The sequence below is a fragment of the Staurois parvus genome, unplaced genomic scaffold (genome assembly GCF_062004578.1).
Source record: "Staurois parvus isolate SC_StPar_1 unplaced genomic scaffold, SC_StPar_1.0 ptg002422l, whole genome shotgun sequence".
Lineage (NCBI taxonomy): Eukaryota > Metazoa > Chordata > Amphibia > Anura > Ranidae > Staurois > Staurois parvus.
Window position 1 is genome coordinate 76,767 of NW_028320218.1, and position 72,089 is coordinate 148,855.

A 72,089-nucleotide genomic window follows, 5' to 3' on the forward strand; every position below is an offset into this window, starting at 1 on the left:
CGGAGCGGTAACACCACTCAAACTGCATTATAGGCATTTGTGGGGCGTTATTAACGCTCGGCAAATGCCTAGCAACCGCCCGCTAAACCGCGCGGCGCTTGTCGAGCGTTAAAAAATGCTCCGCAAACGCCGGACCAACGCTTGCCAAACGCTATAGGGGCGTTTGGCAAGCGTTGGTAAAACAGCCAAGTGTGAACGAGCCCTAAGAGATGTCATCCTTTTATTGAGAACTTATGTTCATATATATTTTGCATGTTTTATTTCCTCTTTGTGTTTTTTAGGTCCAGCGCAGCTTCATCTATATTATAGACTTGGTATTTATTATTGGTGCAATCTAATTGATTTATTGATAATAGTGGTTTCCACTGCTTCCAAGAGGGCAGTGGGCTGCTATAACAGCTTGTTTATTTTTGTGCCCTTGCTATGTTCCCATGTTCCTCCTCCTTATTTGGTGCTAATTAGTATAGTTCCTAGCTAGACCCCCCCACCCCCCATCTCTCATTTTAATGCTAAATTGTTTTTTTTTTTTTTGTTCTTTAGTTTAAATATTCCTTAACTAAACCTAAATATAATTGTTTCCAATGGCTTGTTCCTTTTGCATATATTACATATTTATTTATATAACACCTATTCCGATTTTGTGAATGTTTTGTATACTGCTAAAATTATTTTCTGAATAGCCAGTGTCCCTGATCACTGCCACACAGCCTGCTTTAACTCTTTGGACCCCCACACAAGCAACCCCATTCACTTGAATGGGTCGCAGTCGGTGGGAGTACAAGGGGTAAAATTCCTGCCACAGCTGCATAGCAAAACATTGCAGCCACAGCCTGTGTACACCCCTAGCAAAAAAATTAAGTCTTCAAAAGTCTTACAATGCCTCTTAGACAATACCTTGGTGTGTTTTCTTTACAAAACTGGGTCATTTTATGAGTGTATCCACTGTCTTGGTGCTCCAGGTAGTCCGGAAATTAGATGTGTAATTTATGCCCCTAGAATGCCTGAAGGTGGTCCTTGGATTTTAGGCCTCTGTATGTGGCTAGGCAGTGAATAAATCCCACACAAGTGGTATCGCCATACTCGGGAGGAGTAGCACAATGTGTTTTAGAGTGTAATTCTAAGTATACCTATGATGTGTGTTAGAAATATCTTAATAATTGACAACTTTGTATAGTCACTTTGTGGGTGTTTCTCCTGTCATGGCACTTCACGAACTCAAGAACTATGATAGGCAAGAAGTGTACATTATGCTCCTTGAAAGCCTAAAGGTGTTCCTTGGATTTTGGGCTCCTCTATATATCTAGGCTGTGAAAAAAAAGTCTCCTATACAGTCATGGCCGAAATTGTTGGCACCCTTGATATTTCTCCAGGAAATCATGTATTTCTCACGAAACGTATTGCATTAACACATGTTTTGCTATACACATGTTTATTCCCTTTGTGTGTATTGGGACAAAACAAAAAAAGGGAGGAAAGAAAGCAAATTCGACATAATGTCACACAAACCTCCAAAAATGGGCTGGACAAAAGTATTGGCACCCTTTCACAACTGCGGATAAATAAGAATGTTACAAGCATGTGATGCTCCTGTAAACTCACCTGGGGCAAGTAACAGGTGTGGGCAATATAGAAATCACACCTGAAAGCAGATAAAAAGGAGAGACGTTCACTTAACCTTTGCATTGTGTGTCTGTCTGTGCCACACTAAGCATGGACAACAGAAAGAGGAGACGAGAACTGTCTGAGGACCTGAGAACCAAAATTGTGGCAAAATATCAACAATCTCAAGGTTACAAGTCCATCTCCAGAGAACTAGATTTGCCTTTGTCCACAGTGCGCAACATTATCAAGAAGTTTGCAACCCATGGCACTGTAGCTAATCTCCCTGGTCGTGGACGGATGAGGAAAATTGATGAAAGATTGCAACGCAGAATAGTCCGGATGGTGGATAAGCAGCCCCAAACATGTTCCAAAGACATTCAAGCTGTCCTGCAGGCTCAGGGAGCATCAGTGTCAGCGCGAACTATCCGTCGACATTTAAATGAAATGAAACGCTATGGCAGGAGACCCAGGAGGACCCCACTGCTGACACAGAGACATAAAAAAGCAAGACTACAGTTTGCCAAAATGTACTTGAGTAAGCCAAAAGCCTTCTGGGAAAACGTCTTGTGGACAGATGAGACCAAGATAGAGCTTTTCGGTAAAGCACATCATTCTACTGTTTACCGAAAACGGAATGAGGCCTACAAAGAACAAAACACAGTACCTACGGTAAAATATGGTGGAGGTTCAATGATGTTTTGGGGTTGTTTTGCTGCCTCTGGCACTGGGTGCCTTGACTGTGTGCAAGGCATCATGAAATCTGAGGATTACCAAAGGATTTTGGGTCGCACTGTAGGGCCCAGTGTCAGAAAGCTGGGTTTGCGTCCAAGATCCTGGGTCTTCCAGCAGGACAATGACCCCAAACATACGTCAAAAAGCACTCAGAAATGGATGGCAAAGAAGCGCTGGAGAGTTCTGAAGTGGCCAGCAATGAGCCCAGATCTAAATCCCATTGAACACCTGTGGAGAGATCTTAAAATTGCTGTTGGGAAAAGGTGTCCTTCCAATAAGAGAGACCTGGAGCTGTTTGCAAAGGAAGAGTGGTCCAAAATTCCGGGTGAGAGGTGTCAGAAGCTTATTGATGGTTATAGGAAGCGACTGATTTCAGTTATGTTTTCCAAAGGGTGTGCAACCAAATATTAAGTTAAGGGTGCCAATACTTTTGTCCAGCCCATTTTTGGGGTTTTGTGTGACATTATGTCATATTTGCTTTTCTGCCTCTGTTTTATATTTGTTCCAATACATACAAAGGGAATAAACATGTGTATAGCAAAACATGTGTTAATGCAATACCTTTTTTGTGTGAAATACTTGATTTTCAGGAAAAATATCAAGGGTGCCAACAATTTCGGCCATGACTGTATGTGGTATCTCCATACTCGGGAGGCATTACAGAATGTGTTTTGGGGTGTAATTGTAAGTATACTTATGCCATGTGTGAGTAATAACTTGTTAAGTTGACAACTTTGTAAGAAAGCATTTAATTTCTTAATTTTACCCAAGAAATTGACAGCAAATTACAACTCACCATGCCTCTTGCTAAAAGCTTTAGACTACCTATTTTCCAAAAAGTGGTCATTTGAGGGGGATTTGTCCTGTCAAACAATATATACCAAATTTTATAGACTAACTTTCACACAAGCTAAATAATATACATTAATTCAGGTTATGTTAGGCAAAGAAATGTAGCAGAATTCTTTTTTGCTGAAATTGAGCAACAACGATTATTTTATAAGAAAAACTAAGAAAAAAGTGGTGTTTTTTTCAAAATGTTTGGGGTTATTTTTCTATATATATAGCAAGAAATAAAAAACCCAGGGGTGATTAAATAGCACTAAACCAGAGCTCTATCTTTCTAAAAAAAAAAAAAAAAAGATATAAAATTAGTGTGGGTGCAGCGTTGCATGGCTGAGTAAATGTCATTCAAACTGTGACAGCTCTGAAATCTGAAAACTGGCCTGGGCCTCCTTCCAGGAGGTGAAAAAGTCTGGACCTGAAGTGGTTAACTAAACTGAATGAATAAATAAATATGCTACAAAGCAGTTGAGAAACACTCTTCTGCAAGCACACCCACACTGCCAACACTATCATAGGTAAGACTGTAAATATAGTTTATTAGCAGGGTGTGCCAGTGTTGCCAGTTAAATGATCATAATTGCTTAGCTGCATTCTCATGTTTAATCTGGGTATATTTTTTAGCCATTTTTTTAACCTTTATTACCTTTAACATGGTTATATGGTACACAGCTCTTGAATTCAACATGAAGCTTATAACTGCAACCAAAACCACAAATAAACACTTACAATGAATTATGATTGAAAAATTGTCAAAATATGCACTCCTGTGACGAGCAATTTTCAGGTGAATATCTTTTTGCAACATCCATACTTTACTGTAAAATGTTGTACTATATAGCTTTGCTACTCTGTAGCCAGCCACAAAAAAAAAAAAAGATGTCCTTTTGTGGACAATTCAACCCTTAAAAATACTTTTTGATCTGATGTAATTAGATTTTGCTTAAAGTTTTGCATTCTTTTATGCATACTGTGATCAAGAAAATAAAAAAAAAAAGCATTTCTAAACTACAGGAAGATAAAGAATTTAGATGGTACCTGCCACAATGAGTGTTAATAATTGTGAAAGATAAAGTGGTTGTAAACCCTCACTTATAGCCAGTGAAGTGACTGGCCTCAGATGGTATACAGAGATTAAACAAATCATCCTACATAAGTTGTACTTGTTTATCTCTCAGCTCTGAAAAGCAGGGGGAGCTGAAGTTATATCAGCAAGGAGAGTTGATTGAAGGGAAGGGACACCCTACCCCCCCCCCCCCCCCACACACACACACACGCACACACTCACAACACAAAGGAACAGAGCTGAGGCTGTCAATCTGCTGGAGGTCCCTGTTACAATTTTTCTCTTGGTGTCAAGAACACTTTTCAGAAGTAATTCATGCTTATAGCAGAGGAACGAGGCAGCAGACAGCAATGACACTTTGTGCTCTGGATTGAGACATGCACACACTATAAAAAGCTCCACAGCGCTGTGGTAGTTAATTGAGAACTACAAGCCGACAGCCACAAAGGCTGTCGAGATTTGTAGTTCATTCATTCACGGAACTCTGAATGAATGACATGACCCTGTGGGCAGAGCCCTGCACAGCCATGCTGTTTTTAAAAAGTGACAGCTTGTATGGGGACTTCTCTCCATACTGCGGACACAGAGGAAGGGAAATCGGGCGGCAGCTGCAGCATTGGAACCATGTTACATATTCCACCCTAAATGTGGGTGGAACATGTAACATGTTCCCAAAGGTGAACTTATTCTTTAACATGGCCAAGGAGTGCATACAGAACTAGAATCATTCCAGATCTGTCTGTAATTAGCTGGATTAGTATAAATTAATCCTTTATAGACACTTTAAAATAGTTCTCTAAATAAAATTACAGGTGCCTTTTATTTGAAGTCGGAATTCCTTTTTTATTCAACAATATGTGTGCAATAATTTATATGAACGTCAGAACGCATTGGAACTTTACTAAGGCTTTAACTTAATACGTTTTTTCAGGAAACGGCATTCATCCATTTACAATGTTTATTAATATAAATGCTCTCACTAGTACCGGTTTCTGTGCACTTGCATACCCAAACTTGGCAAGAGCTTCAGGGCACTGGAAACACTCAGTTGCTTGGAGCAGAAAAGATTAATTGTACCATTCTGATCATTGCCAGCTGTGTCATATCATATGCTATTACTGCTATTTTGCGTGTCTTGTGTCTACATTACTATTGCTTCCACATCCATATAATACTTCCAAAATTAGCTGATTTTATTTGTTTTCTACAACATCCCCGCCAGGAATCTAGATTCACTTGTTCACATCAGCTGGTCATTTGCATTGTGAAAGTTTCTGTACTTTGTAAAATATTGTCCATAAAGTAAACGCAGTACACAAAAGGGTATAAAATTAGATCTGCACATTAAAGCAGGCCTGCACATACCACCATTTTTGTCTAGTTTTTTTTTGCTTCTTGAATAACAGTCTGCTAAGTCACCCAGCTTTGCACTGTGAGATGCAGCTTGGGGGGTATGCCTATGTCCAGGGGTGGACTAACAACTCATGGGGCCCCTGTGTTCTTGCCCAAACTCAAAATAGCCTATGAAAAAGCAATAAAAGAAAACTGTATGTAAACAATTTCAACTAAGTTTCTATGGGCTTTTTCACATCAGGTGTCTTGTCCCAAAGCAAGACAAAGCAAAAAGCCTTGATCCCTATAAGGCCAGTTCACACTACTGGGCTGCAGTGGTGTGCACTGGAAATCTGGACAGTATGTGGTACTTTTTCATTGTAGTGTGGTGTGAAACATCCACTGCATTACACAGTAGCCAGTAGAGCGTAATGAAAGATCACTTGTGACATTTCAATAAAGTTCTAGCACAAAAAAAGAAAAGGTCAGAATGAACAGGTAGTGATAAGTCAACTAAAATATAAATCACAGGTGAATTAGTACATTTTTGGTTTTCATTTGAGTGAAGAATCATACATTTCATGAATCATGATTTCCTGTTTTACTGAACTGTATGATTCCCCCCCCCCCCATTGGTTTAATGGCAAAGGAAAGATTGCCATGTTCAGATTTAATGTTTTATAATTATTTTATCTGTGTCTATTAGAAAGCTTTGGGTAACTAGCATATTGGGGTATGAAGAGTTAGTGCTGAAAGAGACATCGCAGTGCAGTACTACATGGCAGGGGCAGACTGACAACTCATGGGGCCCCTATGTCCTTGCCCAAACTCAAAAAAGCCTATGAAAAAGGTACCAGGGGCATCTCATAGGGCCCCCTACTGACCCCGGGCCCTCGGGCAGTGCCCGAGCTTCCAAATGGTCAGTCCACCCCTGCTACATGGTTACCATGAGCAGCAGAAGGTCTACAGTCAGTTAATGCAGCCTGTTGGTAGCATGTACCTGTTATGGGTGGACCAGCCTCTAGAAGCAGGGGGAGAGGTTGTTGGCACTCCTTCCACTGTGGTCTGCCTCCCATAGCACCAGGAGTGGACTCCCATCACAAAGGAATGCATCATTTACAGAAGTACAGAAGCTCAAAAGTCAAGTCAAATGCACATGTGGAGCCCTCACTGCTGCTGAGAACAGTAGTGGAAAACACTGGACAGGTGGTTGTGGACAAGGCTTAGTGTGTTCATCCTAATTGCAAATTTCAGTGGGAAGATGCACATTTACACAGGGATCTGAAAGTCACTGTAAGTGGAGAATAGTTATGGTGAAAATGTGCATGTTGTACGTTCATCTCTAAAAGTAGAGGCCCGTCTTAAGATTAAGTATTCCCCCATGACGGCCTTAGCCTTGTCTCAGGGCATTGGTGAAAATGGCACAAGAATAAAAGATATATATGAGTAAAGAACCAGCACCACGAAAATTGTATAAGACAACAGTAAGCTGCAGAAACTAGCCTATAAACTTATAGGATATACAAAACTTCAAAAAAATAGGTTGCGCTTAAATACATACAAAAGTGTAACAAAAAATGTAACAAAACAATAAGAAACAATATTTTAAATCAAAATAAAATCCAGCAAAAACAAAAAAGTCTGTGAGGACGTCAATGACGAAAAGCTTAGGGCGGTGCCTTTTGATGTGATGTTCAGCACGCTCCTGGTCTGCTTGCACGTTGCATGTGCATGTTTAGCTGGGTCTGAGTCGCTTGTATTCATTACACACACTGTCTATACTGGTGTCAGTCTGGACACCTTGCTTGTAAGTGCATTTCTTCATTAAAGTTTGATGCTTTTTAAAACATGCTGCACCATGATTGTTCGCTTTTTTCTTTCTAGTGACGGTCTGATCATCTCTCAGTTTGGATACTAAATCACCTTTGACGTGAATTTTCAGCTTTGCAGCACATCATCTGTTGGAGTTCATCCCTCATTTCTTCAGTGTTGCTGTCACCATATTATTCATTGCTCCCAGAGTAGCAAGTACTGGTTTTTCAGCAATCAGCATATTACTCTGGTGAGTTCTATTTAACCATTTCTGGTGGTGGATTCACTTGGTGATTAATTATTTTGGACATTGATTATTTGAACTTTTGGACTTTTTCATTTTTGCTGGATTTATTTTGATTTAAAATATTGTTTCTTATTGTTTTGTTACATTTTTTGTTACACCTTTGTATGTATTTAACCGCTTGCCGCCCTGCCACTGTATATATACGTGTGCAGGGCGGCAGTGGAGCGCAAAAGCACGTTTTAAAACGTGCTCCGCGCTCCCGACACATTCGCGGGTAGGGGGCGCGCGCGAGCGCTCCCGCCGACCCGCGGGTGACACGATTCGATCCAGGAGGGATCAATCATTAGATTTCAGCCAGTGATTTCTGGCTGACATCACATGATCGGTCCCTGTCCTATCCTGTCCTGTGTTGACATTTACACAGGACAGGATATGATGTCATTCTTCTCTGCCTGGACACATTCCGTTACAGACAGAGAAGAAGACACAGTAAACGTGAGTAAAACACTACACACTGACAGTTAGAACACTCTAGGCCACATTTAACCCCCTGATCGCCCCCCCCCCAGTTAACCCCTTCACTGCCCTGTCACCAGTGTCACTGATCAGTGAAGCGATTTTTACTGATCACTGTATCAGTGTTGCTGGCGACTTCCGATAGTGTTAGCGCCCCTCCCAGATAGCGCCAGTTTTCCCGCTAATACACCAGTAGTCCCGTCTAACCCCTTGATCGCCCCCCCCCAGTTAACCCCTTCACTGCCCTGTCACCAGTGTCACTGATCAGTGATCCAATTTTTACTGATCACTGTATCAGTGTCGCTGGCGACTTCCGATAGTGTTAGCGCCCCTCCCAGATAGCGCCAGATTGCCCGCCAGTACACCAGTAATCCCGTTTAACCCCTTGATCACCCCCCCCAGTTAACCCCTTCACTGCCCTGTCACCAGTGTCACTGATCAGTGAACCAATTTTTACTGATCACTGTATCAGTGTCACTGGCGACGTCTGATAGTGTTAGCGCCCCTCCCAGATAGCGCCAGATTGCCCGCCAGTACACCAGTAATCCCGTTTAACCCCTTGATCTCCCCCCCAATTATCCCCTTCACTGCCCTGTCACCAGTGTCACTGATCAGTGAACCAATTTTTACTGATCACTGTATCAGTGTTGCTGGCGACTTCCGATAGTGTTAGCGCCCCTCCCAGATAGCGCCAGTTTGCCCGCCAGTACACCAGTAATCCCGTTTAACCCCTTGATCGCCCCCTCCCCCCCCCCAGTTAACCCCTTCACTGCCCTGTCACCAGTGTCATTGATTACAGTGAACAGATTTTTACTGATCACTGTATTAGTGTCACTGGTGACTTCCGATAGTGTTAGCACCCCTCCTAGATAGCGCCAGTTTGTCCGCTAATGCACGGGATTTTTTTTACCAAAAACATGTAGCAGAATACATTTTGGCTTAAATTTATGACTAACTTTGAGTTTACGATATATTTTTTTATAGCTGAAAGTAGAAAATATTGTTTTTTTTCAAAATTTCCTGTTTTTTTTGATTATAGCGCAAAAAATAAAAAGCGCACAGGTGATCAAATACCACCAAAAGAAAGCTCTATTTGTGTGAAAAAAAGGACGTAAATTTCGTTTGGGTACAGCATTGCATGACCACGCAATTATCATTTGAATTAGTGCAGCGCTGTATAGCAAAAAAAGGCCTGGTCATTAAGGGGGGTAAATCCTCTGGAGCTCAAGTGGTTAAGCACAACCTATTTTTTTTGAAGACAAGAATAAAGGTACCCCATATGTGTGGAGTGGAGTGATCTTGTCACAGGTGCCTAGCATAGCCCAGAGGAACCCACCCCAGGGGTAGTCCTCTAATGTAACTCACATTTGGCCGCCAATGATTTCAAAGGGAACATGGAGGAAGGTCCATCAGCTATCCCCTGCCCTGCTGACAAGCAATGTAATCCTTGTTAATCAAGACGTGCCATAGGTAGCACTAATTCACTAAATGACAGGTTCCCAGCTGCAGGAGTTTAAATTTACCACCAAGAATCCTGAGTGACATCAATGATGTCACCCGGGATTACTAATGATAAATTTAAACTACACAGCATTGGGAATCTGTTTCTTAGCAGTAAGTGTGTGGTGTGTACAACCCACCCCAATTAATTCATTGTAGACTTCTTAGATGTTCGGATTCAGGTTCAGAGTTTTTGACAAATTTCAAAGGCATACTCAAGCAACACCAGTGCTGGTCAGTTCTTCACATATTGTAAGGATGGCCGCTAGCTTCTGCAGTACATATCACCTAGAACAATAGATTTCATTCAATAGGGCAGTGCAAAGAACAGTGATTTTATACAAAGTGCAGAAACACATAACTTCAAATCAAATGTGCCTATAGATTGCTTTGGCAAGGCTCCAGTCCTAAAACAAGTTATTATTCTTCTCCACAGATTTCTTTATGGACTCCATGCTACCTTAAAGTGGAACTTTAGTCAGAAAATTAAGTCCTGATAGATCACTTCAGCCTGACCCCTTTTGCAGGTATACAGTCAGGTCCATAAATATTGGGACATCGACACAATTCTAAAATTTTTGGCTCTATACACCACCACAATGGATTTGAAATGAAACGAACAAGATGTGCTTTAACTGCAGACTGTCAGCTTTAATTGGAGGGTATTTACATCCAAATCAGGTGAAGGGTGTAGGAATTACAACAGTTTGCATATGTGCCTCCCACTTGTTAAGGGACCAAAAGTAATGGGACAGAATAATAATCATAAATCAAACTTTCACTTTTTAATACTTGGTTGCAAATCCTTTGCAGCCTGAAGTCTGGAACGCATAGACATCACCAGACGCTGGGTTTCATCCCTGGTGATGCTCTACCAGGCCTCTACTGCAACTGTCTTCAGTTCCTGCTTGTTCTTGGGGCATTTTCCCTTCAGTTTTGTCTTGAGCAAGTGAAATGCATGCTCAATCAGATTCAGGTCAGGTGATTGACTTGGCCATTGCATAACATTCCACTTCTTTCTCTTAAAAAACTCTTTGGTTGCTGTTGCAGTATGCTTTGGGTCATTGTCCATTTGCACTGTGAAGCGGCATCCAATGAGTTGTGAAGCATTTGGATGAATATGAGCAGATAATATTGCCCAAAACACTTCAGAATCCATCCTGCTGCTTTTGTCAGCAGTCACATCATCAATAAATACAAGAGAAGCAGTTCCATTGGCAGCCATACATGCCCACGCCATGACACTACCACCACCATGCTTCACTGATGAGGTGGTATGCTTAGGATCATGAGCAGTTCCTTTCCTTCTCCATACTCTTCTCTTTCCATCACTCTGGTACAAGTTGATCTTGGTCTCATCTGTCCATAGGATGTTGTTCCAGAACTGTGAAGGCTTTTTTACATGTCGTTTGGCAAACTCTAATCTGGCCTTCCTGTTTTTGAGGCTTACCAATGGTTTCCATCTTGTGGTGAACCCTCTGTATTCACTCTGGTGAAGTCTTCTCTTGATTGTTGACTTTGACACACATACACCTACCTCCTGGGGAGTGTTCTTGATCTGGCCAACTGTTGTGAAGGGTGTTTTCTTCACCAGGGAAAGAATTCTTCGGTCATCCACCACAGTTGTTTTCCGTGGTCTTCCGGGTCTTTTGGTGTTGCTGAGCTCACCGGTGCGTTCCTTCTTTTTAAGAATGTTCCAAACAATTGTTTTGGCCATGCCTAATGTTTTTGCTATCTCTCTGATGGGTTTGTTTTGTTTTTTCAGCCTAATGATGGCTTGCTTCACTGATAGTGACAGCTCTTTGGATCTCATCTTGAGAGTTGACAGCAACAGATTCCAAATGCAAATAGCACACTCGAAATGAACTCTGGACCTTTTATCTGCTCATTGTAATTGGGATAATGAGGGAATAACACACCTGGCCATGGAACAGCTGAGAAGCCAATTGTCCCATTACTTTTGGTTCCTTAACAAGTGTGAGGCACATATGCAAACTGTTGTAATTCCTACACCGTTCACCTAATTTGGATGTAAATACCCTCAAGTTAAAGCTGACAGTCTGCAGTTAAAGCACATCTTGTTCGTTTCATTTCAAATCCATTGTGGTGGTGTATAGAGCCAAAAATGTTAGAATTGTGTCGATGTCCCAATATTTATGGACCTGACTGTACATTACAAATAAGTGCCTATACTGTTTAAAATTCAGTAATACAAGGTTTTACTCTGCTCTGCACATGCTCAGCTGTTCTCTATTTTTGGCACTGTGCTGAAAATGTAGAGGCCGTTGTGTTACTAGCCTAAAGGTTGCAGCTGCTCAGGGCTTTGGGCTTCAGCAAAATGGCAGCCTCCAGCAAGAAGAAACATGAACGATGCTGGAAGTAATTTACAGCAAATACAAATTTTGGTGTGTAGTGTTAATCTTGTAGGAGCTGCAGGAATACTGTCCAGATCTTCCCTACAAGCTTTGCCCCACAGCCAAGCACACAGGCTCATTCACACACCAGTCTAGGGGTGTTGTTTTGGTTGTCGTTATTTTTGGAAAACCTGGATAGGGTTGAGAGGATTAGATGGGATACTCCAAAAACAAGAACTATGTACAACTTGAGGACTTAGGTATTCTTCAGTGCAAGCTATATTGAAGTCTGTGCTGGTAGCAAACAGTAAACTGCAGCTTTAAGGTAGTAGTGGTAGTAGTAGTTGTCACGATCGCGGCGTCAGACCCCAGACCTTCTCACCGAACTCGTGACAGAAGGACTGGCCAATCCAGACCACGATGTGACGTGCGTAACAATGCCACACCCAGCTACACCCTACACAGCGATTTTCCAGCTAATGGATTTCAATCTGTGCCTGCAGCCTGGATGCGCTTGTTACTGGGTCAGGTTAATTACACAACTGACCCTTACACACTGCCACCACCCCTTTTTTGTACAGAGAAAGAGGAAACTCTCTTTATCAAATATACACTATAATGGTTGAAAAGTTTGTTCTGGATGTGATCACTTAACCGACCACAGCTGTTGTGATCTACCAGTGAGCCTAATTAATGTGAGAATACGTGCACGTAGAAGTAAGACACTGGCACATAAATGCAGTTTGCCAACTTCCTAAAATTCTGTTTTATTTAGGAACTAACAATAACATTTATAGGTCTCATGATGCAGGCAAAGCATATACATTGATTGGGTGAAAAGTCCACTAGGTTTCTGTGTGTTCTTCCATCCGTGTTGATATCTTCCAATCATTGTCCCCAAAACGACTCATTCCCTTTTATGGGGGTTGTTTACGTTAAAAGATACTTTTCTTCTAATGAATCACCTAGGGTGAGACTCCGGATGAAGGCTCCATCTTAATTATCATTGTTCTGTCAACCTATATCTGATTGTTTACTTAAGAGAGTAAGGAATTTAAAGAGCAAGAAGCAGAAAGTAGCAAGACTATAAAATTGTCATTTTACTGATCATCTAATAGAACGTGGACTGACAGACAGGGGATTGTAGTGGATTGTGATAGACAGTCCACGTTCTATTAGATGATCAGTAAAATGACAATTTTATAGTCTTGCTACTTTCTGCTTCTTCGGAGGATTGGAGGAAACTGTGTAAAGAGAAGAAAGGGCTTCTAATGAAGCAGAACATGTTAAAGACAGCAGAAACTTGGTTTAATGTGGCCCGCGCCCTACACCAGAAGGGGTGAGTGGAGCAAGAGCTGAATCAGGACGGGGGAGTTGTATATGTATATTACAGGAAAGGAGACGTGCCCAGCAAGGCAAGGTGCCACCCCCCTATAATGATGGCCCGTCCTGGAGGCAAGAATTCGTAAATTGCAATTAAGCGCTTTAGAAACAGTAACAGGAAAATCTGGAAAATGAGGGGCTTCCTCACGGCAGCAGGGACTCCTGTAAAGCATGGAAAGGTGATCAACCGCCTTATGGACTCTTACTACCAGCCCAAGTGGCTATACTGAAGGTGAAGGCCCACGGTAAATTGACCACTATGGAAGCAAAAGGAAATCTGGCAGACATGGCTGCTAAGCAAGCTGCGGTCAGGGAGCAGGAAGAGGATGAAGAGATGTGCAGTGAGGTGGTGCCTGTGTTAATTCATCCGCCAAAGGACAGTCAACTCCAGGAAGCCCAGGATAACACTTCAGAAGAAGAAAGGAAGGAGTGGATACAGAAAGGAGTTGGCTGTCCTTGGGCTGATGAACATGTCTGTCCAATACGGTCACCGCAGGCCAATTGGGCAGAGGATTAAACAAACACAGTAGCGTCTCTTTAGAGGCAGGAATTCTAACACTTTCAGAAGGAAAGATTTATTACTAAAAGAGTCAAACAGGTGCAATAAAATATTTACAGGAAAAGATGTAACTAAGAGATATATATATATATATATATATATATATATATATATATATATATATATATACACACACACACACACAAAGAACCATAGCACAGCAAAGAGATAACAGGGAGAAGTTAAAGGGTTAAGTTACTTGCCATTTAAGCCTTTGATGTAAGCAGATCCAAGTTGCAGAGCGAAAGGGTCTCCATAGGTGGTATTGATGTTACAAATGGGAGATGTCTTCAACTTACTTAATAGGCCTGCTAGCCTGTGTTTTTAAAGTCCCCCAGCAAGGGGGTGGCTCTGAGTAACTGACCAATACTCTGTTTAGGGAGGGATCGTCGGGCGGAACTCTGAATTAGAACCAACATCTTTCCTAATCCATATTTTGGCCTACAACTTTCTAGCTGCACAAGCGGCAACCTCTCCGCGGGTATTTTATTATGCAAATAAGTCTAAGGATCATGTAGATATGAATTATGAGATTGTAGACCTCACGGTTCACGAGATCTATGTTTCTGCTTCCCTGAGCGTGCAAAATGAATGGAGAGATCTATCAGAACGTTCATCTGCGCGTTGGCCATCTGACGAGGTGCCCGGTTTTTATGTAAGTCTTCCATATTTCAAGATATGAAACATAGGGGAAAAACTGACTTGAGGAATGTTCATTTAATTCTGTCACCTACGCTGTTAGGTTTTATGAGGTTTCAATCTCTTTCAATTCCTGGGAAAAGCTGCCGTATCTTGGTTACGAGGTGAGAAATTACACATGTTCTCTGGCAGAGCAGCACCACGTGGCTCCTTGCTGGGATCTGGCCTGTGACACTTTTAACACACACACATCTGTCACTGTGCCTCTCAGAAAGGGAGGCGGAAGGAGAAGAATAAATGAATACTTTTAATAAAAGGGGGACTCTGCATCCATCTCTGATGCGCAAGTTTGCTACAGTAGTTAACTGTAAATCTCTCTTACAGCCACAAGAGCAGAGCCCTTTAAGATTAAATGGACAAAGCTCTTCAGGATACCATCTGATGCCAATTTTGACTAGACCAACAACTGACTCTCTAGCACCAGAGGGGTATTAGCAGCACAAAAGTCTCTAAGATCCTTTAAGAATGTCTGTATTCACAAGACCCAAGGACAACTAGTTGCCTTCTTCCATAATACCAGACCAGATATTCAGTAGGCGGACCCTTAGTCAGTTCTTAGCAGCACTCTCAGCATTTAGGCCCTCAGGTCACCCACCTGAAGCCTTGCAACAGCAGATATGTGGCAACAATGGCCTAGAGGGGCAGAAAGCCCCCTCCAGGATAAACTGGTCCTCTTCTGTAAAAGACACAGAACTCTTTGTGCTCACTGAATATATACAGTCTCCCAGCATGCCATCAGAGCCTACCTCTCTGGGATAGGCCAGGGCTGTATCAATATTCATGTTGTCATCTACATAGCGCCTCACCTATCATCCAGAAACTTCTCAAGCTCTCTGGCTGCAGGGGGAGCTATTGGACTAGCAGCAGCTGAACACACTGAGCAGACCTGACTAGCAGAATGCAGCTTTACTGAGTACAGTGAACAAACTATGATTTTACCTAAAAACAAACAATCAAAGTCACATAGACTACTGTGTGGTAACTAAATTTACCTATCAAAACACATACTAAATCTATCTATCTAAACCTAGCACCTATCTAGGAGGGTGCTACATGTGGAATCAGGATTCATTGTCATTCAAAGTATACCTCATAAATTTATAAGGATAAAACTGGGCTTGTTATATTTCCTTTATTACGAAGCAAAACTAGAATTAATATAACATGCGTCTCTAAAAAAGAGTTAGTCTTAAAGTGACACTAAACTGTATCCCAATCCTCCAAAAATAATCTTTACACATTCACTACTTAATGATCCTGTACTCTATATTTCAAGTTTCCGAAACTTTCCTTTTCCCTTAACTTCTGTTTGGAACAAGCAGTGTGTGTTAGTTGTGGTCATGGGCTCTGCTCTATGTATGCTACAAATCCCATAGTTTGTAGTCTCCAGTCCATCTTGGCAAAAAAGGGTGGCTACAATCCACATACAGTGGGGCCATGGAGAATGAACGTAGTCACCCAAAAACAGAAAGCCAGACCACAGCAGGCATTTGGAGACTTGGAGGAGGCTGGGAGCAACAAAAAGGTACAGTTTACAGTTAATAATTCTGTACATACTTAAATATATTTTTTTATTTTAAACCAAAGTTTATTGTCACTTTAAAATCTGACTGCCTGCCCACCACTCCTGCATTATATTTTAAAAAGGTACTTTGGCACTTACAGTGTCTAGTTGCAAAGGGCCAAAAAGTAATTTACCAAGTAAAAACTACTTTCAAGTGCTATAAGGAAAAATTAGATTTGTAAAACTGTAAAATGTCTGTTATGAAAGGGCTGCTTTTTAGGGTCCTGTGTCAGTAAATGGTATATAGGTATCACACATCTGTTTTCAAGAACTATTTGGGAAATGAATTGCTGACGAAGGAAACATGCCTTACTACAGCACAGTGCTGCCTCAGTACTGTACTCAGAGAAGATTTGACTATTCATAGCTAAAAGCTGCTGGCTTGGAAAGACTGAAATGTGTAGGTGTAATGCTCCGCTAGCTGCCACATTGCTCTCATTAAAGTGGAACTGTAATTTCTAATTTCCATGTAATAGCAAGACAGCTGAGCACTCCAATCTTATATTGCTTATTAAGCAAGCTGTATTCGTGATTTTCAGAGAAGCTGATGATACTTTTGTGCCTTTCAAGGATTTACTAAAGGTCTTGATAATGTGCCAAAAAGTTCACAAATGTCACTGACTCTTGCTGCTTTCTACATCTTTACTTACACTTCTAGCACAGGGATATTCTTTATCAATTTTTTGCACATTGCAAATTGGCAGATTTTAATATAATCACTGGATTTAAAGACAAGGCATGAATAAAGATTTCTGGATTTTATTATAAATATAAAATGAGAGTGCTTAGTTCACATTCTCCAATGTGGAATATCTTTTGATTACTTAATTAAATAACATATTTGTAGCACCAAATATATGTGGAATTTCATATCCGTAATAATGCTGACATATACATAATGGCAAGCCTTTTCAGAGATTTAAGATTATCACAACAATAATTGCATAAAGTCTGACTTTAGCTTCTGTTTAAGCATGTTATTTTTAATTTTGTAGGTATTATAATAGTACATGGTATATATTATGTAAGTAAAAAAATTTCTTTATCCTTCGTTCCATGATTTCCTTGGCAGGCAAGAAAGCAGACATAGCAATTTTAATAGAAAAATTGGATTTATCTGAGCAAGAATCAATCTTGAGAACTGTGGTTTCAGGAAATGTCCTTTATTAGACATAGCACGAATGCAGGAGAGGCTTTTTACTTTTTATATGAAAATATTATGGTATTATAAAAGATAATTACAAATAGATCATACCTACAGTAAATATAAAGAATGAAATATGTCCTGAAATGCTAATTTCATCTACTACAGAAAATAATCCTGGGTATACAAGTGAAATTTGACAACTACCTCAACTGAACTGAATGGATTCCAAATAAAGCTTTTTTTTCGAAAGGAAGTTAATTCTCTTGCTCACAAGTGATTAAAATTAAAATTTACAGTGTAGCCCAACATCCAGGAGGTCATAAAGCTCCATCTTCGGAAGCTGATGTATTCCCATTTGTGGAAGATTTTGCGGTCTTCAAAGCTGGCCATACAGGGTTAGTTCACCTGTTGGCTGAATAAAAAAAATTATATATTCTGGCAGTGGCCACAGTTGTCAGAATACAGTGGATGCAGCTGCTGATCAAGGAAACATTTTCAACATGCCCCTTCCACAGAAGTTGATCAAACAATTGATTTTGGTTAAGGAGGGGAGCCCACACAGTAATCGAAATTGGACTGGTCCCTGCTGAACTGGCTGAATTTCGATCAGCTTTAGACTTAAAGCAGAACTTCATTCTCTCAATCAACACTGACTATTTTTCATCCTTATGCTGCTATCATTACTAAATAAATATTATTATTATTATACAGAATTTATAAAGCGCCAATAGTTCGCTCAGCGCTGTACATTACAAAGGGGGACAGAACATGTGACAGAACAATACCAATACAATGCAAAACATGAGGGGATTGAGGGCCCTGCTCTTTCGAGCTTACAATCTAGGAGGGGGGGGGATGGTGGCACAGGAGGAGATAGCTGTGTGGGATGGAGTGGTAGGAAGAGTGGAGGAGGTCGGCAAGTTAGCAGGGGGTGGGGTAGGCTTCCCTGAAGAGATGGGTTTTCAGGGTGCGCCTAAAGCAGAGGAGAGTAGGTGATAATCTGATGGGTTGGGGCAGGGAGTTCCAGAGGATGGGTGACACCCTGGAGAAGTCCTGGAGGTGGGCATGGGAGGAGGAGACCAGGGAACTAGAGAGAAGGAGGTCTTTTGAGAAATAGAAAGGTATATTATATTTACTTGTTTAATACTTTTTTGTTACATTCCTTCAGTTACTTCCTGGCATGTCATACATCCCAGGAGTCTTCAGGAGGGCAGGAGGGTTTTCCCCAGTATAACACTGTGCATTGTTACTGTAATACAGATTTATATTTGACCACAAGATGGTAGTGTGTAGCATTTTGCTCATCATAGTCCCTATACAGGTGAGAAGAGACTGCTGTGACTGGTATGCTGATGACAGAACTTTCTTCACAGTGAAGCTGGGACTGAACTACACAGTCCATGAATGCTCACCAGGGGGTGTGGGAAGATATACAAGTAAAAGCCTGGGAAAGCAATGGGAGAGTTGGAGAGAGACTTTGCTGTGTAAAGAGCATGTGTGTTGAGAGCTCTCACGCCACGTGGACCTGAACCGGACTGGGTTAGGCCGAGAAGCTACAGAGAACACTGTTTAGCCAAGCATCCAAGGGGAAGAAGCAGGCTTGTGGAGAGCTGTTCGCTGCAGAAGAGTGAGAGCCATCACCAGCACAGCCACATCCTCAAGAGAAAAGAGGGGCCCTCATCGCTGGATGCTCACTGCTATATTGATTGTTACAACAGGACTTGGTGAGAGGTTTCTAACCCATTTATTGAAATTTGCAGTTACAAACAGTTGCTGCCATTCAGGTTCTTCAAGTTTCAGACACTCTTCAGCATAGGCCGCTACTAATGATACATGCGCCAGTGCCCCTCGCTGTTGTAGATTGCCATTCTTGTAATGTCATCACGGTCACTGCCTGCAGAATACTGAACTGAGTTGGCCCCCTGCAAGGAAGAACCATGTATCTACTTCCATCTAAGCTCAAGCGATCTATCCAAGTAAAGAATCTTGCTGCTTAAGTTCAACTTTACTCTTTAAAGGGGCACACCCCCTTTTCTCTTAAAGTGAACATTACCTGCTATCAAATCACAAAAGTGACTCTTGCTTCCAATTCAATTCCTTAAAGTGACCTTTCCCACCAACTTCACATATTAAGGAAAACTTTGCCAACCACTTTTGCTCTTAAAAAGGAATTACTCTGTTTCTCCACATCTTAAAAGGGACTGCACCTTTTGCTTCCTGCCAACATAAGGGCCCAAACTAGGCCGGTAGAAGAATAAATCTTCCAGGTTGTTTCTGCTCAGGGATTATCTTTCTTAGAAGTACTGGTGTGCAGGAAATTTTACACATTTCCTAGAGCTTAAGCCTAGACTCTCCTTACTGAGGGCCTATAAGTGAGGTAGCCTGAATCTGCTTGTCTCACTTGGGGAGTAATCTATCAGTTGGAGGGTTAGTCCTGCAGGATAAGTGGCCACGCTAATAAGTATATTTGTACAATATTGATGGATTTCTATGCTGAATCACTTTGTTTCATTGTGAATCTTTGTTAAATGTTAAATTGCCTACCTTCCTTTTTTATTCATCTTAATGCAACTTAATCATTTATTTTACATTGGTGTGCGAGTATTGTCCTTGTGTGGCAGCCAGGAGACACCCTGGCCAAGGCACTGTGGTGTCAGTAGGGGTGTAGTTCTGTCTAGGGCCTAGTGACAAACAGAGAACCCAAATATACCAGCGGCGCCTGCAGAGGTAACTCTACATGCACACCCTCTTGCCTGCATACCTCAGCTAAGGGCAGATGGATTCCAGGAAGCAAATGCTAGATAAATCTGACCTTACTTAAGATGGCCACGTCCAGAAATGCTAGGGGGTGTTTTTAAAATAGATTTCTCAGCAAAATAAGACATGGAGGCATGAATGGATAGGTAAGTTTACTTTGAATATTAAAAATGAATTAAATAGGGTTTTTGTTTTGTGGTGCTCAGATGCAGTGTAGTTCTGCTTTAAGCTGGCCATACAATGTTGGAATTGCGGCCATTTCACATGGATCAGTTATTATACAGCATCAGTATCTACTTCCTGAACTGGGATGCTGGCTCAGAGATGGCACAATCATGTAAATCTTGGTGCCTTTGCAGTTCTTCAATGTTTTTAACAAATGTCTGACACAGATCAGTCCCTGCTGTATGCTCCCACCTTGTGTTTGCTACAAAGTAACAATGTTGCAGTTTAAATTCTAGAGAAGAAGACTTGGAAAATGCTTCCTTCTGCTTACAGCACACTGATAGGGTTTACATGGTTGCTTCATCCTGGGTCCATCTTAACCACCTCCCGCTCGCCATATAGTACAATGACGGGCGCAAGGTGGTTCTCTCGTTCTGATAGGACGTCATATGACGTCCTTTCATTCTCACCACGCATGCGTGGCTCAGGGAGATCGCTGGTGCACTGTGTCCCTTGGAGCCAGCAGATCACGGAAAGAGCCGAAGATGTCGGCTCAGTCATGTGATCAGCTGATCACATGTAAACGCCGGTTATCGGCATTTCTCTCCTCTCGAGCTGTCATGCTGACAGCTTGAGAGGAGAGCTGGTAATTGGCTTTCTGTGGAGGGGACATGTACACTGATCATCAGGGCACTGATCATCAAGTGCCACCTGTCAGTGTCCATCAGTGCCAGCAGTCAGTGCCCATCAATGCCACATATCAGTGCATACCAGTGCACATCAACGCTACATATCAGTGCCCATCTGAGCTGCCTTTCAATGTCACCCATCAGTGCCAGTCAGTGCAACCTATCAATGCCAATCAGTGCTGCCTATCAGTGCTGCCTATCAGTGCTGCCTATCAGTGCCAGTCAGTGCGGCCTATCAGTGCCATATATCAGTGTCATGTATCAGTGCTGCCTTTCAGTGCCCATCAGTGATGCCTGTCAATGCCCATCAGTGCAATCTACCAGTGCCACCTATCAGTGTCCATCAGTGCAGCCTATCAGTGCCCATCACTGCAGCCTCATTAGCGCACATCAGTGAAGGAGAAAAATCACTTATTTACAAAATTGTTTAACAAAGACTAAGAAAACATTTTTTTTTCAAAATTTTCAGTGGTTTTTGGTTTGTTTAAGAAAAAATAAAAATCCCAGAGGTGATTTAATACCACCAAAAGAAAGCTCTATCTGTCTGAAAAATATGATAAAAATTTCATATGGGTACAGTGTTGCATGACCACGCAATTGTCATTCAAAGTGTGACAGCGCTGAAAGCTGGAAATTGGCCTGGGCAGGAAGGGGGTATAAGTGCCCTGTAGGCAAGTGGTTAAACTAGCCATACATGAATGTGTGGATAGGGGCACTGGCTCATTTATTTTTGATTCGATCCACTGTTTGAATAAAAAAAAAAATGGAAGAATTAAATCCTGTATGGCCTTCTTAAGGCTCTCTTTACACAAGAGCAAACACCTGACATTTGACAGGGATTTTCAACAGGCATCCGCCCAACTGCATGGCTCAAAGTGGTGTACAGTACAGAGTTTAAAGTGTTACTAAACCCGCAACAGTAAAATCAGCCTGTATATGCAGTAAAGCATGCTTGTTATACTCACTGTGGAACCTAAGGGATAATCCTCTACATTGTGTAAAAAAGGCTGTTTTTTTCCCGACTTCTCTGATCCTCCCCTTCTTCCAGTGCCCCCCTCTTATCTCCTGATAAGACATATTGTGTGGAGACACTGCACATGCTCAGTTTGGTGTGTATTGCTAGAGAGGGCTTTTTTTCTTGGGAGAGTGCACGTGATCAGCACAGGGCCAATCAGCACTGTACAGAGAGGTCAGGGGTTCTGCATCCTCCTACATGTTTTAACATGTGCTCTGCTGTACACTGATAGAAGTCACAAGATTGCTCTAACTGCTGATGAGAAAAGGTATTTAGCAGTTTATATTTACTAAAATAATTGCACTTCCATGCATGTTGTGTGTACTGTGGGAGAGTAGGTATAGTGAATGCAGGGTCCTGGGTTTAGTAACACTTTAAAGTTGATACACACTCCTGCAGTTATCAGGTACTGTTTTGTGCTTTATTGACCTTCAACATTTGTCACATTCTGTTTGCCATTCATTTTAACTGCTTCACCTCTTTGAGTGATTGAAGTGCAGGTTGAGAGAAGCAAAAACAATGCAGGCATTGGATACTCTCCTGCAGCCACTGCCAGTGTAAACGTAGCCTTCAATTGGGCATCAGTTGAAACTTAAGCTGACCATTGATGAATCGACTTTCGACTGGTTCAGGACAGACCAAACAAGATTCGATCCATCTTTGGGCAGGCCAATTGAACCCAAGTTGATCCATTGATCATGTCGCTAGCAGTAAGCACTGTGTTCTCCCAGCAGGGACATTTTCTGGCACCCCCTCCCCGGGAGAATATAAAAGCTCCACGGGAGGGATTTCCCATTGAACACTGACTGTGTTGATGAGGAAACAAATAATTTTCTTTCCTTGCAGGAAAGAAAATCACATAATCTATGGCTTGCTGGATGAGGAATAGTTTGGTATAGAACCCTTATCAGTTATTGTATGTAACGTTTCCAATTGCCTGATAAGCTTTCAAACGGCAAAAGAGCATAGAGGCACACAAGACCATTTTGCCCCACCAAAATTTAATTTTTCTTAGTCATGGATAGAATGGAAAAGAGTTAGAACACCTGTCAGTTTTTTTTCTAATGCTCTGTTAGATACACTATATTGCTTAAGCTATTGGGACACTCCTCCAAATAATTGGATTCAGGTGTCCCAATCATCTTCATGGCCACAGGTGTATAAAATCAAGCACCTAGGCATGCAGACTGCTTCTACAAACATTTGTGAAAGAATGGGTCGCTCTCAGGAGCTCAGTGAATTCAAGCATGGTACCGTGGTAGGTTGCCACCTGTGCAATAAGCCATCTGTGAAATTTCCTTGCTACTGTTAGTGGTATTAGAACAAAGTGGAAGCAACTGGGAACAACAGCAACTCAGCCACGAAGTGGTAGGCCACGTAAAATGACAGAGCGGGGTCAGCACATGCTGAAGCACACAGTGCGCAGAAGTCGCCAACTGTCTGCAGAGTCAGGAGCTAAAGACCTCCAAACTTTGTGTGGCCTTCAGATTAACACAACAACAGTGTATAGAGAGCTTCATGGAATGGGTTTCCATGGTCAAGCAGCTGCATCTAAGCTTCACATCACCGAGTGCAATGCAAAGCGTCTGATGCAGTGGCATAAAGCATGCCGCCACTGGACTATAGAGCAGTGGAGACATGTTCTCTGTCTGGCAATTCAATAGACGTGTCTGGGTTTGGCGGTTGCCAGGAGAACGGTCATTTCCTGATTACTTTGTGCCAAGTTGTACTTTGTAAAGTTTGGTGGAGGGGGGATTGTGGTGTGGGTTTGTTTTTCATGGGTTGGGCTTGGCCCCTTGGTTCCAGTGAAGGGAACTGTTAAGGTGTCAGCATACCAAGACATTTTGGACAATTTCGTGCTCCCAATTTTGTGGGAATAGTTTGGGGGTGGCTCCTTCCTGTTCCAACATGACTGCGCACCAGTGCACAAAGCAAGGTCCGTAAAGACATGAATGAGTGAGTTTGGGGTGGAGGAAATTGACTGGCCTGCACGGAGTCCTGACTTCAACCCGATAGAACAATTTTGGGATGAATTAGAGCAGAGACTGAGCCAGGCCTTCTCGTCCAACATCAGTGCCTGACCTCACAAATGCACTTCTGGAAGAATGGTCAAACATTCCCATAGACACACTCCTAAACCTTGTGGACAGCCTTTTCAGAAGAGTTGAAGCTGTTATAGCTGCAAACGGTGGGCCAACTCAATATTGAACCCTATGGACTAAGACTGGGATGCCAATAAAGTTCATGTGCGTGTAAAGGCAGGCATCCCAATACTTTTGAAAATATAGTGTAAGTTTGGACTCACTTCCTGTCCTGGTAAAAGCGTTTAGCCAGACAGGAAGCAAGGAGAACTCTTCAACAGCAGTGATGAGCTTGGGCATGTTCAATCCAGGATATGAAACCCATGTGTGTGAGCCCACCAGGAAGCTGCCACCTGTACTTCCCAATTATCTGTGGCTGCAATATTCCTCACCCCACAGATGCACATATACCAGCAGAGTGTATACATGTGGCTGTGGAGTAGTAAATGCCTTGGCTGCAGGTGACAGCTTGCTGGTTTGAGCAAATAACATGCATAAGAAAAATATACATTTGGGCAGTTAGTATGCAGTATCGTAAAACAGTGATATTTGTAGCATAAAATTTACATGTAGTTCCTTTGTCCTAAACAGGGTCTACTAGTAAATGTAGCTGTGCTGGGTTGTTGATATCCTGGTCGATTTATAGTTTTTGATCATTTGGATTTTCTCCTAAGCCTGGTGTGGCTGTGGTTCCTCCCTTCTGTCAATAGGTGACACTGTGACCTTTGCCATTAGTATGATGAATTGCAGTAAAGCTTGGTTATGAATATGCATACTTTTCTCAGCTAATCAGTAGGATTTTTTGTGGCCACTGAGCATGTTGGGAGAAAGTATAAATATTTGGGAAGGTCAGGTGATGGGTGTCTTCCCACCCAGACCTTGGTCTGGTGTGGATGAGTGAGCAATTGCTGTTTTGGGTAGGCCAGTAGCCTAGGGCCTAGCCATGTGCTTGAGGCTCTGCTAGAGAGAGCCTGTTTGTTCTCTGGGTGCATGAAGGAAAGGATGGAGACCTGAGATGAAGTAGCAGAGGTGACTCTGCCATAGACTGGGGAACTATGGAGAGCCTGGGAAACTGTCAAAATGGCCTTATTCAGAGAATTCCTGCATTTCCTTGTGAGTTTTCTTTTTGTTGCTATGAGAGACAGCTGTTGCTACTAAAGCACATATTGCTGGTCACAGCTTAAAGGCTCTTTTACTGTACTGCTATCTACTCTCTTTTCTTTTTGTTTAAAGAGTCTGCTAGTCTGCTGTTTTTAGATTTGGGGTGTCCTGTGCCCTAACCTTCTCTCACTGCTCTATAAATATATATCATCAAAATCTGCCTTTATCAGGCAGAATACTTGCATTAAAGTTGGAGGGTTGGTATTCTGCCACTGAGTAGTATACACTGTCTTACATGGCAAATCATTAAGTGAAACATAATACGTTTGTGGACCAGGGGTACAAAGTCATTCAGAAAACCAAAAAAGACAAACTTCAAAGGTTGTGGGCCCGTAAAATCCAAGAAGAGTCTCAGGTATGGAGTATAATGCTTCCTAAAAGGCAGTGATACAAGTTCAAGTCCAGAAAACATGATACAAGTTACCGGTAGCCGGAGAGTCACCATATTTCTGAGGCACTGGGCATGTGGTGTGAGACTCACACAGTACATTGTATCGGACCTGTAGTGTAAATGGTGTATAAACCTAAATTGTATAGGCTTATCCACTGTACTGATAGTATCTATAAAACATATGTCAGTTACTTCTGCCCAGCTTTCCTCAGAGAGGTATGGGATAGATTTTAGCCATTTTATGTAGGAAAAAAAAATGGTTGTGCTTCTTTAATCCGTAAACATTTGTAGAAAGTAATCAAAATCAAATACGGGTAAAGCGCTTCCAATATGATATAACAAATCAAATATCACCTCATACCATAACCCTTTATCATAAAGAGATCCCCCCAGTATTCAGTATCCTTTTGTGAATGTGCAATATATATATATATATATATAAATATATATATATATATATATATACACATACACATATATATATTACACATATACACACACAGTATAGCTCTCAAAGGATAAATTAACCTTTTGTCATGGTAAGGAAGCTTCGCGTCGGCACATATCTATGCGCCAACGCTGGGTACCCGTCAGCCGTTCTGGTGCGCATGCTGCTCTTAGAATGGTGCCTTATGGTCTACTATGTTCTGTGCTTGTATCCTGATTTCTGTAACCTACCTGATTTGACCTGACTACGATTGAACTCCGCCTGCACCGACCCGGCTCATCCCTTGACTATCCGCTTGCCTGCTCCTCTGTTCCCGATCTGCCTGATTGATCCTGACCTGGCTTGTCTGATGCTGCTACCTTTCGTGCCTATGACTATCTCTGGCTGCCAGCTGCCACAGTTGCCCAAACCCTCTGCTATACCTTCCTGCTGCTGCACCTGCATCTGCAACCAACCTGCATCCTGGTATTCCAGGTCATCACCTGCCAGCTGTCACTGCAGACCCGTCAGGCACTCGTGCCCCTCCTGGCTCGGTGCCTTCTGTTTACCCTAGGGAGTGGTAAGAGGACGCCCTCTCTCCATGACAGGCTCCCCAACCAGGTAAGTGACACCTTTTTGACAAAAATAATACATGCACATTTTTTTGCAGGTAAAGGAGCCTGGAAAGCATTGCACCAGTGATCAGTAGATTGCTGATGCCATGCAGGTCTCCTGCAGACCTGTCAGAATATCTGCTTGCCGTACAGGGATGTACGGTCAAGCAGATATTCTGACAGGAAGCTTCAATTAACTACTAGTAGTAGTTCATTGAAAACTACAAGCCCACAGCCGCTAAGGCTGCCGGGACTTGCAGTTGATTCATTCCCCGCATGGCCACGCTGTTTTCAAATCTGACAGATAGTATGGGGAAACCTCTCCCCGTACTGTCAAAGCGAGGGGGGGGGGGGGTACTGGGGCGTGTTGGGCTGCAACTAAGGGAACTACTGTAAAAACGGGTGGAACATGTAACCTGTTCCCAAAGGTGAACTTATCCTTTCTCTGTCATTTTTGCCTTTTTTATTTTTGTTTATTTTTCCTCTTTCCACTATATATACATATTCATTCTTCTATTTAAATGATTTTAGGGATAATCTATATATTTTCTAATATTTTTGTTTATACATGTATGTATCGTCATATATACAGTATAGTTATAGGAATAGGATATTTATTCATTCCTATTTATACCTCCTAGATTGTAAGCTCCAAGGAGCAGGGCCCTCCTTTCCCTCTTGTATTGAACTGTAATGCTACTGTATTGTCCCCGTTATATTTTAAAGCGCTGAGCAAACTGTTGGTGCTATATAAATCCTGTATAATAATAATAATAATACACATTATGTGTATATATTATATTTTATGTAATAAGAGCATATGCCATATATCCATGAGTTTTTTTTTTCAGTAATATCTTATAGGTCTTATTTTATATTATTTTCTGTGATATATATATGCCATTTTTTTTATATGCTGTATTTATTATTTATTTATTTCAGGTACTTATATAGCGCCATCAATTTACCCAGCACTTTACATATATATATTGTACATTCACATCAGTCCCTAACCCTCAAGGGGTGTACAATCTAAGGTCCCTACTCACATTCATACATACACATATTAGGGCCAATTTAGACAGGATCCAATTAACTTACCAGTATGTCTTTGGAGTGTGGGAGGAAACCCACGTGGGCACAGGGAGAACAGCTCCAGGCAGGTGGTGCTGTGGTTGGGATTCAAACTAACGACCCTAGTACTGTCAGGCGGACGTGCTAACCATTTAGCCACTGTGCTGCCCACATTTTATTTAATTGTAAGCTATTAGTGCATTGCTTATTCACCTCTTAATCAGATGCCATTTCACCTGTGTTCATGTGCCTTAAGAATTAGGGAATGTCTCTGACATGATTAGAATCGCCCTTATTTCTTGCCTAGTGATTATCTTTGGTTAGATGTTAATTTGTGAGCAGCATGTGATCTCTACAAAGATGGTGGTTGGGGTGTGGTAAAAGGCTGCTATGTCAATCAGGATGCAGTAGATATATAAGAGCATGGTGTTGTTGACTAGCCTCAGCCTTTGAAAAAGCCAACTGGGAAGCAACGCATCAGACGGGCAATGACCGCATCAGACGGGCAATGACCTCATCACGCTGGGCAAAGCTTAGATGCCATTTTGAAAAGTCAAGTATACTAATAGCCTGTGACATGCCTCTGAACTTTTTAACATGTGAGTGGAATTTTAATTTTCTTATGGAAATAAACTAGCAGTCTGTATTATTGGATGTTTCTTTGCTTCCTTTTAATATATATATTCCTGGGAGATCGGTAATGACCAGGTAAATGCTGAAGAAGATCGTGGTCTCTAATAAAAAGTGCAATTGACCCTCCTTTTGCAGCGGGGTCCATGATATAAGGTGAGGAGATACCCATGAGACGTGGTGAAGGGTACAGTGGTGTTTGTTCACGCTGAAGAAAATGATATTGTTGTTCTGACAACATTTAATATATAGACTGAAAATTGCATGAAGACTGGTTGGTGTATGGGACTCTCACATTGGACCAAACGTTTTTGTTTTTTTATGCTTTAAGAGCTATACTGTGTGTGTGTGTGTATATATATATATATATATATATATCTATATATATATATTTTTTTTTTTTTTTTTTTTTTGCACATTCACGATAGGATACTGAATACTGGGAAGGAATCTGGTTATGATAACGGGTTATGGTATGAGGTTATATGATATTTGATTTGTTATGTCATTTCACTAGTATTTGATTTTGATTCATTAACACAGTGGAGTGATTGCACAGGGTGGTAGCTGCTTTCCTGATTCAATCTGACTTAATTTGACTTACTTTTTATTTATTTATTTTCAGTTGTGAGTACTAATAGCGCGGGCGGGGGTGTTCTATTTTTATTTTGTAGAAAGTAGCAGTTTGGTTTGGTTTTCAATATAGTGAGACTGTACCATAGGAAGAGGGGCTAACACTGGTATTAAGGTATCAAATTGAGTCCATATGGCATAGCATATCAGTGGGTACTTAAATAAATATTTGTTGGATATATCCATTTTGGCCAGCAGATCATCGAAAGAGGAATGAATTCCAAACAGGTGTACAGATATAACTTATGCCCTTGGAGAGCCAACAAGTAGAATCTGGATGTGCTAAGAGTTTTGTGAGTTAGGGATTTTCCCACAAGGGAGTCTGAAGTGAGCTACAGGTTTACGAGGGCAAAAGAATGTGTCCTGCTGTGATCCATGCTATGGAACAAATATCCACAGATCGCCTATCACAGGTATAAATAGCAGTACAGAACAATCTGTACCTGGTGACCTGGGGAGAACCCAAAAACTAGTATAAAATAGTGTATTCAGCTGTATATGTATGTTAGTTGGGACACAATAAAATAGTTGTTAAATGTAGGGGTGGCTAAGTCGTCATCAGATTTTGTGACTTGCAGGGAGAACCTGGCAATTTTGGTTTGTGATTTTTTCCAAATAAGTGAGGATATAGCAGAGTCTATATGTTGCACGATCTTGCACGGGAAGAAATATGGGTTATAAATCATACAGGAATTTGGGAAGAAATATCATTACAAATAAGCTGATACAACCTATTAGATTCTGAAGAAGATAATTCCACACCAGCAGTGTACTTACCATCTGAATGAGGATAGGGAGTAAATTGAGGGGTGTGAATTTGGAAATTTGAAAGTGATCTGTCAATTGTAAATGGGAATGCAAGACATAGTCATAAGGATGTGGGGGCCCTTTGGATATGCAGATTCCTTATCACAGCTCACAACCCTGAGATTCAATGTCCTTAAAAACTAGCTGTAAGGCTTAGAAAAAATTTGCTGAACCACCTGTATAAGAGCATCATTAGCATATAATGAGATCTTCGCCTAGAGGGAGCCCCAGCAAATGCCACCATAAGCAAACATAGTCTTGACCAAAAACAAAAGGAAAACTTTACATAACTATTGTACCTTTTATGTTAGTTGGTGGGTATCAGGAGAAAAGCTGGAGGCCAGGTAATAACACTGTGTAGAATAGTGAAGAAGTGCATTTGGCTGTTCTAAATCACTTGCAGCTTTGCATGAAAAATCACGGAGTATTGTATATCCAGGGAGCACAACTTCAGCTGGGCTTGTTGGAACAGAGTGCTCAGACCTGTGTTGAGAAGTCGAGAAAAAAAAAGACCTCAGCATTAACAATATGTAGGTTGCCCTTCTTTCTGACCACTCTTATGATGCTGTCTGTCATTAAGTAGTTGAACAATGGGGTGTGGGAGGCTGCCAGGTGGTAATGGTCTTCCCTTGGTGTGCCCTTTTCACTACAAAGCATTAGGAGGGAGTATTATTTTCCAAATTCCTGAGTCAACCACTGTTCCAGGAAACTAGCTGGATCCAGCCCCTCAGTCTTCTCAGCAAGCCAATTATTTCCAAATGTTGCTACACTGTTTGTTTTCTAAATTATCAGCCTTACCTTCCATTGTTTATAATTTAGTGGATAAAATCTTAACTTAGAGAAAGGAGAGGGTTAATAGTTTCCTCTAAGGAACCAATGTGGGTTTCAGTATATGTGATCCTTTCTCTGATTTTGTGCACATCCTGGCGCTGTATAATAAAATCTAATTTCAACTCTTCAACTTTTCCCAGTAAAGTGAAGTGGTTTACCTGAATGGCTTGCAGAAAATCGGATACAGTAGGTTCAGAATTACCACTGGATGTCTCAAGGTTGGGTGAGGAGGGAGTGCACAGATGCAATTATGTTGGAGTTGATATGCAGGTAAGTGGTGACAGGATTGGAGGCTCCTCAAACAGATCTGGAGTGGAGGCAGGGGAGACACATGGAGGTGTAGTGCAGGTGCCATCTTGGCCAGAATGGGAGGGCATACTCATTTTTGCTGGCAGTTGTCTTCTGCAGCAGCTCATCCACCAGGGATCTAATGCACCCCTAGGAGGCTACAGTTTAGGTAGGCGAGGTTGCCAACTCTGTACAAAATGAAGAGTTGGTCAGGATAATGAAAGCAGTGTGCAAAAGCTGACAGGGAGGAGAACTGTTTTGTTTACTAACATTTCTCCCCCCCTCCCATTGGAGATGCTCAGCAATCACTGGGCCGGGACCCGGTGATTGACAGCTGCGGCACCAAATGGCAGTGCAGGTAGGGCACGCGTGTGCCTTGCACGCGCCCCCTACCTGAAAGTGTAACATCACGTATATACATAATTTTGTGCGCCCATGCCACCCTGTAACAGTATATCTGCTATAGGGCTGACGGGAAGCAGTTAACTCTAGAGTACCACCAGTGGAGCCGCTTGTATTTTTGCCCAGGTCTCCCCTTGCTTCATCCCACAGCCAGGCACAAAGTATTTTCCACAGTCAGGCGCACACACACTTTTGCTTATTGTCCCCAATGACCAGTCTAGAGCGTGTTGTTTTTTGAGATTTATTGTAGAATTAGGGATAGGGATTTTTGTAGGATACTCCAAAATGAAAACTTTTCACACTGAGGACATCTAACTGATCTCCTAGTTAATTACTGTTGATGTCCTTGCTGAAGGCAGATGGAAGACTTCTCTTTAGATTACAGCAACAAGTAGTTTAGGATTGAGCAAAGGTCCTTGCAGTAGCAATGATTGGACAAGCTATTCAGAACACCAGCCAGTGTTCCCTTTTCTCAGACCAATGCTGACTGACTATCGAGCACCACAGGTGTAGCCAAGTACATAGAGTCCCCAAGATCTCTCAGTGTCTGTACTCACAATGCCCAAGGACAGAATGGTAGCCTCCTTCCAATCTTCTCACCGACACCCTTCAGTGATACCAGACAGATCCTTGGCAGACAGCTCCCCTCAGTCAGCGTACAGGAGAACCAGGATCATTCTTTCTAGCTCCAGGCCCTCATACTGCCCACCCGAGCAAATCCCAGGTGAGGCAAGCCTGCCTCCAGCCTGGCTTGGTGTAATGCTCTCCAGGAAAAGACTCAGCCCATGTGTTCACAGAACTTAAATACCACTCCCAGAATGCAATGGGGCCACATTCTGATGCAATTGGCCAGGGCTGTATCCAAATTCATGCTGTTCATTTGCCTAGCTGCTACCCATGTTCTGGAAGGCTCTCATAGCTTCCTGAAAGTAGGTGAAACTCAAGACAAACTTAAAACAGTTTGAGAGCTGCATGAGCAGACCTGACTAAACAATTACAGCACTCTGTTAAGCAGAATACCAGGCTGAATTTACCTTACAGCCTCTCTGTTTAAATAGAGAAACACAACTATACTTCTCCTAACTATACAGATCCTAGAACCCATCTAGGAGAGTGCAACAGAATGTTATTGAATGTTACAAAAAGACATTTCATTTAACTTTTATGCACCAAAAAAAGCTGCAAAGATTGGGACTTTTCAGGAGCTACTTTGGATCAAAACACATACAAACGTATATACACACAAAGATAGTGTAAAGCAACCACATACATGCATAAATAAATAAATGTTTAGCAAAACCTGGTAAATAAATGAGTGATATATAAAATAAATAGTGTAGCACAATCAAATAAATAAATTGTGAAACACAACTAATGAATACATAACTGTCCATAAATAAAAAAATAGGTCCAATAATGGGTCTGATTGTCCCAAAATCCAATCACCAATGTGTATTCAGTGTTGAATTAATCTTCATGGAACAACACCCACTGCACCAATAACCTCCACCAAAGAAAAGACTGTCTGCTCACCTCCAAGGTATGACCATTGAGCTAACAGTAGGTCTAATGCGCGTTACCTTAGGGGTCAATCTCCCATTCACATGCCCCGTTCCTATGCTCCAAAGTTTCGAACATGCAGAGACATCCATGCAAGATAAAAGAACAGCCAATATTGCTCTCTATTTACATTTTTTTTTAAAATACTGCTTAAAGTAAAAATGCCACTTGCAAGATGAGGCACATAACCGTGCTGGGATAAACACTCAGTACAAAATTCCACTAGGCAAGATTGCCGCGGGATGACGTCAGTCATGTCTCACACCTGAGGAAGTCCTGCCAAGGAAGTAATGCGTATAGGTGGGTGGAGCTACACACATGACATCATTTCTCAGCCATCTTACCCCACTAAATATATTATTATTTCTGTCTGCGATAAGGCTAGGGTTGCCACCTCATCCTTTAAAACCGAACACATATTAATTACACAGGTTCTGTGGCCAATTTAACTCATATAAGGTACTATGTAAGTCTAATTACCAACTTAATCAGCCAGAGAAGCTGTGAAATTAATATTTAGGTTTGAAAGGATGAGGTGGCAACCCTAGAAAGGGTATATTTATGAATTATGGGATTCCATAGCAAAATTCTAATGGGGCCCTTCTGCGAACTCTCTCTAGAGTCGAATGTGACAATATGTATCATTAGTTTTAACGAGGTATGCCTAAATCAAGGACAGGAAGCAGGAGCACATAGTTAGTAGAATAATAAAGAGCATTGGATAAAAGGTATAGTTTTAGTAGCAATTATAATAATAACTATAATGATATTTTATATTATGACAAAATGAATAATTCTCCTGCACACATTTACTATCTAACCCTGAGGGCTCGTTTACACCAACCTGCACACTAAAACAGGTTCAGTCTTGTGTCCATTGTTTACAAGTGGTACTTTTACTTGTTACAATACAAGGCACTGTTTGGCCCCTCTTATATGGGACATCTGTCAGTTCTTCAGGCAGACCTGATTGGAAGGTCTATGGAGCCCTCCAATCCAAGCTGGTCCAGTCAACTCCAAAAAAAATAGAAAAGTACTGCATCCTTTTCTGTTTTAGCAGACTGGATTGGAAGTACCATGATTTAAATGGACGGTGGAGTTCGATTATACCTGGCCACCCATGGAGCTCAGAGAAGTCTACCCATGTCAGCTCTGTCTTGCTTGGCTCCGACCAGCAGGGAATCTGCTCACAGATCCCCTGCTGATCAGAACGTCCTCTGCTCAGTGTGAAAAGAAGCCTTGCCCTTTTACCTATTTTTTTTAAACTTTATTGAAATGTCACAAAATGGCATTTTATTCATGTATGTGCACCACAGCTTCACTGCAATGGCATGAGGTGAGTGTTGCAAAAAATGCAATATAATATAATGAAGCATATCTGAATTTTTATGCAATACACCACAACCCATCTCAACGCAATGTTAAAGTGACACCAAACTATATTCTTATTCTCCAAAAAAAATCCATACACATCCATGACATTACCCAGCATGCCTTGGAGCCCCTCACTCTGGGATAGGCTGAGGCTGTATCCATATTCAAAATGCATAGCTTCACACCTATCATCCAGAACATTCTGCAGTAACCTGGATACAGAGGAAGCTAGGCAGGCTACCACTTATTGAGCACACAGAGCAGACCTCACTAAACAATCTCCGCTCACTCAGTACAGTGAGCCAACTATACTTTTACCTAGCAAAGATTACAGCCACTCTGCCTACAACTTTACCTATTGTGACATGGGATAGTTAGCTCTCGTGGTAGGAACTATTTTTAAGCGCTTTGTAGCCCACTTTTATGTAAAGGAAAGTGAAAGTTCACAAACGAATGATTTCCCACACATGGGATTTTCTCCAATTTCAACAGAAATCCATACATTGGAAAATGCTGAGCTGCCTGGTTCGTAAGCTCACTCATCTTCAATTGCAGTACCTTTGCTGGATACTTGGCTCCAGGGGCGGACTGACTATTTGGAAACTCGGGCACTGCCTGAGGGCCGGGGTCAGTAGGGGGCCCCATGAGATGCCCCTGGTACCTTTTTCATAGGCTTTTTTGAGTTTGGGCAAGGACACAGGGGCCCCATGATCCCCTATTGCCTGGGGGCCCCATGAGTTGTCAGTCCGCCCCTGCTTGGCTCTCTAGCCTTCAGAAAAAGCATCCTGCAGTGATGACCAGCTCTGGCCTATGGATGGGGGTTCTCCCACTCCGATAGGAGTCGACCTGACTCCTGGAACTGAGACCTCTATCTTTTGGCTTCCAGCTGGGTCTTCTGACCCCTCCATGAGACCTTTAGTCTCCCCCTACTTGCCACCCCCTGCAGGCTGAACAAATGTTTCTCCATGATCACCAGAGGCAACAACAGACACTTTTGCAAAAACATCTTCACTCCGAATTTGAGCTACATCTGCACTTTCTCCTGTTGCCAAGGTTACCGGGTTACCGGTTTTCCCTTACCATAGATTTGCTGTCATTTCCAAGCACAGCAATTCCAATCTATTTCATGAATTTCAGCTTTAAGGGTGTTGTAATTCTGGTGACCTCGGGGCAACCCTCCAGTACACTGCCTGATACTTTATCCCCAATAGAGACAGTAACTGTACTAACCAGCTTTCTTTGGGCCAAGCTTCCTTTACAGCAACACTCTCAAACTTGGCAAACAATTCCTCTGCGTCATTAGCAGGCAACATGAGCTGGATGAAGTCAGCTATGGGATTGTAGACAGCATGTTTAAGAAACAAATACTAAACAGCAGTGGAGGTTAATTGGCAGCGGCCTCTTCATTATTGGTATAAATAACCTTTATTAACCACTTGCCCTCCAGAGGATTTACCCCCCTTCCTGACCAGGCCATTTTTTGCATTACGGCACTCATCCAAATAAAATTTACATCCTTTTTTTCCCATGAATGGAGCTTTCTTTTGGTGGTATTTGATCACCTGTATGTTTTTTATTTTTTGCACTATAAAAGAAAACAGACTGACAATTTTGAGGAAAAAAGCAATATTTTTGACTTTTTGCTATTTAACATGTCCAGCAAAAAAATTTAAAAAAAATTAAACTTTGTCATAAATTTACCCCAAAATGTATTCTGCTACATGTCTTTGCCAAAAAAAAATCCCAATACGTGTAAATTAAATGGTTTATGTGAAGGTTTCAGTGTTTACAAATGGCGGTATACAGTAGATACTGGAGTTTTATTTATTTTTTCTTTTATTAGTAATGGCAGCGATCAGCAACTTATAGTGGGACTGCAGGACTGCGGCGAGCATTCTGACACTGGGGGGAACTGACTTGGTGTCACTGGCATCCTCAGTGACACCAATACAGTGATCAGTGCTAAAATAAGCACTGACACTGTACTAATGGCACTGGGCAGGAAGGGGTTATCATGAGGGGCGATCGAAGGTTAACTGTGTGCTGGGAGTGCTTTACTAGGGGGCTGTGTCAGTGTGCTTCACTGTAAGCAGTGTGCCTGAGCTAACAGGGAGGAGAACTGTTAGTAAACAAAACAGTTCTCTTCCCCATCGGAGATCGTCAGAAATCACCAGGCACCAACAAGTAATTACCAGCCGGGACCCAGTGATTGACAGCCGTGGCCGCGAATGGTGGTGCAGGTAGGGCTCATCCCCTACCCGGTAAAGCAAAATCACGTATATAATCGTGATTTTGCACACCCGTGCCACCCTCTGCTACAGGGCAGACGGGAAGTGGTTAACATACATAACTATATCAATAAACCATATAAATAATGAATTTCAAATAACATTGACCACTTAACCACTTCCTTACCACGCTATAGCCGAATTACAGCTACAGCATGATAGTCCAGAAGAGAGGAGAGCCGGTAATCGGCTTTCCGCGGAGGGGACATGTGCCCTGATGAACAGTGTGGCCCCAGAAGTGCCACCTGTCAGTGTCCATCAGTGCCAGCAGTCAGTGCCCATCAGTGCCACGTGCCAGTGCCCATCAGTGCCACATCAATGCCACATATCAGTGCATACCAGTGCACATCAATGCCACATATCAGTGCCCATCTGAGCTGCCTTTCAATGTCACCCATCAGTGCCAGTCAGTGCCACCTATCAATGCCAATCAGTGCCACCTATCAGTGCTGCCAATCAGTGCCACCTATCAGTGCCAGTCAGTGTCGCCTATCAGTGCGCATCAGTGCCGCCTATCAGTGCGCATCAGTGCCGCCTATCAGTGCCCGTCAGTGCCGCCTATCAGTGCCCATCAGTGCCGCCTATCAGTGCCCATCAGTGCCGCCTATCAGTGCCAGTGAGTGCTGCCTAAGAGTGCCAGTCAGTGCCGCCTATCAGTGCCAGTCAGTGCTGCCTATCAGTGCCGCCTATCAGTGCCATATATCAGTGTCATGCATCAGTGCTGCCTTTCAGTGCCCATCAGTGATGCCTGTCAATGCCCATCAGTGCAACCTACCAGTGCCTCCTCATCAGTGCCCATCAGTGCCACCTATCAGTGTCCATCAGTGCAGCCTATCAGTGCCCATCACTGCAGCCTCATTAGCGCACATCAGTGAAGGAGAAAAATCACATATTTACAAAATTGTATAACAAAAACTAAAAAAAACATTTTTTTTTCAAAATTTTTAGTGGTTTTTGGTTTAAGAAAAAATAAAAAACCCAGAGGTGATTAAATACCACCAAAATAAAGCTCTGTCTGTCACAAAAAAATGATAATAATTTCATATGGGTACAGTGTTGCATGACCGCGCAATTGTCATTCAAAATGTGACAGCGCTGAAAGTTGGGAATTGGCCTGGACAGGAAGGGGGTATAAGTGCCCTGTAGGCTAGTGGTTAAATACGTGCAACAAAAACAAAAACAGATTCAACTGTGAGTAACAAGTGAATCGTGCAATCACTCTGTGTGCACTATTAAATAAACTAATAAATGTGACAAACAGTGTACACTCCAAAATCAAAACAAATAAATAAATAAAAACACTAAAACTAAATAAATAAATAAATCATAAATAAACAAATTAAAATAAAATAAATAATAAAATAAAAATATAATACAAAAGGTGAACACTCCGTGAACACTTCTATAGGGCAAGAATGCATACAATTACCCTCATAGAGTAATATCAAGCCTTTAAGGAATACTCAGGTGTTAGCATTCACTTCCAAGCCTCCATTATGCTGTATATAGGGTAAGCCTTTATACCTCCATCATCCTCAAGGAAGGAAGGAAGGAAGGAAGGAAGGAAGGGGAAAAAAGGAAAGGGAAGGAAGGAAGAGGGAAAAAAAGGAAGGAAGAAAAGTGAGGTAGGGGAGGGAGAAAATAAGGAACGGAGGGAGTGGATGAAGAAAGGAAAGGAAAGAAAAGGGAGGGAGGAAATGGATGGAGGAAAGAAGGAAGAAAGGGAGGAAAGAAGGAAGGAATAAAGAAAGAAAGAAAGGGAAGAAGGAAGGAAGTGGATGGAGGAAGGAAAAAAAGGAAGGAAGAAAAGGGATGAAGATAGGGAGGGAAGGAAGGAGGGAAGAAAGGAAGGGAAGGAAGGAAGGGAAGAAAGAGGATGGAGGTAGGAAGGAAGGGAAGGAAGAGGATGGAGGAATGAAGGAAAGGGAGGGAGGGAGGGAATGGATGGAGAGGGAGGGAAGGAAGAGGAAGGAGGGAAGGAAGGATGGAAGGAAGGAGAGAAGGAGAGAAGGAAGGAAGGAAGGAAGGAAGGAAGGAAGGAAGGAAGGAAGGAAGGAAGGAAGGAAAGGGAAGGAAGGAAGGAAGAGGGAAAAAAGGAAGGAAGGAAAGGGATGAAAGTAGGGAGGGAAGGAAGGAGGGAAGGAAGGAAGGGAAGAAAGAGGATGGAGGAAGGAAGGAAGGAAGGAAGGGAAGGAATGGATGGAGATAGGAAGGAAGAGGATGGAGGAATGAAGGAAAGGGAAGGAGGGAATGGATGGAGAGGGAGGGAAAGAAGAGGAAGGAGGGAAGGAAGGAAGAAAGGAAGGAAGGAAGGAAGGGGAAAAAAAGGAAAGGGAAGGAAGGAAGGAAGAGGGAAAAAAGGAAGGAAGGAAAGTGAGGTAGGGGAGGAAGGAAATAAGGAAGGGAGGGAGTGGATGGAGGAAGGAAAGGAAAGAAAAGGGAAGGAGGAAATGGATGGAGGAAGGAAGAAAGGAGTGGATGGAGGAAGGAAAAAAAGGAAGGAAGAAAAGGGATGAAGGTAGGGAGGGAGGGAGGGAAGGAAGGAAGGGAAGAAAGAGGATGGAGGAAGGAAGGAAGGGAAGGAATGGATGGAGATAGGAAGGAAGAGGATGGAGGAATGAAGGAAAGGGAGGGAGGGAGGGAGGGAGGAAGGAAGGAAGGAAGGGGGAAAAAAGGAAGGAAGGAAAGTGAGGTAGGGGAGGAAGGAAATAAGGAAGGGAGGGAGTGGATGGAGGAAGGAAAGGAAAGAAAAGGGAGGGAGGAAATGGATGGAGGAAGGAAGAAAGGAAAGGGAGGAAAGAAAGGGAGGAAAGAAAGGGAGGAAAGAAAGGGAGGAAAGAAAGGGAGGAAAGAAAGGGAGGAAAGAAAGGGAGGAAAGAAAGGGAGGAAAGAAAGGGAGGAAAGAAAGAAAGAAAGAAAGAAAGAAAGAAAGAAAGAAAGAAAGAAAGAAAGAAAGAAAGAAAGAAAGAAAGAGAAGAAGTGGATGGAGGAAGGAAAAAAAGGAAGGAAGAAAAGGGATGAAGGTAGGGAGGGAAGGAAGGAGGGAAGGAAGGAAGGAAGGAAGGAAGGAAGGAAGGAAGAGAAGAAAGAGGATGGAGGAAGGAAAAAAAGGAAGGAAGAAAAGGGATGAAGGTAGGGAGGGAAGGAAGGAGGGAAGGAAGGAAGGGAATAAAGAGGATGGAGGAAGGAAGGAAGGGAAGGAATGGATGGAGGAAGGAAGGAAGGGAAGGAAGAGGATGGAGGAATGAAGGAAAGAGAGGGAGGGAATGAATGGAGGAAGGAAGGGGAGGGAGGGAAGGAAGGAAGGCGAAGGAAAGAAGGCGAGGGAAGGAAGGGGAGGGAAGGGAAGGAATAAAGGGGACGGGAAAGGGAAAGGAAAGGGCCAGAAAGGAAAGGAACTCACATGGATCCCGGCTTACTGGCACATTCAGAAACATCACACAGCTGCTTCTATTCTGGTATTTTATACACTATTCTTTTCAAATTTGAAATGATTCTATTCGAAATTAAAATTTCCGAAGACAGTTATATTCTTTCTATTTTATTCTATTCTATAGTTTTTCTATTCTATTCCTTCCTCCATGGTATGTTGGTTGCTCTCTTCTTGTTCCAGCTTTCGTGATTGGGGACAGATTTAAACCTTGGGGTTCCCAGGGGCATTTCAGGTTCAGGGGAGCCTTCATACATAGAGTTGGTTTACATGCTCAATGACAGTCACACATTTTCAAAATACATGATACAATGTCATTCTGAGGTCAAGGGTACATACACATGTTGTTATATGCTACCTTCCTTAAGGCTAGATTCACACCTATGCAGTTTGTTTGATCTGTTTCTGCAGTGCTTTTTGCATGCGTTTTGCTTTTTTGCACATGCGTTTCTAACGCATTTTGACTGCATTTTTTATGCGCTTTTTTAACTTGTTGCTGGGCAGAATAAAATGCAAAAAGCATCAAAAACGCACAACATGCTTTTCTGCAGTGTCTCCATTGAAGTCTATAGAACCAAAAATGCACCGTTTTGCATTTAAAAAAGTCCCTGACCCTTTCCAAAAAACTCACCGGGTAAAAACGCAGAGATGTGAACCTGTCCCATAGAAAATCATGTTAAATGGATTGCTGTGCATTTCTGCAAAACGCAACAGAAAACACAGAGATGTGAACCTAGACTAAAGCGGAGTTCCAGTGAAAATAAAAAAAAAAATAACAGTCAGCAGCTGAAAAACTGTAGCTGTTGACTTTTAAAAAAACAGACAGTTACCTGTTCCTTGATCCCGCGGTGTTCTCCCCGCAGCCTGTTTCACCAGCTCCCCTGTGTTTCAAGCGCCGGCATCTTCAATGTGGGCACCCGGCTGTGACAGCTTGTGGCTTCACAGCCGAGTGCCCACTGCGCATGTGAAAGTAGCACTGTGCTTCTCAATGGCCCCGTAGTCTTCTGGGACTTGTCACGTGTCCCAGAAGACTATGGGGAGGGAGGGGTGAGGATAACTTCTGCTTCTGATTACCTAGGTGATCGCAGCAGAAGTAGGAGCGAGTACCTGTCAATTTCGTGTACCCGCTTCCCAAAGGTGCCAATCCTTAACGGGAAGTGGGGGACTAGTCCTTAAAGCGGAACTTCCCCTTTTGGTTGGAGCCCTGCTTTCAGAGTATAAGCACTCTATATGTGGTTCGCTTGAGCTTGCAAAATTAATTTTTGAATATGATACAGTTGCAAGAAAAAGTATGTGAACCCCTTGGGATTACGTTGAGTTTTGCATGAATTGGGCATAAAATGTGCTCTGAACGTCATCTAAGTCACAACAATAGAAGAAAACAGTCTGCTGAACATAATACTACACAAACATTAGATGTTGCCATGGTTTAATTACACATAACATGTAAACATTCACAGTGCAGGGAGGAAAAAGTATGTGAGGCCCTAGCTTAATGACTTCTCCCAGAGCTAATTGGAGCCAGGAGTGAGCCAACCTTGACTCCAATCAGTGTGATGATATTGGATGTGTTGCTGACAGCTGTCCTGCCCTTAAAAAACACACACCTGTTTTGGGTTTACTGGTTTCAAGATGCACTGTCTGATGTGAACCATGCCTCGCAGAAAAGAGCTCTCAGAAGACCTACAATCAAGAATTGTTGACTTGCATGAAGCTGGAAAGGGTTACAAAAGTATCTCCAAAAGCCTTGATGTTCATGTGTCCACGGTAAGACAGACTGTCTACAAATGGAGAAAGTTTAGCACTGTTGCTACTCTCCCTAGGCGTGGTCGTCCTGTAAAAATGACTGCAAGAGCACAGCGCAGAATGCTGCATGAGGTAAAGAAGAATCCCAGAGTGTCAGCTAAAGACCTACAGAAATCTCTGGCACATGCTAACATTTTTGTTGACACATCTACAATAAGGAAAACGTTAAACAAGAATGGAGTACATGGGAGGACACCACGGAGGAAGCCATTGCTGTCCAAAAAGAATATTGCAGCACGTTTGAAGTTTGCAAAAGAGCACCTGGATGTTCCACAGCACTACTGGCAAAATATACTGTGGACAGATGAAACCAAGATTGAGTTTTTTGGGAGGAACACACAACACTATGTGTGGAGAAAAAAAGGCACAGCACACCAACATCAAAACCTCATCCCCACTGTAAAACATGGCGGAGGGAGCATCATGGTTTGGGCTGCTTTGCTGCTTTAGGGCCTGGACGGATTGTTGTCATTGATGGGAAAATGAATTCCAGAGTTTATCAAGACATTTTGCAGGAAAATGTACGACCATCTGTCCGCCAATTGAAGCTCCGCAGAGGATGGGTGATGCAACAGGACAATGACCCAAAGAATACAAGTAATTCAACAAAATAATGGCTGCAACAGCACAGAATACGCCTTCTGGAGTGGCCCAGTCAGAGACCTGACCTCAACCCGATTGAAATGCTGTGGCATGACCTTAAGAGAGCGATTCACACCAAACATCCCAAGAATATTGCTACACTGAAACAGTTTTGTGAAGAGGAGTGGTCCAAAATTACTCCAGATCGTTGTGCAGGTCTGATCTGCAACTACAGGAAATGTTTGGTTGAGGTTATTGCTGCCAAAGGAGGGTCAACCAGTTATTAAGTCCAAAGGTTCACATACTTTTTCCTCCCTGCACTGTGAATGTTTACATGTTATGTGTAATTAAACCATGGCAACGTCTAATGTTTGTTAGTATTATGTTCAGCAGACTGTGTTCTTCTATTGTTGTGACTTAGATGACGTTCAGAGCACATTTTATGCCCAATTCATGCAAAACTCCACGTAATCCCAAGGGGTTCACATACTTTTTCTTGCAACTGTACAATATTAATGATACATTTTAATAAAAGAAAGTATTTTTTTTATTATATATTTTATATTATTTATTTGTTATTACTTTATATAGCTTTTTAAAATAGTTTTATATTATTTTGTATAGAGGGGGTATCCTTCTGTCAAGGGGACCCAGGGCTGTTGACCCTTTGCCCCCTTATAAATCCAACACCATTCGCGATGGGTGGTGCTGGTGGGCGGTACTGTGGACACTATGGGTGGTCTAATCTGTTAGAACATGACAGCTCTGGCTGTGTGGGCACCTATAGTTGTAGTCAATGCTGTGAAAGAGCATAGGAGGGAGGCTACATTCACACACAATATGAGAGCATGTACATCAAATGTAGCCACCCTTAGGAACGAAGACACAACACTAGAGATTGTAACAGAATTTTAGAAAAGATACATTGTGGTGCTGGATTTCAAGGAGGCAAAGTGAAAATGTTCTTAAGCTTTTGGATATGATGTTATTCTTTTCAATTTAGAGTTTACTGACACTTTAAATCTCAATAAAAGGTCACACCTAATTTTTTCAGTATTAATATGTGTTACTAAACCCAGGACGCTGCATTTACTATATCTGGTCTCCCACAGTACTCAGAACATGGAAATGCAATTTATTAGTAAATATAAACTGTTAAATACCTTTTCTCATCAGCAGTTAGAGCAGTCTTGTGACTTATATCAGTCTCTTGCTGAGCACTGGTTAAAGCTTGTAGGAAGAGTTTTCATTCTCCTCTGATTTTCCTATGAGGCTGCATAACGATTGACAGTGCTGATTGGCCCTGTACTGATCACCTGCACTCTCCCAAGAAAAGAAAACTCTCTATAAATACACACCAGACTGAGCATGTGCAGCTTGCCCCCAAGGCTCTGTTCTATCAGCAGATGGATGAGAGACAGTAGAAGAAGGGCAGGATCATAGAAGTCAGGATCAAACATCCTTTTTACTTAATGCAGAGGATTAACCCCTTAGGTTCCTGACTGATTTTACTGTAGTGGGTTTAGTAACACTTTAACCACTAGCCTACAGGGCACTTATACCCCCTTCCTGCCCAGGCCAATTTCCAGCTTTCAGTGCTGCTGCATTTTGAATGACAATTGTGCGGTCATGCAACACTGTACCTATATGAAATTTTTATCATTTTTTTTGTGACCAATAGAGCTTTATTTTGGTGATATTTAATCACCTCTGGGTTTTTTATTTTTTCTTAAACAAACCAAAAACCACTTAAAATTTTGAAAAAAATGTTTTTTCTTAGTTTTTGTTATAACATTTTGTAAATAAGTGATTTTTCTCCTTCACTGATGTGCACTGAGGCTGCAGTGATGGGCACTGATAGGCTGCACTGATGGACACTGATAGGGGGCACTGATGAGAAGGCACTGGTAGGTGGCACTGATGGGCAATGACAGGCATCACTGATGGGCACTGAAAGGCAGCACTGATATATGGCACTGATAGGCAGCACTGACTGGCACTGATAGGCGGCACTAGCTGGCACTGTTAGGTGGCACTGATTGACACTGTTAGGCGGCACTGATAGGCGGCACTGACTGGCACTGATAGGCGGCACTGATAGGTGGCACTGACTGGCACTGATGGGTGACACTGAAAGGCAGCTCAGATGGGCACTGATATGTGGCATTGATGTGCACTGGTAGGCACTGATATGTGGTATTGATGTGGCACTGATGGGCACTGGCAGGTGGCATGGATGAGCACTGACAGCTGGCACTGATGGACACTGACAGGTGGCACTGCTGGGGCTACACTGATCATCAGGGCACACTGATCATCAGTTCTCTGATGATCAGTGTACATGTCCCCTCCGCGGAATGCTGATTACCGGCTCTCCTCTCCCCTCCTCTTGAGCTGTCAGCGTGGCAGCTCGAGAGGAGAGAAATGCTGATAACGGGGCATTTCCCTATTTACATGTGATCAGCTGTGATTGGACACAGCTGATCATATGACCGAGCGGACATCTTCGGCTCTTTCCGTGGTTCGGTGATCCGCTGTGTCTGAGGGACAAAAATCTCTGTTGGCCATCTCTTTCCACAACCTTCTGGATTCCCAGCATGCTTTGCTGTACACTTTCAGTTTCTAAGGACTACATGTAGGCGAGTTGTATATATTATGTTTTGGTAACACTTATGTTTGCCATGTAAAATGCTGCTTGTTTTATCTATGGTTGCCCCTGCTGCCTAAGGAGTTAATGTGATCAGTCATGTGGATCTCCAGTATTCTAGGAGCCCCCTGCCCCAAACCCCCCTCCCCCCATGTTGAGGGCATGTGGTCTAGTATGGTTTGGGGGGAAGGTGCTCGCTCACCCCCCCCTCCCTTTCTTGTCCTGCCAGGCTGTATGCTCAGGTAAGGGTCTTACATGGATTTTGTAATGCAGCAAAATACAGTATGGCCTAAATTTATGAAGAAAGATTACGTATTTGCAAAATTCTATAACAGAAACTAAGAAAATTTGATTAAATACCACCAAAAGAAAGCTCTATTTGTGTGAAAACTTATATACATTTTATGTGTGCACAGTGTTGCATGACCGCGCAATTGTCATTCAAAGCGTGACAGCGCTAAAAGCTGAAAATTGACCTGGGCAGGAAGGGGATGAAATTGCCTGGTCGTCAAATGGTTGTAAACGTCAGACATAAAATATGAACAAAGCATATCCTTCCATAGTGTGTACTTGTCTTCATTAAGTGTCATTTCTGTCTGGGCTTCCTTCCTTTACTATGAGTAACTTCTGACAAGTTTTCCTGACACAGAGAGAAAAATAATGCCAGGGGGCGGAATCCCTAGTAGATTGACAGCCTTAGCTCTGTTCCTGTGAGCTGTCTGGAGAAGGGTGTGTCTCTTCCCTCCAATCAACTCTCAGAGCTCTCCTCACTGAGTGCTGCAGAGTGTAATTTCAACTCCCCGCCCCTTTTTTTCTGAGCTCTCAGACAAGCTGTATAAAGTCAGCACTTTGAATGGATGTAAAGAAGATAATACCGCAGATAAACAGGTACAACTTATGTAGGAGGATTTGTTCATCTCAGTGTATCACCTGAGGCCAGTCACTTCACTGGTCACTTTAACCTTTTTCTCTACAGGTTAGTAAGTTGAGTGCAGGGGCGGACTATTTGGAAACTCGGGCACTGCCCGAGGGCCCGGAGTCAGTAGGGGGCCCCATGAGATGCCCTGGTACCTTTTTCATAGGCTTTTTAGAGTTTGGGCAAGGACACAGGGGCCCCAGGATTCCTTATTGCCCGGGAGCCCCATGAGTTGTCAGTTCGCCCCTGGTTGGTTGCTGTGGGGTCTACAGTTCCATGTGATTAGGACCCCAACAATATATGTGGCTGGGTCTGCAGTGGCTGAATATAAACCTGCACACAACATACAGTCAAGAAACCAGGACCGCTAACTATAATGGAGCAGATCCCATCACTCATGGACCATCATCACATGGTTGTAATGCAGACCTGTCTCCATGGCTCTGGGTGACACCTGCAGGCAGGAAATCCTCCGTTCAAGACTGATATAGGAAGAATCGTCTGTATCTGCAGATATATGGATAAAACATATGGTGATCCCTCTCTTTCTTCTGATCCCCGGGGTTGTCAGCTAGAACACAAGCTTCCACCCAATCAGCACTCACCACATGGGCGGGGCTGTACGGCAGGGCCACGACAAGTCTCGAGTCCCCGCCCCTATCCGGTGACAGGGCAGACACGGCGTGATGTCACAAAGTATGGAGGCGTGTCCCTGTCTCCAAGAGTGCGGATGAGAAAGACTACACGAGGGAAAGGATGCGGCCGCTGTTCATTGTGTGTGTGGCCGCTGTGATGTGCCGGCCGGGCACCGGGACCGAGGCCGCCGTCACCGTCACGTTACCTCCGCAGGGCGGGGAGACGGTGAGCCCGAGTGCCGGCCAGGTGTCCGCCTCTAGCCCGGTATCTCCGGGGGTGGACGCTGTGCTGGCGCTGAGGGCACAACGTCATAACCTGCTTCTCCTATTCCAGAGATATGGAGAGAATAACCAAAGCCTCACCGTGTCCGGCTTCCGGCAGCTGCTCCGCAGTCTGGGGGAGGAGAGGATGAAGAGCATCGCTGTACACAAACATCATCATCACCACCACGATCATCACCATCCTCATCATCATCAGGATCCGCATCATCACCACCACCACCATCATCATCATCGTCACCACCCTCATCCTCCGATCCCCACCACATGTGAGGAGAGGAGGGAGAAGAGACATGTCACCTCTGGGAGCCAGGAGCCTGGAGAGAACCCAGCACACAGAAACATCACCCTGGGAGCTGAAGTGGAGGTGATCATCCTACTGTTCCATGGATCATCACCCACCAAGGACACTTACACCTCACTCACACCGATCCCACGCTGAAGTCGTGACGCTTTTCACGATTTCAAAGTCCGATGTCATCCCAACTTGAGGTGCGACTCGTAAGACACAGGTGTCTATGCAAGTCGCACCTGAAGTCGTGTGTGCACTATGTAAGAAATCGGTGCGGCTCCGACCGAGTCGGAATCGCACCGATGTGCCCGCTTTAATTGCGGACATTAGGGTGCGACTTACCATGCAACTTGCATGACAGATCGCATAGCAAGTCACACGCGGTGTATCCAGGGTGGTAGTGCCCCGTCGTACCGGTGTGATTTGGGAATTGAAATCGCATCTAATGAAAGTGAATGTCAGTGTCCTAACGTGTGATTGGCTGCGGCGCGTTTTCTGAAGTAGTTCTTGCATTACTTTTTCTGCAGTTTTGTTGCGATTTCACACACATAGAATGTAATGGAAATCGCACAGCAAATTGCAAGAAATCATTGGAAATCTGCACAAGTAGTAATAAAGTCTTCAGAAATCGCACTGAAATGGCATGATTTTATATCACGGCGGTGTGACCGGTGACTTAGAAAAACAGTCCAGATGCGTTCCGGATGCGTTTCTGTATGCGCGTTTTTGATGCTTTCCGGTTCTTTTTTTTTTTTTTTCCCTTTTTCTTCAATTTAAATGGGGATATGTGCGTTTTTGGTGCATTTTATTATGTTCCAGTTCAGTTCTGTGCAGGAAAAATGCACCCTGTTCTACTTTTTTTTTTTTTTTTTTTTTTTTTTTTTTTTTCCTGGAACGCACTGGAACTGGAGAGAGCCCAGCACACAAAAACATCACCCTGGGAGCTGAAGTGGAGGTGATCGTCCTACTGTTCCTGGAACACACTGGAACTGGAGAGAGCCCAGCACACAAAAACATCACCCTGGGAGCTGAAGTGGAGGTGATCGTCCTACTGTTCCTGGAACACACTGGAACTGGAGAGAGCCCAGCACACAGAAACATCACCCTGGGAGCTGATCACCCTACTCTTCCTGGAACACACTGGAACTGCAAGCGCTGATGTTTTTTTTTCTTCTTCATTGACAACCATATAACCTACTTTCTGTGCGTTTTGGATGCAGAAAAAAACACACTGAAACGTATGTACTGTGAACTGGCCCTTAGCCCTGGTTCACACTGATGTGGTGTGGAATTCGCACCAGTTTCTGTGCGATTTCCAAAGCGCATCATAATTGCACCTTGTTCATGCGAACTACTGCGGGTGTATATTTTAGGTTTAACAACACCCTGAAATTAGTTTGCAAAACATGGTGTGATGTGTGGAATCGGATCGCATGGGTGTGAACACCCATGTGATTTGGTTCTGGTGCTGAAGAATAAAAGGGTCCTGTACTATTTTTCATATGGATGCTTTGCAATTTGAACCATACAAAATGTAAGGCTCAAATTGCACCGCACAGAAATCGCATGTGATTTGCACAGGAATGCGGTATGGTTCCTGTGTGAATCACTTGCGATCACTGTGAACCAGGGCTTAGGGCCGGTGCACAAAACATGCATTCCAGTGCACTTTTTTCAGCATCAGAAGCACATAGAAAGTAGGTTACATGGTAATCAGTGGCTTTGTTCACACCAGTTCTATTGCGTTTCGGTTCCAGAAAAAAAAAGAACATGCTGCATTTTTCCTGCACAGAACTGTACTGGACTGCATCAAAAACTCACCGGACCCCAGTAAAGTGAAAAAAACAGGAAAAATTAAAAAAAAAGTCTGGAACACATCAAAAACCTGTTAAAAAGGTGCATGCAGGAACGCATCCAGAACAGATCTGGATTGTGTTTTTGTGGTGTGAACTGCTCCGTATGATCTGTGTTGTGTTTTTTTTTTTTTTGTTTTTTTTGCATTGGTCCAGCATAACTATGACTATTTCATACAAGGAGGACCCCTGACAATCAAGTAGTTGCTGCTACTAATTGCTGCTATTTTGCAGGTCTCCCGCTTGATCAGACTGCCCCACTGTGTACTGACCACAGATCCCTTGCTAAGCATTGCCTCCCTTCATAAAATTCATAGCCCTTTTTCCCCTCCCCATCTTTCAGGACAGCACCCTTGACAGACCTGGGCTCCTCCCCACCTGAGGAAACACCACCTCCACCCAGATTAGTGCGGCCTCCCCACTAGGACCTCAGTAATGGTGTTTCCTCCTGTGGGGAGACATGTTTTGGAAGCCCTTCCAGGGTGGCCAGGGGGCTGTGTTGTGCCTGGAAGACAGGGAGGGCCGTGTGCGGTCTGTGTGCCGTTCCTCCCAAGGTGGGGAGGTAGGCACCTGGTCAGTCCTCTGGGGGCAGAGGGGGGTGTCCCTTACCTCCTGTTGCCCTGCCCCCACCTGTGGAGGAGTGCTGGGCGCCTGCATTTAGCCCATCCAGGGGGACCCAGAGGAGAGGTACCGCCCCATCATGATTGATGCTTGCGGTGAAGCTTTGCCGGGCTGGATGAGGGGGGATGTCATTTCCACTTGAGGAGCAGAACTTCCTCCTGGGACGTGGCTTCCGGCCTCAGTTCCTGTGAAGTGTGGAATGGAGTTGGGCTGATGCAGGGAGCTGCATCCTGACAGGAAGGCCACGTGGACCCCGGGACAGACCACCACTACGAGCCATGTCCGGAGCGAAGGGACCAGGTGATGCTGGCACAAGCTAGTCTCGGGTAGGTGACTCAGAGGAGCCTCTTCCCCTAACTGTTAGGCCCCTAGCTCCAGGGGGTGTCCTCAGCCCTCCTGGTGGTCAGAGGGGCAGGGGGTGGGGGGGTCTCAGCTTAGGAGTTTCCCATGCCCTGCCAAGTGCTGCACGGAAAGTATGCAGGGGGGGGGGGGAGCAGGATGGCTATGGTTTAATGGGCAGCCTGTTTTTGTGCTGTTTTTAGATGCAAACCAGAGAGAAGCCTAAACCACACTGGGGCTAAAAAGAAGTGCGCTTTATGCAGGGTGACACTCAAAGACTCCTGGACTCACATGCAGGTTCTCTCGGGCAACTCCTCAGTCATGGCGTATCTTGTGGTCCCTTGCCTTGGAACTGCTCACCTGTGCCGAGGCCAGTGTAGCCTCCCTATCCACCGTCCACCTGAATGGGGATTCAAACCAGGTGGCAGACTATCTTAGCAGAAGGCAGCTGAGGGAATCCGAGTGGGTGCTCAGTTGGCAGATTTACCAGATCATTGGGAAGTGGGGGTCTTCGTCACAGACCTTTATGCGTCGGGCCAGAATGCCAAGGTCCTGGTATTTTACTCCTTAAACCGTTGGGACGGGTGTAACATAAATGTACAGATTTGAGTAGCTGAAATGTGACCTTTAGCAATATGTAATCGTAAATGTAGTTTAATTCCTTGTCATTAAAGAAATATTCAGCCATAGGTATTCAGAGACAGATGGTCACCCATTAGCATCAGAAAAGAGAGCTTCCTCAGGCTGGAAGTGACACCTGGGTGCTAATAAGATTTGTCACCTTCTGGGAAACCTGGAAGGAAAAGACTGGAGACAGGTTGGCTTCATGACACAGCGGGAGACCAGAGCTTTGACGTATATCAGGAGATCAAAGGAATAGGCTTCATCTCTCATAAAAGCTAAAATATTAGTTGCAGAGAGATGAAAATACTTCCTTCTGATTGGGCACTCTGTGGGCTACATCGGTATGTAAAAACTGTATTTGTGGACTATGTAGAATGCCAGAAAAATGCAGGAAATGGTTGTGTCGCTGGATCGCGATAGCTGAACAGTGATTGGTATTGTCGCGATCGGACTGATGCGTTGGTGTTGGAAATTCAATCCCTGACTTAGTGATTCAAGCCGGTCCTAGTCCAATTGACTTTGGGCAGTTCAGCACCCAGAACATCCTGTGGGCAGGTACAGGAACACATCCCCCCCCAGAGTCAAAACAGCACCGGCCGATTTTCGTGGTTCCTCCCCATTTTGTTTATCGGGCATGTTGGAAAATGAGTGATAAACAACCAATTTTTTTTTGGGAGTTCCACCTATGGATGGCCTGCTTTAGAGAAAAAGTTTTATATATAAATGTTTTTTTTGCCAACTGTGTCACTCAAAGCAAGAAGTGGGAGGCAATCCCTCCAAAGTGAGTTGTCATCGTAACTAGTGTCCCCTTTAGATTTCCCCTCTGTTCCTGTTCTGGTGGCAACAAAATTGTGGATTTCCTTTTTCCACATCTCAAGTGCTTGCTTTTACCATGTGAACAAGCTTATACAGTTATATTTTCAGGACAAGCTTTTGGGGTGTACCTCCTTTCAAGTCTGAATAGTACTGCTTAGATTTTAGAAGGGGGTAAACCCCAAAAGCTTTTGCCAGAATTCCTTAAAATCGTTTGTTAGAACATTCTTTCTTACCATTGTTGTCAACTAATTTCATAAAGTGGTTGTAAAGGCTGAAGGCTTACCTTCATGCATTCTATTCTAATCCGTGTGCAGCTCCCCCTAATACCTACCTGAGCCCGATCTCAATCCAGTGATGTGCACCAGAGCAGCTCTCCTTGGTCTCTCTACCCTCATTGGCTGAGACACAGCAGGGGGAGCCATTGGCTCCCACTGCTGCCAATCACAGCCAGTGAGCAAGGGGTGGGCTGAGCCATGCTCTGTCGGCTCGGAAGCAAGCAGCAAGTGCCACAGAGCAGGTAAGTATGCCGTGTTTATTATAAGCAATCTTTATAACCACTTTACAGTTTCATCCAGACTTGCTGTTTGAGTGGAATTCCAGCTTGCATTATCTGTTGTGTTTTTCTTTTTTTTTTTTTTTTTTTTTGTCCCTGAACGAAAACCATGATCACTTAATTTTGTTCAATCTGAGAAACCTTTTTAATCCTGCTCCTTCAAATCTTGATTTTTGTTGAAAACGAAAGTCAATTTGATCCCAGGCCGTTGGCAGATGAAAAATGTAAAAAAATTCTGTGGGTGTATGGCCGGCTTTATAGCCTGTTCACACACATGCATTGCAGTAGCACATCATATGCATTAGTGTATTATGGTGACCTTCATTTTGTAATGAATGAATCTCAGCACACCACATCAGATATGCAGTGTTTTAGAAGATGCATTGCAGCTTGTTCATTTTGAGGCATACTGCTTCTCAGTATGGTATGAATGGGTTCCTAAAGTTTGTGTATCCCAACACTTTATTTTGTTTTTATTTTGTTTTAGTTTTGTATGGAGTAGAGATGGTTCAACACTTCTGGTCCTATTTCACTTGTCTAGTGACAGAACAGCTGTCTTCATTTAAATGTTTAGGCTCCATTCACACTTCTGAATGCGGCCTTTAGGGACTACACATGGGAGTTTCCATCGATTAGCTGCAGTTGGCAGCCTTGTTGAAAGTAAGAGAGCTGACCGCTCCCGCAGCTAATCACAGCTACTTTAAGTGATCACTCATTTAGTCCCCGGTCACACTGGATGCGAATTGGCGTGCGATTTGAAAATCGCATGCCAAGTTGCACCCTATTGTCTGCAATTTACATTGGTCATGTCTGTGCGGTTCCAATTTGGTCGGAGCCTAACTGATTTCTAAAGTAGCACATGCACTACTTTTGGTGCGATTTGCATAGACATCTGTGTCAGATGTCTTGCAAATCTCACCTGAAATTGGCATGTCATCCGACTTTGAGATCGTGTGACTTCACTGTAAGTCGCACGATTTCAAAGTTGACTTTGGTGTGATCGGGGTGTTAGTCTGTATCCAGGACCGTTCACCACAGGTAATCTGTCCATAAGCAACTGTGATTAGCTGTGGGATTTTCAACCTCCTATTGCTTTCAATGGGGCCTATTGCCTTCAGCTAATTGCCAGTGTCTCCCAGCTGTGAACAGGGCATTACCCTCTCTTTTTTTTGTTTTGGTAAAAACTGTAAAATTTGGGATTTTCCATCACTTGCTGTCTTAGCGATACTTGTAACAAGGACAACTAGCCACTTGAAGACCTGCTAATGTGTATATATACGTTGCAAGTTTGAAATGGTCTACCAGGGCAATGCAGCTCTCACCCCATGTAAAGTGCATCAAGAAAGAATTCACAGCGCTTCACTTTTGCCACATTTTGTTATGTTACAGCCTTATTCCAAAATGGATTAAATTAATTGTTTTTCCTCTACATGCTACAAACAAATACCCCATAATGCCAATGTGAAAGAAGTTCGTTTTGAAATCTTTGCAATTTGTTAAAATTTAAAAAAACACATGTACATAAGTATTCACAGCCTTTGCTGAATACTTTGTTGAAGCGCCTTTAGCAACAATTACAGCCTCAAGTCATTGAGTATGATTCTACAAGCTTGGCACACCTATTTTTGGGCAATTTCTCCCATTCTTCTTTGCAGTACACCTAAAGCTCCATCAGGTTGGATGGGGAGCGTCAGTGCACAGCCATTTTCAGATCTCTCCAGAGATGTTCAATCGGGTTCAAGTCTGGGCTCTGGCTGGGCCACTCCAGGACATTCACAGAGTTGGCCCATAGCCACTCCTTTGATATGTGGGCTGTGTGCTTAGGATTGTTGTCCTGTTGAAAGATGAACCGTCGCCCCAGTGTAAGGTCCAGAGTGCTCTGGAACAGGTTTTCATCATGGATGTCTCTGTACATTACATTCGATCATGACTAGTCTCCCAGTTCCTGCCGCTGAAAAACATCCCCACAGTATGATGCTGCCACCAACATGCTTCACTGTAGGGATGGGATTGGCCAGGTGGTGAGCGTTGCCTGGTTTCCTCCAGACATGACGCTTGGCATTCAGGCCAAAGAGTTCAATCTTTGTTTCATCAGAACAGAGTTTTGTTTCTCATGGTCTGAGAGTCCCTCAGGTGCCTTTTTGGCAAACTCCAGGCAGACTGCAATTTGCCTTTTACTGAGGAGTGGCTTCCATCTGGCCACTCTACCATACAGGCCTGGATTGGTGGAGTGCTGCAGACATGGTTGTTCTTCTGGAAGGTTCTCCTCTCTCCACAGAGAAACGCTGGAGCTCTTTCAGAGTGACCATTGAGTGCTTTGTTACCTCCCTGGGTAAGGCCCTTCTCCTTCGACAGCTCATTTTGGCCGGCGGCCTGCTCTAATATTCCTGGTGGTTCCAAACTTCCATTTACAGATGATGGAGGCCACTGTGCTCATTGGGACCTTCAATGCTGCAGACATTTTTCTGTACCTTTTTCCTAAGATCTGTGCCTTGATAAAATCCTGTCTCGGAGGTCTACAGACCATTCCTTGGTCTTCATGACTTGGTTTGTGCTCTGACATGCACTGTTAACTGTGAGACCTTATATAGACAGGTTTATGCTTTTCCTAATCATGTCCAATCAACTGAAGTTCCCACAGGTGTACTCCAATCAAGTTGTGGAAACATCTCAAGGATGATTAGTGGGAACAGGATGCACCAGAGCTCAATTCTGAGTGTCATGGCAAAGGCTGTAAATACTTGTGTGTGGTGTTTTTTTATTTTTCAAAAAATTACAAAGATTTCAAAACTAACTTCTTTCACGTTGTCATTATGGGGTATTGTTTGTAGAATGTTGAGTAAAAAATGAATTTAATCCATTTTGGAATAAGGCTGTAACATAAAATGTGACAAAAGTTAAGCGCTGTGAATACTTTCTGGATGCACTGTATGTGCAATGAACAGGGGTGGACTGACCATTTGGAAATTAGGGCACTGCCCGGGGTCAGTAGGGGGCCCCATGAGTTGTCAGTCCACCCCTGGCAATGAATCTCCTTGCTTCCTGGAATACATTGCAATTGAATTGAAATCTCCACCTGGGACACCCAGTGCATGCCTGCAGTTGTATTGAGGCAAGAATGCTCCTCCAGATCTGAACTTTGCACAATCTTTCAGGATGCGTTCTAATGGTGTCCAATATACAAACCTCTCACATCACTTCAGAGACTTTCAGCGTGCTCAGCTACATTCCCTCATTTCCAGGGAGACTTAGTTTCTTGAACCGGTCTGCATTTGATCCTTTGATCTGTTCCGTGAACGTTTCTCCATATTCACTTTTTTGCTGCCTTTTTTAAAGCTATATCGGAGAGTGTGTGTGTGTGTGTGTGTGTGTATGTATGTGTGTGTGTGTGTATATATATATATATATATATATATATATATATATATATATATATTACACATACATACACACAGTTTTTTTTTTATTTTTCTTCACCTTTCTTTTATATGAATTAGAAATGGTATTCCAGTTCCCAAATGATTACAGCTATGTAAATTCACTTTGAATTGAATGTAATATTTGTCTTTTCTTCTTGTAGTGTTTAAATGCCTCACGTCTGCTGACATTGCATGGAATGGACATGCAGATGATGCTTGATGTAGATGAGTTTAGATACATCTGCCCAGCTATTATTAATCAAATCGACAGAAAGTCCTGCTTAATTAATGCTCCTGAGGAAGCTGCTGATGAAGCTATGGCTGAAAGTAGCCATGGTGTATATTCTGTGAAAGTAGGTAAGTAGCTGGAGAAAATGGTAAAAAAAAAAGGCCACTGTGATCAACTTGCTTCATTATCTTAAAGAAAACTCCAGGAATGTATACACTTTTACAAATGTGTTGGCTAATAAGAGGATATGTCCAAAAAGGGAAATGCCAGCTCGTGGACTTATCCCTTTAACTTTTCATTTTGAGCACTGTGGGTAGTTATTGCAACATTCCCATCACTCTGACAGCAGATGCAGTTGTGCTACACTGCAGCCTCTCTGCCTGCCCCTCTGCTGTCCATTCACAGCATACTTTGTATTTTGCAAATGAGTTTACAAAATACAAAGTGCTCCGTGACTGGATAGAAAGAGAGAAGGGGCAGGCAGAGTGGCTGCAAATGACTCTGCAGCTGCAGGATTGGAAACCTGAAGGCCCAGAAACATAACTGTACCTCTGGCACTCTGTAAAAGTGTAAATTGTACACAAGAGGTAAGTCCATGAGGTGGCATACACCTCACTGGACTTAACCCCTTAAAAGCCAGCCCATGAATACTGTAAGTGCATATATTCCAGGCATTCCTCTTTTTAACATTTTAATCTGCGGCATCTTTTTCTGTAATAAAACGCACTGGTTTATAACCTCTTTCATTTAAAGTATAACTAAAGGTAATTTTTTTTTTGATCTGGTGGTGAGGGGTTGGGACAACTGTGAGGTTATCTCTGTTTGTGTTCCTGTTAGGGAGATTTAACATAACTGCTCTGATCACCAAAGTTACCAGGAATAGAATTGAATGTAGATCCAAAATTTTGAGGGGTTACCAGAACAGGAATATAGGGGAAAACGTCAGATGTCTTCCTCACATTGGAAAGAGATCCTCTCACTTCCTGTTGAATCTATAGGACAGGAAATTCAATACTGATGGCAAAAAAACTGACAGCGGTTTTAATCCTTTCCTATTATTCAAAATGGGAAAAAAAAAGTTTTCGCTTCAGATTTTTTTTTTTTTTTTAAATGCTAATTCCACCTATTAGACCTTGTTACATGTGAACACCCGTATTTGGGATTTGGTTCAAAGCAGTCCCCTACACCCACAAAATGGCCCCCCTTCTTACAGCGTGCTGGGGTTCTTCTCCCCACAGCAGCTGTCATATTAGAAATGATTGTGGCTGTTCATGGCTCCACCTACACAGCTTTATCATTCATTTATAGAGCTCTATGAGTAAACTAAGTCCCTTCTGCCACTGCAGCAGATGGTATTGTAGTTCTTAATTGAACACAGATGTGGCGATCACCTCACTCCTATTTCATTGAAACTTCTTCCAACTCTCTACTATAAAGTCTGCATGGACATAAAACTGGAGGAAGGATCTGCAGGAGCCTGACATTGCCATGATTTGCAGGCTTATTTTGCAGAAATAATAAATGCACATTTGTTGCTGAAAATATGGATGTATTTAATACTTAAATTTTTTTTTTATAAGGTGGACGTGGCCTTTAAACCTCCTGTCCTTACCTGTATAACGTTACCTTTTTTGAATTGCTGTCCTACTGCTCCATTCAGTGTTGGAGCTAACAGAAATACCAGTTGTTTTTTTTTTGTTTTGTTTTTTTTTTTTTTCGGGTTCAAATGAGTATGTGACTTGCTCCAAGTGACAGTGCTTGGCCAATTGGTGTTGTCACATGGGGAAATCTGTAGTCTGTGAAAAATTAGGTACTCATAACTTAAAGGATAAGTTTACCTTTGGGAACGTGTTTTTAGAGGGGAACATGTAACATGTTCCCATAGCTGCAGCTGCCGGACGCCACCCCCCTTTAAGTTATGTGAAGTGCCGTAGTAGTTCTTTCAAGCTTCTTGTCTGGTCTGCAGGAGATCTGCATGGCATCATTGATCTACTGATCGCTGGTGCAATGCTTTCCAGGCTCCTATAGAGAAAAATAATAAATGCACATTTTTTTTTTTTAACTGCAAAAAAATGTGCATTTATTATTTTTGTCTAAAAGGTGAACTTCTCCTTTTTAAATGGTGCTTTCTGCAGTGGTATAAAGAAGATGCATAGGGTGTCTACTTTAAAGGGTAATCATTTATGCCTTGTGAAACTGAGGTCCCCGATTTGAATCCCCACGATCTGCTTGGTCTTTTCATGTTCTCCTGTGTGGGTTTCCTGCCAGCCTAATTTCTCCTGTCCAAATTGACCCATGTGCATGTATGCATGTGAAACCTGAATGTACAATATGTATAGCACTGCATAAATGTTTGGCACTGTATAAATGTGTAATAAATATTTTGTATAAAATAAAACCTAAATAAATGAAATTATTATTATTATTATACAGGATTTATATAGCGCCAACAGTTTGTGCAGCTCTTTACAAGACAGTACAATTACAATGCATTTCAGTACAGAAGGAATGTGAGGGCCCTGCTCATGGAGCTTACAATCTAAAGAAAGGGGGAGGTGATACAAAAGGTGATAACTGAGGGGGATGATCAGGTGGAGGTGATTCAAGTACAGTTCTTAGGTGGAGGTGGGGTAGGATTCCCTGAAGCAGCGAGTTTTCAAAGATCGCCTAAAGGCAGGCAGGGTGGGTGCTGACCGGACATGCTGTGGTAGGAAGTTCCAGAGGATGGGATAGGCTCTTGTGAAGTCCTGGAGGCGAGCATGGGAGGAGGCGATGAGGGAGCTAGAGTGGAAGATATCTTGGAAGGAGCAGAGTGGGCAATTTTGGGCGGTATCTGCGGATGAGGTTGGCTGTGTAGCTAGAGGTAGTGTTGTGGATGGCTTTGTAAGCTGTGGTTAGTATTTTTAATTTTATATGTTGGGTTAGTGGAAGCCAGTGAAGGGATTGGCAGAGAGGGGTAGCAGTCATGGCAAAGCACATGTTCACTTTAAGCTGTAGTAATTGGTGACTTTAATACTTAGTGTTACTAAACCCACAACAGTAAAATCCGTCTGTATATGCAGTCAGTCATGCTTGTTATACTCACTGTGGAACCTGAGGGGTTAATCCTCTGCATTGTGTAAAAAGGCTCTTTGATCCTGGCTTCTCTGGTCCTCCCCTTCTCCCATTGTCCCTGTCTCCTTTTCTGATAAGTCTTTGGAGTCACTCTGCACATGCTCAGTTTAGTGTGTATGTGCTAGAGTTTTTTTCTATTGGGAGAGTGCATGTGATCAGCACAGGGTCAATCAGCACTGTTTAAACAGAGGGTCAGGGGTTATGTAGCCTTATAGGGCAGTCATAGGACAATGAGAACTCTCCTTACAAGCTTTAACCAGTGCTCAGCTGGACATTGATAGAAGTCACAAGACTGCTCCAACTGCTAATGAGAAAAGGTATTTTTGCAGTTTATATTTACTAAAACAATTGCATTTCCATGTTCTGTGTACTGTGGAAGACCAGATATAGTAAATGCAGGGTCCTAGGTTTAGTAACACTTTAAATGTGTGATTTTTGTTTCACAATTCGTGCATCTTTAAGCCTGGTAATCTATTTCTTCTTTTTTTTTTTTTCCCACAGCATGGGTCGGTGGCTTTATATCAATTACTGTTATAAGTGTGTTGTCATTGCTGGGAATCATACTGGTTCCTCTGATGAATAAAGTGTTCTTCAAATTTTTGCTCAGTTTCCTGGTGGCGTTGGCAGTTGGCACTTTAAGTGGGGATGCATTTTTACATCTACTTCCTCATGTAAGTAGTTAAACCATTGTTAAATCTCATTTTGTGTGTGAAATGACTATATGTTAAATGCAAGTGGTGTACAGGCTTTAGGGGTTTTTTTAGGGTTTTTTCACACTACCATTACAAGAACACTCTCTGGGTGGAGATTTGCTCTTTTATTTATTTATTTTTTGTTCTAATTCTTCAGAGTGACATTTCATTAATTCCTATGTACGACAGCTCAGCTGCAGTGCATAGAAATACAAGGACAAACAGTGAGCTCCAATGTGAAAAAATGCACACACAACACAGACTTTCTAGTGCAGAAAACACTGGTCTCCAAATAAATGTGAACAATCTCTTAATGTTTTGCAATTAATAATACATTGTTCACTAGCTGCCCAAGATAAAGCTACAGAGCTCATTATAGCTTTCCAGGCCCCTGCTAGGAATTGAGCTTGTGATCTCAGTGCAGCAAGGCATTTGACGCTGACATTTGTCTTTAGCAGTAGAGGTTTTGGCAATCATTTTAAGATTGGAAAAACAAAATGAACAGTAGCTATTAGTTACAAATGATGATCAGGGTCGGACTGACCATTTGGAAACTCAGGCACTGCCCGGGGTCAGTAGGGGGCCCCATGAGATGCCCCTGGTACCTTTTTTTTGTTTTGTTTTGGGGTTTTTTTTCGTAGGCTTTTTGAGTTTGGGCAAGGACAGAGGGGCCCCATGATCCCCTATTGCCCGGGGGCCCCATGAGTTGTCAGTCCGCCCCTGATGATGCAGCTATTTTTAACCATGATTAAAGGATAAGTTCACCTTTTGGACAAAAATAATAATGTGCATTTTTTTATTATTTTTGTCCAAAGGAGCCTGTAAAGCATTGCACCAGCGATCAGTAGTTCGCTGATGCCATGCAGGTCTCCTGCAGACCTGTCAGACTATCTCCTAGCCGTATGGGATGTACGGCCAAGCAAATATTCTGACAGGAAGCTTGAATGCACTACCTCGGCTCTCCACAGCGCTGTGGCAGTTCATTGAAAACTACAAGCCGACAGCTTCTAAGGCTGTTGGCACTTGCAGTTCATTAATTCACAGAAGTCCGTGAATGAATGATGCCGCCATGTAGGCAGAGCCGCGCACAGCCACGCTGTTTTCAAATTTGACAGTATTTTTCACTTTCAATACATTTCTATTGAAACCTGTAAGGTGCAGAACATGGTGTAAATAAAACTTTTTGAACTGGCCTAGAAGATGTTAGACAGCAGGAACTTGGCTGCCAAGAATGTAAAAAACCTCCAACAGTATAAATAGCTCATTAATAAACAACATTCAGCTTTTACAGGTGGAGGCCACTGACATTTTTTTTTCCCTACTCATCTTTTCCAATTGTTTTTCACTAGTTTTGCATTTGGCTAGGATCAGTGCCACTACTGGTAGCATGAGGCAATACCTGGACCCTATAGAGGTTGCACAGGCAGTCCAACTCCTCCAGGATGGCTCCTCAATACATGCCATTGCCAGAAGGTTTGCTGTGTCTCCCAGCACAGTCTCAAGAGGTATGGAGGAGATTCTAGGAGACAAGCAGTTACTCTAGGAGAGCTGGACAGGACCGTAGAAGGTCCTTAACCCATCAGCAGGATCAGTGCAAAGAGTAACGGGATGAGCACTGCCAGAGCCCTACACAATTACCTCCAGCAGGCCACTGGTGTGAATGTCTCTGACCAAACAGTCAGAAACAGACTTCAGGAGGGTGGCCTGAGGGTCTTCTAGGGGGCCCTGTGCTCACTGCCCGGCACCATAGAGCTCGATTGGCATTTGCCATTGAACACCAGAAATGGCAGGTCAGCCACTGGCGCCCTGTGCTTTTCAGATGAGAGAAGGTACACCCTGAGCACATGTGACAGATGTGAAAGGGTCTGGAGAAGCCGTAGAATGTTATGCTGCCTGTAACCTCTTTCAGCATCACTGTTTTGGTGATGGTCTGGGAGGCATATCCATGGAAGAATGCACAGACCTCTACTGGCTAGACAGTGGCACCCTGACTGCCATTGGGTATCGGGATGAAATCCTTGGACCCTTTGTCAGACCCTACACTGGTGCAGTGGGTCCTGGGTTCCTCCTGGTGCACAACAAAGCCCGGCCTCGTGGTGAGAGTATGCAGGCGGTTCCTGGAGGATGAAGGAACTGATACCATTGAATAGGCCCCACGCTCGCCTGACCTAAATACAATAGAACACCTCTGGGATATCACATTTCGGTCCTTCCGATGCTGCCAGGTTGCACCTCAGACTGTCCAGGAGCTCAGTGATGCCCTGGTCCAGAGTTGTTTTTTTTTTTTTTCCCTTCGACTATTTTGCAGATAATAAAAAAAAACGGTGATTAAGTAGCACCAAAATAAAGCTCCATCTCTGCGAAAAAAAAATTATAAAAGTTTTTTGTTGAGGTACAGTGTAGCATGACTAAGTAATTGTCAAAGTGCGAGAGTACCGAAAGCTGAAAATTGGTCTGGGCAGGAAGGGGGTAAAAGTGGCTTGTATTGAAGTGGTTAATATGCAATGTCTGAATAGGCTTGTAAAGTCACTTTAATTGTTGTGGATCATTGTCAAAGATTACTGTCCCATAGTACAGTCACTCTCTTGTGTACTTCCTGGGCTGTTATGCAATTCGGTTTCTTGATCATGTGTTTAGTGTTTGGTTTCTGCTTGTTTCTATGTGGCTAAGCTTTTTTTTGGCATCTTGTAAAATGTATTGGGCAATGTCTCCATTCAGTTGTGGTGGTTTTTTTTTTTTTTTTTTTTTAAACTATCACCATTTTTATTTATTTTTTTTGAGTAACATTTTGGTATTGCTATGGGAAATGGGGAGATTTTATGGGTACCGACCAAAACAAAAAAAAGTTAGGCCCTTTGCAGACTCCACTTTGATCAGTATGGGATCTGGACACTGATCAGAGCAGGCAGATGAGAGTACTTTGTCCACTCAGTTTATGGAGAGCGAACACGCATAGAGTCTGTTCTGCTCTATGGACAGTTGGATGTGAATGGACTCCGCTGTCTGTGTGCACTTGACTGCCCTTCAATCCGCCTAGGTGGAGGGGGGCTGATTCCCCCCCCCCTTCCATGTGTAGTGTGTGTGTGTGTGTGTGTGTGTGTGTGTTTATTTTTATTTTTTTTTATTTTTGACACTCGCTCTTTTTGCAGGTTAAATTTGAGGTTGGTGTGTGTACACCTGCTGGTCACCTGGGTGAATGGAGGGTCCGATCAGGTCCGCCTAAAAAACTGATAGGTGGACCGTTCGTGTGAAAGGGACATTATTGGGGATGTGCTACAATGGTAGGACGACAAGTTTCTTCAGGAGGGATGCGCTGTGATGGAGGGGTGGGGGATGAGGTGGATGGAAACGGATGCACTGAGATGAATGGCATGCGTTTGAGTAAAGATGTGCCTTGATAAAGGAGGTGAGCTGGTCAGGAAGGGTTACACTGCAATGAGGTTTGCTAGAGAGGGATGAGCTGTGTTGGGAATGTGAGTTGGATGGAGATGGATGTGCTGTGATGAGGAGCAGTATCTGAAAGGGTTGAGAAAATTTAATTTCATACAATGCCATGAAATACTATTTGCATTCCTTCTAAATTTCCTCTGATTGACAAACTCAGGACAGGGAGGATTCTAATGCTTTAGAGACATCATATGTATCTCTTGAATTAAAATCCTATTACCTGCTTGTATGCCCTGAGCTATGTGCACAGCTCAGTGTACATATTTCAGCAATGCCAAAATGAATGACCTGCGCATGCACAGGAGTGACATCATCTCAGTCGGGTCAATGAAATTGGCCAAAGATCAGTACCCGGAAGCCTATTCAGCCGATGATGATAGCGGTCGGTGGGGAGCTCTAAGAGACCACAGCACTGGATAGAAGGGGAGTATAGTTCCGCTTTAGGGTGGATTCATACCATGTCTGTTGCATGTAGTTTACATTGAAGCACATTAAATGCACTTTAAAGGGTAAACACAACATTTCATATTCCTGATATGGGCCTGCTTTACCATATACTTGTTTTAGTGCTGGTTCACACCATAGAAACACAGTTTAGATTCATTTCTATATGCACATTTTTTACGCATTCCGGTGTGTTTTTGATTCCTTCTGGTTCTTCTTTTACCCTCCCTTTTTTTTCAACTTAAATAAGGACATGTGCGTTCTGATTCGTTTTACTGCGTTCCAGTACAGTTTGGTGCAGAAAAAATGCAGCTTGTTCTACCTTTTCTCAAAACCATCTTCCAGGACAGCCCTTGAGATGTAGATCTCCTCCCTCTGGGACAGGAAACACATAAAACACACACTTTAAAACACACACTTTAAAAGGTGTACCTCCAAGGCCTCCCTCTTCAGTATTCGTGTTTCCTCCGGAAAGGTTAGGATGCACATCTAAGAACCTGTGTGGAAGCCCTTGGCACAAGGGCAGTGCTGATAGCTCCTGATTTAGAAAGTTACCTCCTCCTCGCCTTGCACAATCACTCCATTAGAGAATAGGAGTGGGGCTGCGCTCTTGTTGCCTTCAAATCCTCAGGGGAGAGAAGCCCACTGATTTGGTGTCCAGCTGACACAGCTGAAGAATCCTGGCCAGCTCGGCGTCCTCCACTGGGCGGAAAGGTGAAGTTAATTGTGACTTAAGGTAGGTGGAGTAGGCTGCTCTCCAAGCTGGTTTCCTGGAAATTCCGGCTGGAATTACATAATCAGTGGGCGCCGGGGACTCGTGGTTCCGGTCTCCACGGTGGTGCAGGCAGCAGTGTTCTCGGGCGGTCGGTGCTGTGTGATGGAAGACCTAGCAGAGGCTATGGCCATCTCACTACAGGAATGGAATGGAAATTGCTGCCCCTCCCCCCCAGCAGGCAGACCCTGGTGGTTCCTTGGGCACCGGCTCCTCTCAGATAGACTTGGGGACGATTTGTTTTCCCTCTTGCTGATCCTGGGGGTGGTTTTCCCAGTCTCTGAGGGCTTTTTGTGAGTCTCAGGTGATGGTGGGGCACGCTTCTTATTTTCTTCCCCCAGCACAGGGTTGTCTGGAGTGTAGGAGTCTGAGCTTATTAGACTCTATATTATGTTTTGCTTGTAGGTTAAAGCCCAAGGCAAGAGACAGAATCGGACTTCCAAAAGGAAGTGTGTACAGTAGTTTGTGTGGCAAAGTTAGGTACAACATGGGAGAAGCCCTTTTGCCGCAGTTGTGTGGATAGCCTAGTTAAGGATGAGTCATCTACGGCCTGTCATATAGTCCTCCTTTTATTAAGGATGATGTGGCGACTACAATTCAGTCGTTTAAATCCCTGCTAGACAAAATGCAGATGCCTCTGGTGCTCTTGACGCAGTCTGTGGGTACAACTCCAGCAGCATAGTCATTCAGCTGGGGGGAGTAAGATCCGGAAGAGGATCCCAGATCCCATGCTTCCTCACAGGCAGGGTCAGACTCTTAGGGAGAGGATAGAGAAGGTTACTCCTCCAGGGGTTCTAGGTACAAATTGACCCTTGATGTAGATGACCTCCTTAAAGCTCTTTTGAAGCCTTAGAAATTGAGGAGGAGGATGTTCATTAATCTAAGCACTACCTCATGTACACAGGTCTACATGCAAAGAAGGCTGGGGTTTTCCATTTCATAGTTCTCTGGTTGATACTATCTTGGAATTCTACCTCCATCAGCTTAAAACCAGCTTTGTCAGCCACCTGTGTCACCAGAAATCTTGAGTGCTGGCTTACTCAGTTAGACGCATCCCTTGGCAGGGACCTCCAGGCAACAGATTTTGAATTATTTTCCTTTGCTGTTCAGAGCAGTAGGTTTCCTTGCAGATGCTTCTGCCATATCGGTCAAACTAGCCTCAAGATCTATTGCCTTAGTAAATTCGGCAAGAAGGGCATTGTGGTTGAAAACCTAGTTGGGTGATTCAGCATCCAAGCTGCGCCTCTGTGCCTTACCTTTTTCAGGGGATAACTTTTTTGGTTCAGGCCTCCAAGAGGCCTTGGAACGTACGGTGGATAAGAAGGCTTTTCCTGAGGGTAAAAAAGTCTTACCCCACAAGGTTTTTTTCGTGGCTAGAAAACGCAGAGTCAGCAAGACAAAGATGTCTACCCTAAAACATTGGACAGGACAGAAAAGTAAGGGAAAGGGGGATCCTATTCAATCCTCGGGGCCTCAACAAGTCTCCATGACTCGAACGGCCCAGTGGGATGAAGACTGAGGACCTTTCTTCCTCAGTGGGCTTCAATTTCCATACATTTTAGACTTCGAAAAGGGGTACAGGTTGGAGTTCCACTCCAGTCCCCCCTCCAGGTATCTAGTTACCAACCTTCCCAGGGATCGGGAGAAGGCACAGATTCTGTGTGGCCTAATGGGAGACCTTGTGGATCAACAATTCCTTACTCGGGTTACCCAGAAGGAGCAGGAGATGGGATTTTATTCACGTGTTCATGGTGAAAAAACAGTCAGGCAAATTTTGCCTGATCTTAAACTTGTGCCCTCTCAATTGGTCTATAAGGAACAAGCACTTCAGGATGGAATCGATCTTCTCTGTAAGGAACATCCTTTATCCAGATTGTTTCATGGCCACGCTAGACCTACGGGACGAATATCTTCACATCCCCATACACCATGCGTTTTAGAAATACCGAAAGATAGCAGTAAAAATCATGTCGGAGATCCACCACTTCCAGTGTCTGGCTCCACCTTTGTCTAGCGTCAGCACCAAGAATTTTTACTAAAGTGCTAGCAGAGGCTTTGACCCCCTCTAAGAATGAAATCTATTACAGTTTTTCCCTATTTGGACAATTTGCTCTTCTTGGCCAGTTCTTATCAAAAGCTGATAGAGCTGTAGAGCTCTGGTCCTCCAGAATCTGGGGTGGCTTAGCAACAGAGACAAGTTGTACTTGACTCCCGCCCAGAAGGCCTATATGGGATACAAGATTTCCTCGGTGGAGAGGAAGATCTTCTTTCCGCAGGAAACATTTTTCAAAATGGACAAGGCGCTGGTAGGGCTAGGTTCTGGGCTTACGTGTTTCTTGTCCTGTAGAGAGGAACTACATGTCTCAAGGGCTGCCCTGTAAGACTTTATAGAGAATTAGTTACCTGTAAGTCTAACTCTGTTTTTTTTTTTTTTTATCTGGAACTGACTGCAGGGGTGTGAACTATGCCATTGGGAACCATGTAACCTATCAATGTGTTTTTGGTGCAGAAAAAAAACGCACTGGACTGCATGTGGTGTAAACAGGGTCTTAGTCTTGGTTCACACCTATGTAGTTCGCTTTTGATTAGTTTTTATGTTTTTAGCATGCTTTGTGCTTTTTCTCAAGCGTTTTTTGCCATGTTTTTACCGTGTTTTGCATTTTTTTGGTTTCTGGTTTGTTTTTTTGTTAAAGTGGAAAAATTTTTGTTGCTGGGTAGGAAAAAAAAGCAAAACGCGGTAAAACGCACTACATGTGTTTCAGCAGCTTCTTCATTGAACTCTCTTGTAGCAAAAATGCTGCTTTTTGCAATTAAAAAAAAAAGTCCCTGACCCTTTCTCAAAAAACATATATGTGAACGTGTCCCATACGAAACCATGTTCAATGGACTGTAGTGCAATTCTGCAAAAAAGCACTAAAATTGCGTTGGCGTGAACCAGGCCTTAAACTTTTTGTTACATTTCTTCAGTTGCTTCCTAGTTTCCATGCCTAGGAAAATAATGTAATACATCCCAGGAGCTTACAAGGGAGGAGGGTTTTTTTTTTGCTAGGCACACCCACCTGCCTGCAGGCCTGAGCTAAGGGCAGATGGATTACAGGAAGTAATTGCTACATTAATTATCTTCCCTTACTGAAGATTACCACAGCCAGAAATGCGGGGGGGGGGGGGGGTGGTCAGTGTTATTTCTTAGCAAAATAAAGGATAGAGACATGGATGGAGGGGTGAGCTTTGAACATTAAAAACAAATTAAACCATGTTTTTTGTTTTTGGTGTTCAGATGCAGGACAATCTGCTTGTCCTAATAAAAAAACATAAATTGTAACCAAAACTGTATTTAAATCTGCTTTAAGTAATGTCTGGGGCTTTTAAAAACAAAACTGGCTTTATATATGTAAAGCGCTGCATAAATTGACGGCGCTATATAAGTATATTAAGTATATGTTTATCTCCTCCCCCCACCCCCCCGTCTCCAGCACCACACCCAGGGACTAGCAGGGAATAGAGAGACCTTGCAGTGTAATGAGCACCGATTGGCTGCTCGTCAGGAAAGGGGAGTGTCTGGCTTATCTTATATCCTTTTTGCTGCCAGAGCTGTTTTTTCGTTATTTGCACACGTTTAAAAAATCATTTTAGGCCTGTAGATGACACAAACCCCCCAAACATGATATATTTTCTGAAATCAGAGATCCTACAGAATAAAATAGCAGTAGTTCTAATTTTTTATGTCACATGATCGTATCAAAAAGGTTTTAGTAAAAAATACACTTAAGTTAATTTTAGGGCACAAAAAGCAATACATTACCCAATTTTTTTGTAAAATTTAAAAGGCTAGGTTGCAGTGAGTAAATAGATATCCAACTTGTCAAACCGTAAAATTTCCTTTCAAATTTGATTACGATGCATTTCTGTTTCTACAAGCTGCATGTAATAGGTGTGAAGTCAAACTATTGGTTTTGCTTATTTATTTTGCGCTAAAATACAGAAACTGAAGCACTGGAAAAAACGCTAACTGGTTTTACAGGATTCCTTGTAAGATCATATGAGCAGCACTGTAAAATATTCACATTAGGTATTTGTTATTCTGCGAAAATTGCAGGAAAACATTGTCAGTCAATGCTCTTTGAGGGCAGTTCCACAAGTCGTGCTCAACAAAAATGTCAGCTAAACCATGTTCGGTTTCTGAAAGGTATGTAGTTCTTTTGTGCTCTGTAATGGTTTGAGTTTTATAGTTTTAGATTTCTCAAATTTACAAAAGGCAAGATATTATAAAAAATAAAATATTAAACTGATTAGTGATCAATTACGTGGTTTTTGTTTTTTTTTTTTTTTTCCTTTCTTCAAATTCCTTTAACCACTTCCCCTCCAGAGGATTTGTGATATGGCACTGAGTTACTTTGACAATTGCGTGGTCATGCAACGTTGCACCCAAATGAATTGTCCTTTTTTCCCACAAATGGAGCTTTCTTTCGGTGGTATTTGAGCACCTCTGGGTTTTTGTTTTGTTTTTATTTTCTGTGTTGTAAGCAAAAAAAGACTGACAATTTTTGAAAAAAAAACAAACCAATATTTGTGACTTTTTGCTATAACACATATCCAGTAAAATAAAATCTAATTTTGTCATAAATTTAGGGCAAAATGTATTCTGCTTACATGTCTTTGCTAAAAAACAAAAGTGTGTGTGTTGGATTTTTTTTTTTTTTTACTAGTAATGGCAGCGATCAGCGACTTATAACAGGACTGTGGTTGGCATTCTGACACTGGGGGGCGGAAGGGCGCTGACTAACTGCCACTGACCTCCCCAGTGACACTAATAGTGATTAGTGCTAATAAAAGGCACTGACGCTGTGCTAATGACACTGGGCAGGAAGGAGTTAACATCTGGGGGCGATCAAAGGGTTAACTGTGCGCTGTTTTCCTATGTTGTCTGTGTGTGCTTTACTGTGTAAGCATCCTGCTTTGTATTGCTCTGCTATGCAGAGTAATATAAAGCAACGTGCTAGAGCTAACGGGAGAGATCTGTAGTGTGTGTGTACGTGTGTGTATATATATGTGTGTGTGTGTGTGTGTGTGTGTGTGTGTGTGTATATATATATATATATATATATATATATATATATATATATATATATATATATATATATATATATATATGTGTGTGTGTGTGTGTGTATATATGTATGTATGATTTTGCGCAGCCCTGCCGCTCTGTAGCAGTAGTTCTGCTATAGGGCGGTCAGGAAGCAGTTAACCAAAAGGCAGGGAGGAAAACATGCATTGGATATACGCTCTATTGCCAAAAGTATTGGGACGCCTGCCTTTACACACACATGAACTTTAATGGCATCCCAATCTTAGTCCGTAGGGTTCAGTATTGAGTTGGCTCACCCTTTGCAGGCTGTCCACAAGGTTTAGGAGTGTCTATGGGAATGTTTGACCATTCTTCCAGAAGCGCATTTGTGGGGTCAGGCACTGATGTTGGACGAGAAGGCCTTGCTCTGTCTCTGCTCTAATTCATCCCAAAGGTAATTCATCCGAAAGGTGTTATATCGGGTTGAATTCAGGACTCTGGCCAGACAAGTTCCCCCACCCCAAACTCTTTATGGACCTTGCTTTGTGCACTGGTGCACAGTCATGTTGGAACAGGAAGGGGCCATCTCCAAAATGTTCCCACAAAGTTCGGAGAATGAAATTGTCCAAAATGTCTTGGTATGCTGACTCCTTAAGAGTTCCCTGCAGTGGAACTGAAAAACAACCCTACATCATAATACCCCCCCCCAAACATTACACCTCAATACTGGTGTGTGTGTGTGTTATACACTGCTCTAAACAGCGGAACTCCAGGTAAACCGTTCAATATGCAACCAAAATGCGCACACACAAAAAAATTAAAGGAACACTTTGAAAACACATCAGATCTCAATGGGGAAAAATATCATGCTGGATATCTATACTGATATGGACTGGGTAATGTGTTAGGAACTTAAGGATGCCCCGTTGTTTGAAGAAAATGATGCCCCGTTGTTTGAAGAAAATGATCAACGTACAGAGGACTGAATTCACAAACGCCCTGAAAATCAAAGTGAAAAAATTATGCAGGCTAGTACATTTTGCTGAAATTTCATTGCAGCAACTCAAAATTGGTAATCTGTGGTTTGTATGGCCCCTACGTGCTTGTATGCATGCCTGATGTCGGGGCATGCTTCTAATGAAACCACAGATGGTGTCCTGGGGTATTTCCTCCCAGATCTGGACCAGGTCATTACTGAGCTCCTGGACAGTCTGAGGTGCAACCTGACAGCGTCGGATGGAGTGAAACATGGTATCCCAGAGGTGTTCTATTGGATTTAGGTCAGGCAAGTGTGAGGGCCATTCAATGATATCAATTCCTTCATCCTCCAGGAACTGCCTGCATACTCTCACCACATGAGGCCGGGCATTGTCGCGCACCAGGAGGAACCCAGGACCCAATGCACCAGCGTAGAGTCTGACAATGGTTCCAAGGATTTCATCCCGATGCCTAATGGCAGTCAGGGTGCCATTGTCTAGCCTGTAGAGGTCTGTGTGTACCTCAGTGGATATGTCTCCCCAGACCATCACTGACCCATCACCAAAACGGTCATGCTGAATGATGTTACAGGACCTAGCACACCAGCACAGTCAGTTCCAGGTTTTGCGTGACGGAAAAAATGGTAGAACGTGCTGCATTATGCTCATGATGGGATCCATAGTGAATACAGCCAGAAAAGACAGGTCATCAAAACACATTCTGATCTCTCTGCTTCTACTCTCTCTATTTCTCTCAAAATGTATGAAATAGGTAATGTTTTACTATTTTTCAGTGTATTCTGGGCACTTTGGAAGGTCTCCTGATGTTATATTTAAAAAACGCTTCTAAACACAATCGCACATAAACGCGCATAAAAGTGGTATGCAAATGCGGCTAAACAGACGTTTTTTAACGTATGTTTTCCAGCAGTCAGTTTCCATCGTTCAGAAGTGTTTTCCAAACGTCCCGTGTATATGGAGCCTTAAGAATTCATCAATAACCTCACTTGGATTTAAAAACATTTTAGATTTCAAATAAGTAAACTTCCCTTCCTTTGCTTGACTTTTGGAGTTCTAAAATATCTTTTGTTTCTGTTGAGTTTGAATTTAGAAATAATGTCCTTTTTTGGGGGGGTTTTAATGTCAACAAACTATTTTATTCACATACTGGATTTTTAACACTAGTTGAGGACCTTTTAAAGTGTATGTGAACACTCACCTCGTAAAAAAACCTAATCAGTTTAAAAAATGAAATCAAAGGCACAACGTTTTGTGTATAGATATGAAAAAATTATAAATATCTTATCTTCCCCCCCCCCTTTTTATTTTTGTAAGTGATCATATACTCTCTGTTCTCAGCTGCATAAGGAGCTTAAAGAGCTGGGGGAGGAGAAGCAGCACATTGGTCTTCCCAGTGAATAGTTGTGCAGGAAGAGGAGGGGGTGGTGTCAGCAGAAGTCTAATCATTGGAGGAGAGCAGGCTGAGTTCTGAGCACACCTAGAGAACTGGCCATGCTGTTCTCTCCTACCTAGTGTGGTCAGTTTTTCATAAAGCAGAGGGACTGGCAGGAACACCAGATATTTCACACAAAGGAAGCAATGCAAAGAACAGGTTACTTTTTCATACTAGTACATGGTACAGCAGGTATATATCGGGAATATGAAATGTTGGGTTTACATACTATTTAACCTTTTTAGGATAGTATCTTATCTATCTGCATTTTTTTTTATGTACTTTTTTTTTTTTTTTCCTGAAAAGTCTAGTTGAGCATCAAAGTAAAATTAAATGTTCTAGTTTTAATTGATTTTAAAAACCTTTTTACGGAAAATGCACTCTTCTAGTCATATATTCTATGTTGTTAGAGGCTTGTTGACACTGAAGGGTTGAATGAGGACATCGTTTGGTCAGTTGCCACTGTGATAAAGTTCCCAACACAGCTTGCCAATATCAGCGAAGGATGTGTTTACCTATTACAAATATTCCGGATTTC

At 42.9% G+C, this 72,089-nt stretch overlaps 1 protein-coding gene and 1 long non-coding RNA gene across 2 annotated transcripts in view; one reads left to right on the forward strand and one right to left on the reverse strand.

Annotated features, from left to right (window-relative positions):
• Positions 1-16,952: 16,952 nt before the first annotated feature.
• LOC149430894 (uncharacterized) lies at positions 16,953-43,935 on the reverse strand. The gene is made up of 3 exons (XR_016309381.1): positions 43,525-43,935; positions 30,100-30,283; positions 16,953-17,768 (listed from the first exon to the last, which is right to left on the reverse strand). It is a non-coding gene; the product is annotated as an uncharacterized LOC149430894 (long non-coding RNA).
• A 2,684-nt stretch (positions 43,936-46,619) lies between these two features.
• Positions 46,620-72,089, forward strand: part of LOC149430895 (zinc transporter ZIP5-like) — a gene marked incomplete at its 3' end in the record, with an annotated part of 28,071 nt that continues 2,601 nt past the window's right edge. Inside the window, exons 1-3 of the mRNA XM_089665949.1 lie at positions 46,620-47,205; positions 55,517-55,712; positions 59,200-59,369. Of these exons, the coding sequence (XP_089522075.1) occupies positions 46,681-47,205; positions 55,517-55,712; positions 59,200-59,369 (891 nt within the window). The remainder of the gene's footprint in view (positions 47,206-55,516; positions 55,713-59,199; positions 59,370-72,089) is intronic.